Below are 72,089 nucleotides of genomic sequence, written 5' to 3'. Positions count from 1 at the left end.
TCTGGAGAATACGGCGGGTGGGGCAGGACTTCCCACTTTAACGTTTCCAAGTACGTTTTGACCTCTTATGCAACGTGGCGTCAAGCGTTGTCGTGCTGGAAAATCACTTTATCGTACATCTCGCTGTATTGCGGCCGTTTGTCATTTAATGCTCTGCTCAGACGCATTAATTGCGTTCGATAACGAGCATCTGTGATTGTTTCACTTGTTTTTAACACCTCATGATACACGCCGTATTGGTCCCAAATGCAGAGTATGGTCTTCGTGCCGTGAATATTCGGTTTGCCCGTCAACGTGTAAGCGTGGCTGGAATATCCCCATGATTTTTTGGGTTTAGGGTTGTCGTAACGAACCCATTTTTCGTCCCCGGTCACAATGCGATGCACAAATCCCTTCCGTTTTTCCCTTTGAAGCAACTATTCACAAACACACAAACGCCGTCCAACGTCTCTTGGTCTCAACTCACACAGGACCTAAGTTTCTTCTTTCTGAACATGCCCGTAGCCTTGAGATGTTTTGAAATGGTATTCATCGGCACAGAGCGTGCCCTCATTTGTACAGGACCTTTTCATTAGCTTGTAACAGGCATATGTTACGCACTGGAAATAACAACATTTAATCAGCTTAATAAATACACTGCTGTCCATTAAAATTGCTACACCAAGAAGAAACGCAGATAATGGACGGGTATTCATTGGACAAATATATTATACTAGAACTGACATGTGATTACATTTTCACGCAATTTGGGTGCTTAGATCCTGAGAGATCAGTCCCAGAACAACCACCTCTGGCCATAATAAAGCCTTGATACGCCTGGGCATTGAGTCAAACTGAGATTCGATGGCGTGTACAGGTACAGCTGCCCATGCGGCTTCAACACGATGCCACAGTTCATCAGGAGTAGTGACTGGCGTATTGTCACGAGCCAGTTGCTCGGCCACCATTGACCAGACATTTTCAATTGGTGAGAGATCTGGAGAATGTGCTGGCCAGGGCAGCAGTCGAGCATTTTCTGTATCCAGAAAGGCCCACACAGGACCTGCACCATGCAGTCGTGCATTATCCTGCTGAAATGTAGGGTTTCACAGGGATTGAATGTAGGGTAAAGCCACGGGTCGTAACACATCTGAAATGTAACGTTCACTGTTCAAAGTCCCGTATTGGGAACAAGAGGTGACCGAGACGTGAACCAATGGCACCCCATACCGTCACGCCGGGTGATACGCCAGTACGGCGATGACGAATCCATGTTTCCAATGTGCATTCACCGTGATGTCGCCAAACACGGATGGCACCATCATTATGCTGAAAACAGAACCTGGATTCATCCAAAAACATGACGTTTTGCCATTCGTGCACCCAGGTTCCTCGTTGAGTATACCATCGCAGGCGCTCCTGTCTATGATGCGGCGTAACCGCAGCCATGGTCTCCGAGCTGATAGTCCATGGTGCTGCAAACGTCGTCGAGCTGTTCGTGCTGATAGTTATTGTCTTGCAAACGTCCCCATCCGTTGATTTATGGATCGAGACGTGGCTGCACAATCCGTTACAGCCATGCAGATAAGATGCCTATCATCTCGACTGCTAGCGATACGAGGCTGTTGGGATCCAGCACTGCATTCTGTATTACCTTCCTCAACCCACCGATTCCATAATCTGCTAACAGTCATTGGATGTCGACCAACGCGAGCAGCAATGTCGCGATACGATAAACCGCAATCGCGATAGGCTACAATCAAACCTTTATCAAAGTCGAAAGCGTGATGGTACACATTTCTCCTCCTTACACGAGGCATCACAACAACGTATCACCAGGCAACGCCGGTCAACTGCTGTTTGTGTAATGGATATCGGTTGGAAACGTTACTCATGTCAGCACGTTAGGTGTCGCCACCGGTGCCAACCTTGTGTGAATGCTCTGAAAAGCTAATCATTTGCATATCACGGCAACCTCTTCCTGTCGGTTAAATATCGAGTCTGTAGCACGTCATCTTCGTGGTGTAGCCATTTTAATAGCCAGTAGTGTAATACGCAAGCACCCGGAACGAGATCAGTAGCGTCAGACCGCTACGAAAACACTTAGAGGATCACTAGTCTATTACTACAGTCCCTTGTAAGGATGCCTTTAATGTTTATTTTAAAATGACATTGATACATATCAGGACTGTCCACTATTAAAATCAGCACCTTGTCCCCGAACCACAAATAATGCTTGGTATTTTACAAGAGACAGACCTTGATAAACCGCGGAGAAAAGTTCCAAGACGCTTCTTCAGTTAACTCTCAGCAGAGTCACAGTACCATCACACCTCAATGAAAATTTGAGCACCATACGCGCTCACATCGCCACAAATGAGGTTATTACGCGTTCCGCCTTCTGGAATAACACTGTCTGAGAATGGCTCCAAGCATACCAATTATCTCGGCCATTTCTCTCGGCCCGACAGCCACGCCTTGCCAGCAAAGCTCCCCACTTACTTACTGGCGGTCCACAACCTCCTCACTCCAGGCGGACCACCTAGCCAGGGAGTCTCTGGAGCTTCGAAGACCAAAGAGAGGTCATTGCTCCTTAATACAACTGTCGGTAAGTGCCAATACGACACACAATGTACGGGTGTAGCGCAGCCTTCACTTAAGCAGTTATCTTGATTTTGAAAAGATCCACGTTTTCCAATAATAAAACCTCCTTTTGTACCTGAAGCTCAGGCATAAAAATTTTGTTGTGAACTTTGAAGAATTCAGAAAGACATACGACTCGATTTACAGTAAAACCCTGATCAGAACTCTAGAAGAACTTGCCGTAGACAAGAAGCGCAAAGCGATAATACAGCGAACACTAACTAACACAACCTCAAAAGTGAAATTTAGAGGATACAAACATCAGAAGATTTTGAAATAAAGATTGGAGTTAGGCAAGGAGATGGACTCTCACCTCTGCTCTTCAACTGTGCCTTAGAGACGGTGATTCGTGAGTGGCGCAAAGAACTGAAAAATCAAGGAATTAAAAATGGCATCAGGCTGGGTTACAAGAAACTAAATCTTGAAATCGACTGTTTTGCTTTTGCAGATGATGTTTCATTTTTTTCTGATTCGATGGAAACAGTTGAGAGACATATTAATGAGCTTAACTTGCAAGCACAGAACACTGGCCTCCAAATTTCACTTGAGAAAGCCGAGTTTATAACGAACATAAATTCACCACCAATGAAGCTTGTAGTTGGTCAAGGCAAAATTAAGCGAGTTGAAAAGTTTAAATATCTCGGAGAATGGATAACAGCCACCTTATCGGAGAAAGAAGGCTTCACATCACGCATGAACAAAATAGAAATTGCTTTCCATTAACCAAAAACATCCACAACAAAAGATCAGTACCGTTCACTGCAAAGTTTGGGCATTACTGCGATGTTATCCACCTGGAGGCCTTGTACGCTTCTGAATGCCTAGTAATGAACAAAAAAGGCCTAATCGAGAAAACTGGAGGCCGAGGAAAGGAAGATTTTGAGAAAGATCTTAGGTTCCATCAAAGAGAATGGGGAATATAGAAGATGTCATAATCATGAACAGTATTCCCATGTAAAGAAGATAACCGATACCATCCGGAAAAGAAAGATTATATTTTATGGACGAAGGACCCGAATGAGCCCTGGAAGACTCACCAATCGCACGGTCACCTACTTTCAGGAGAAGAAAACAAAATGGGCCTGGTTCACAGAGGTGGAGAAAGATCTTAAAGAAGTGGCGATCACCCATGATGACATCTTGGGGCGTGTCCCACTCAAAGAGAAAGTTATGACTTGGCAGGGTTTCGAAGAAATGCCAAAACTAACAGCAGTATTTGCTTGGACCCTGGAAAGGAAGGAGCAACACCGAGAACGAACGCTGGATCACTGGGCAAACATCAGAACACGTAAAGCAAGACAGTTGGAATATCGTGGTCCAAAGATGGCCTATACGAAATGAATGAATGAAATGCCTGGATAGTTTAATGAGGAATAGCAGTTCTTACAATCAAAGTTTGCTACGTACTACCATACAATTTTAATACTAAGATTTTGCTGTTCCGTTGCCATATTTAAAGATGAAACTCTTTCAGCCGAATTCGGTATTAGTGCAATGTTTTGGCATTATGACTGTCAAGAGGACCACAAACAAACACTTTTATAAAGGACAGCAGACGCTGATGTAGGTTCCGAAATTTATTTTCAAGTGAAAGATACCCCGCTAGGGCGACAGGCGATTATATTGTTTGCACTGCTACAGTCCATTGCAGTTACCATCTTAGAAGAAGGTAAAAGAACGTCGAATTTCAGGGAAGTCGCTCAGAACGAGTGTTTAAGGTATTCACAAAGGAGAATCGCATTTCCATTAAGCAGCTCTGAGACGTGACAGAGGGAACAGAAGTTTGTTTAGACTTGAGCCGCCAGCGCCAGTAAAGGTACATATCCCGCGGCAGAGGAGGAAACAAGTCTCCCTTTGGTGCCTCTGGACTCTGTGTTTACACAATGTTTCCACCAACAGAGCACGGACTACTTTTTGTTTGTGGAAGAATAATGAAACTTTTTGGTGAAACGTAAAGCAAATACATCGCATTTGCAAGAGGCGGAAGCCACGTACCTCCACAACGTGTAGGAAATATAATGAATATCGCTGAATGAGAATATAGAAGAACAATGGAGAAACACAGTGAAAATGCAGCGTTGACAAAAAGATGGAATGAGCAAGCTAGATTAACTTCCAGTAGACTAAAAAGTCGGAAATCTCATCTAGTTCTTTTCAGGCTTCGCTCGCGGTAGCAACGACACAAAGGGTGGGAGGCGGCATCGAGTAAAGCAAATTTCAACCGCCACACCTACAACATTTTTCTGTCAGCCTTTCGTAAGATTTCAAACTGTTCCGTTTAAAAGGTGAATGCAACACTTGCTCCTATCCGCTACAAAAGAAAAACTTGAGTAGATGAAATGTGAACTACAGTTAGGTGAAGAACGAAAGCTTCATTTACGGTAGTTTATTCGAAAAATGTGACGGCACGTGTAGGATCGTCTTAAGCGTATACAACAGCCAAATAATTTCTTGGCGTCGAAGAGTATATATTCTTACGATCGTCTATGGATTTTAACCTATTTCTGCTGGAAATAGTTTTCAATAATGAATTCAAAAGATTAGGTGCTTATATATTTATTGTCATCAAAGAAACACACTATGAATTTAAAAAACAGACAACTCCGAGTACGACTCGCTCTCTGAGGATTAGGTACACAATTAATTTTATACAGACAATTAAAATATTCTAGGGTGCCCGGTGCAAGTCTTCCGTTTGGTCGCCACTTCGGCAACTGCGGAAAGGAGATGGGGGACCAATAGTCTAACGTCGAATCCGAGTCACGTGACGTTTCTGGTGACTCATTACATCGTAGAGAACTGAACGATAGGTTAAAACGAAGACTGAAACATCCTTCATCCGCCCGACATTCAAACCCACAAACCCTCCGATTTCAAGCACTCGCATTGCTGTCAGGTCACCAGGATCAAGATGTAAGAAAATAGTTAATATACCAGGTCTGACGGCTGAATTTACGAGTATCAAAACATGTTATTTTGACTTCATTGACTTAGAAGGTTAAATTTTTTACACCGCCCAGTGATTGCAAGTCTTAGTATTTGACATAAATCTCAATATAATACACCTATCCGTTCCTGAGAAAAAGGAATGTAAACAGACGGACAAAGAGACAGGTGGACAACAACCAGAAAAAATTGTGATTTATAATTACAAATTAATAATTTTCGGAATTTTTCCTTTACTTTTACTGTTAAAGATTGCTTCTTGTAAAATGTTCTGATTCTACACTTACGAGTAGTGCCCCGGGGGTTTTCATGAGTGAGTTTGCTAGTATCAAAGTATGTAACTTTTGACTGAATTGACTTAGAAATTTAAATTTTAGTTCTGCCAAATGATCATAGACCCTAGTATGTTACATAATACCTCTACCCGTATTTGAGAACAAGTGATCTTCACAGTCGGGTAGACAGAGAGAACGGCAACAACATGGTCTTATAAGGGTTCAGTTTTCACTGAGTCAGAACTATAAAAATAATAATTTAAACAAAAGAGGGTTTAACATACTAATATATGTGACAATAGACAGAATATATATTTTGAGCGAAATGCATGACAGTAAATAAAATAATGTAGTGTATGTCATATTTATTATGTTTAGGCAACAGTACTCACATTCGGTGATAGGTACAATGCACCAAATGCACACAGACTCACACCTGCAGTGCATTCTCATCCGACTTCCTGTGCAGTTTTTTACTGTAAAAAGCGTTCTTTTCTTTTGTAGCACTATAGCTACCACACGATTTTTACCAAAGTATCCGGTGTCATGTAGCACTGTTTCTTGATATGAATTACCTGCATGGCGACCAGGACCTCTAGGGATTGTTGTATTGGAAATCAGGTAAATTTCACATTGTACTGCCTATACCGCAGATGTAATAGCTTTATTAATAACTTTCTTTGGTGGAGAAGCCATCCATTACGTACACTCATATACAACAGCCACGTAATACTTGGCCACCATCACTTATTTCCTCTAATACTTTATACGACACTATGTTTTCATCCATTCGGTAAATTCCCGACAACAACATATGGTGGGTGTGCTAGGATTCTTTTCTTCTATTATCTGTGGCATCAGGCCACAGAGCTGACTCGATTGGTACCATGGCTAGTGTTATACAGTTACTACAGAATTGTCTACCGATGTGGTAATGATGATTTCATTTTCCTTTCTGCTCCTATAATCGACATCTCTCTTACTCGTTTTGGGCATTGTCTTTGAGGGTATCAGTTGTCATTCATCAGACAGACCATTTTCACAATAAGTCCCAGTTGCTCCATAATCCTGTACCTTTACGTGAATAAACAATGTCTGTAATATAACAGTTTCTCAAAATAAAGCCTGTAGGGCACATTTCTTACTTTTTCAGAAACTTAATCGCTCGTTTGAACTAGAGATGCAGCACATTTTTCAAATATCTCTCGCACACTTTGTTCATTTGTGAATCAGTTACTCAGTGTATCTGAAAATCCGTTAGACATCCCACGTCTGTGATTAAGCACCGTGCTTTATTCGCAAATCTGGTGGGCGTAACTTTCAAGAATGGTTGCATCCGTACCTGCCAAAATACATCATCATCATTCTAATTTTGCGTGGAGGATTTAATCGTCCGATATTACCTACACCCAATTTATTAAGGTACTAACTACACCAGCGGTTTGTGTGGGTGATGGCAGCTAGACGCCTGGAGATACAGATCTGTGTTCGTGGGTTTTTGTACACAGAGTGTGGAAGTATAATGTAAAACGTCTGCTTAAACTCGTGTTTGATTCTCTGGTTTGTATCTGATAAATATGAATAAAACTAATGTGCGTAAAACTCGATGCAGGGAAACACAACTTTGTTAAAGTCGAATTTTGAACGAATGTATGTGAAGCACACGTTACACGATGCGAAAATCGTGCTAGCCAGTACATCAAACAATTTGCGTATTATGTTATGAAATATTGTAAATGGTGCTTAGGCTGAGCAGTATTTAAGTTGATGTATTTGTAAGTGAAGATATATTTTTGAGAATAACTATTTCAGGAAGCCAATGAGGAGTAGAAGGACATGTTATTTCAGTAGTGATAATGTATGAGAGTGTTTTTATGGATTATTATTTCATGTAGTCAATGAGAGATAAAGCAAGATTTTTCTCTCTGTAGTGATATTGTATGTGGTTCGATAATAACGTCACGGGTACACTGTGTAGCAGTGGAAACACGAACCAAAATACATTTAACATGAACATTTTCTTTCAGAACTGTGCTCTGTATGTATGTCTTTATAAGGCATTTACTCAACTGATAATAGACCTACTACGTCGTTGACACTTGATCTTTGAATTTTCAGGAACTTTCAGCTTGTCAACAAAAATATAATTAATGTGTCACTCTTTTGATCACCAGAAATGGCAATGGTTTTATGGCTGTTATGATACCAGTGAATTTAGCAAATGCTGAGGTGATGTTACACGTAAGAGTTTTGCTCCATTAGTATAAGATGTTGACTGATGCATAACTCATGTTAATAGTACACTAATAAGGTTTGCTATTCTAAGAGTGTGCATATTATAATTAGCTATTTTGGTTGTCACCATATATATTAGTGATGTTACTGTACATGAGATATGTGGTAGTTCGCATTCTGGCTAGCTACATAAATATATATGCAACTTAAGAAACTAGATCCCAGTCTTGTCATTTACATGAGGTCCTTTAAAAATGGAGAAATATATTCATGACTGCTATTTAATACCAGACTGATGATCAACTGTTTACTTGTTTAAGTAACTGGCTAAAATGACACTAGAACTTAAGTGATGAGCCTTACATGTTATGAGATAACTATAACTACTTTATGTAAATCAGATAAGGACTCTGAATAAAGGACATGTGCACGGAATTATATGTTTTTCTGGGAAATTCATTCTGGTATCTACTTCCCTTGTAAATTTGTTTCTTTTTTTCTGGACACACATGGAAGATGATCTTGGTTAACATTTAAACGCAAAAATCAGCGGACAGAGTATGCTGAATGACTTCATACAATTTACTGTGGCACTGAATTCAGCACCACAGCTTATGAAAGATGTACCAATGGAATATTGTTCATTATGGTATTTCTACAGCAATGTCTGTAGCTCTTCAAATTCTGGGTTTCAGAGGAGGTTGTGCAAGTCACTTATTCCTCCCTACGTCTAACTGGATAGGATCTTCCAATTCTGGATTGACAATGGAGATTGTGCAAAACATTTCAGCCTCCCTGAGGCTGCTTGGATAACAATTACTTCGAACCTCGTGGTTTGTCAGTGAAGAGACTGAAAATGAAGTACTGTGGACCCTCAGTCTGTACCAGGAATGTCCTCCTGCTACCATGCTGGTGCAACTGTGATAAGCGTGTGTGCAAGAAACAGCAATGCGTGTGACATTTTGCTGTGATAGATTTCTGCCACTGCATGACGTTGTCCTCACAGGTTGTCTCAGTAATACTGACCAGACAATTCTAAGCATTTTATGTATAATACTGTAAATGAGTGTATCTTTCTTGCTTTACTTGAACTGACTAGAATATTCACTTGTTTTCACAATATTTTCCTGAACATTTGAACCGATAATTATAACTGCTTTGCAAAGTTTTGTACAATTTTGCATGTAATGCGTGTATCTTTCTTACATTATTGGAATTCACAGGAATACATACTAGTCCTTATAGGTTTGTTTTAAACATTTGTACAGCTAATTGTAATAACTTTGTAATGCTTTGGACTGTGTTGTCAAATTGTATGTATTCACGTCACTGAACTACAGTACGTTTAAAATCAGTTCCGACTTTTGACGCTTGGGAGATGACGCCGTTGCCCAGTTAACACCAATGGCGAGCCGACTTTCCGTAGTACGCTACCAACAGTTTGCTTGGTAAAGCACCCTTGTTCCCACGCCGTGGATAAACAGTACCATGTGGTGTTGCGCTCCAGAGGCACCTAAGTTCATTAGCTCTCGTAGTAAAGTGATATATTCTGGCGTTGAAGTATTTTAGTCGTTAGGTATTGTGAAAGAATGTTTCGTGTTGGCACTGCATTAATAACAGTGCAGCACGTCTGACCACCAGATTCACAATAATAGTGTTCGTCCAAGAATAGGTAACCGGCTGTGAAGAGAATGTTCTGCTGCAAAATATTCCTCCGAATTCGACAAAGCAAAGGACAATGAGCAATACCACTCGATTGTGATGGCTAAAGCTCCAACAATGCATCAGAGGAAACCGGCTATTTTTCTCTGGGCACAAAGGAATGTTAAAGTTGAACCCAACTCGTGTAAGGTGAAGTTAATGGAACTTGTAGTACTGTGCAAGCCAAACACCCCACGCTATCAGGTCAATGAACAGGGTAACACTAAAGGGCTTAGTTTAATCAGGCTTCCTCCACATCATTCTAATTCAAATCCGATTGGGAACATATGGGCCTAGGTGAAAAGAAATGTGGCAAAAACAAGAAATTTACGCTCGTTGAGGTTGAAATGCTGACAAAAGAAGTCACGGCCAATGCTATATACATGACTGGTCTCAAGTTGTCAGCCATACCAAGAATGAGTTTCAGGATACATGGATTCATGATGGACTGCGTCGAGTTTTTAGTAATACGTCACTTCTCTTGTTGCTGTGTTAACAACTGCTTCTTTAGCCCTCACACAGCGGAGTTTAGAGATATACATCTCACTAACATTCTACTGCAGTTGAAATAGTGACAGAATCGTAAAACAGCGTATTATGAAACTAGCAACTGAGGGAGGGTAAGACATATCATCAGTTATGAGAAAGCTCATTGTAAGTATAAAAATAAATGTTTGGTTTCTTCATTTACATTATTGCAAAACCCACAGCAATTTTCGTTTCACTGGCTACTGATGGTCCTTGATGATTACATCATTGGTTGAATTCCGCGGTAGAGATGGAGGTCTAGCATATTAATCATATGGGAAAATATTCTGCTCTTTGTGTGCTATCATTTACCAGAATCCTGTTTCGATATCACAGACCGTTTATAATATACGAGAGATTTATGAATATTTCATTTTTGCTTTTTCACTGGCGCATGCGTTCGTGACGAAAACACATTCTATTTTCTGGACATTGCAGATAGATAGCGATATCCTTCGAGATTTAATGGACAATTCAATACGTTATCTAAATTTTATATGCAGCAACATATGACCTAACAAACACTAAACGGAAATTCGTAGCGATCCCTATTTTTTACTACAAACTTTCAGAATTTCTCGCAGTAGATTAGCTATACCGAAATATCGCAATAACTATCTACATCTACATCTACATCTACATCTACATCTATACTCCGCAAGCCGCCAGACGGTGTGTAACACGGAGTGAAATAAGTGTCAAGGAAAGTAAACGTAAACAGGAATTAGCGAAATAATAGGTAACTCATCATGAAGCTGACGAATGAAGATATAAGGCGTGTGAGACTCGGAGGTTACTGGCTTATAGTTTCTCTAAAATCGGTTGAGAAAGAGTGCAGATGGGCCAGCTTGTGCGGGTGACAGGTTACGCGCCGAACAAGTTACCGTTGCCTAGACACGCCGGCAACTACGGTTTCCTCCAATTGGTCCTCACTGAACTGTCAAAAGTCGCAACTAATTTTAAACGCACTATACATTACTGTTTTACCAAATCAAACATCTTGTTATGCTGTGTCTTATGTATCACGACAAAAAATTGAAGTGACTTATTACTGGAAGCTTTGTACACTTGTTTGTGTGTATGTACTACTATATACATTTCAAATTATTCACCATATTAGTATCACTTTGCACTTGTTCACTGATATTTTATATACGTACCCACACGCTTGGTGTCATACTTTTGTCATTGCTTCTTCTGGAGAATTTTTTGAGTGCATCCTGCTACTGATCAGAAGAAGCGACTCTGCAAAATCTTGTTTAGTAGGAGGGAGGCTTATGAAAGGGGGCTGTCTTATTTACCATTACGATTTTCGATAGGTTTTCACCACAAATATAAAGGAAGTTGGTAATTTCATAAATGTACTCAACGCCGTAGTACCGATATAATTATATTACTTGTAAGTCTGTTCCTGAGACAACAGCTCTTGCTCAGACAGGTTAGTTTTACTTTGTCAGAGTTGCATTCACTTGTGTGTTAGTCAGTCTTCTTGCTTGTGTAGTGGAGGCAGCATTATTTGAAAATGATTTTGTATTAATTGATTCTGAGAAAAAAATTTGTAGAACGAAGATGATATAAACGCAAGAATGCCAGAAGAGAAGTTTTCTAAGATAATCTAGTTTTTCATACATTCGTAATTATGTAGTTCCTTACTATAGAATATGGTTAAAGTTTACTTTAAGAAGTTTGATATTGGAGCACATGGACTTGTGCTATAATTGAAATAAGTGTCAAGGAAAGTAACTGTAAACAGGAAAATTATTGAGAAAGATATCTGCTAACTTGTCTAGTTGTGAGAACTTTATGAAATGGTGTATTGTTGTTAATCAAGCATAGTTATACTTGTAGTGTTTGTTCTCAATTATCAGTCATTGGGCTTAGATCCTCATTTTTCAGTCTTTACCCTTATCAGTGTGTTCGTAAATTCGCATTGAACCGCGCGAGTTGTACTGCTGAAGCGTTTTATGAAAACTGATATGATGCCGTCTTGCATTGCACATTGCAGAAAGTATGGCAATTGAAATCTGGTTTTAGATAATCAGATCTATACTCCTAATAGTAACGGGTTGCAGAACAGATGAGTGTTCTGTGGTACAGGTAGGCCATTAATTTAATTACCATTAAGATTCATGTCCATTGTGAGGCACAGTGATTGTCGCAATGCATTCGTGAAAATATCATATCATTCCAGAGGCTTAATACCAGTAGAAGATTTCAGTGAAATGCTATCTTGTGAATTTACAGGCCATATTATCATAAACTCAGATGCGGTATATTTTCTGTTCGTTTGTTGTGTAATTAAAATTACAGTTCTGGTAAAGTGATTGTTTGCAAGACTAAAGATGAAGATTAACATTATTCAGAGCCAACATTTTAATCGGAATCATTAGGTTTGCAGTCAGGTAGTGTATGCAAATTTCATTGAAAACGGATTACTTTCTCGCAGGCGAATAATTGGATAGACAGGCAAGCCTGGATTTCACATCGTGTAACGCGTGTTTCACATACTTTCGATCAAAATTTTAAGACCGTTCTGTTGTCCTACACCGGGATTTACGTATTTCGATGTCAAATGAAGTTTTATACGTGTGTATCAGACACCAGCGAGACAATTACGAAGACGGGTTTAAGTAGAAGTTCTTACATTCACTTCCACCTGTCGACCGTTTCTGCCAGGGATTGTAATTACATATTTGTTGGCTGTTTTTTGCAGTCAGATATTTTTTCCTGCAACAACAAATTAAAATTTCAGTAACAGACCGTGGCTAAGCAACTAATTTCAAGATTTGTGGCGCAACAATTGAAATGATTACACACTGTATCCCTTTACCAACAGAGTATGTTTGGGGTATTTATTAGCAGTGAACAATACAGACAAATTCTCTTGAGAAAAATCAAAACGTTTGTTTGAGCAGCATTAGAGTTTTGAGTATTTTCCTCAGTTTTGAATACCAAGATTTGTGACATGTATTTTACTGTGTATAGTGTTAGCGAGCTTCTTTCATTTTCTGCATTTGTGATGTCTATTAAGCTTAGAACAAGTGATCTTCTCTGTTGTTAAATATATAGTATATTGTTCCATAAAAACACGGGAGAACTGCCGGATATCAGTAACGTCCTGTCACAATATTGCAGCGCAGAGTCTTCTGGCCATCTTCTGGTGAGTACCACTGTAGTAGTACTGGGGGGTACGCGGTGATTTTATCAGCCGACCTCAGTCGCTACAACTGCAAAGTACCGACTTATTGGTCAGTCTTGATGTGGTTTAACTTTTCACAAAGGTGCCTTTTGTGGACTCACTACACCTCTTTGGCAATATGTTTGGTGCATTACAGCGTTGTTTGAGCACACCTTCTCCTCTACATATTTTATATTTAACAATGAATTTTACGAACAATCTGACGGTGTCGCCATGGGGAGTCCTTTGTCTCCCCTGGTGGCCAATCTTCTTATGGAAGATTATGAGGAGCGAGCACTCAACTCTGCCACATTTAAACCGACAGTATTTTGGCGATACGTTGACGACACTTTTATAGCGCGACCTCATGGTCTGGACCGTCTCCAAGAATTTTTACGTCACACGAACTCCATACATGAAAACATAGAGTTTACTATGGAGATAGAGCAAGACGGTTGTCTGCCATTTTTAGACGTCTTGGTGCGACGGAAGAGTAATAGCACACTTGCTCATTCGGTGTACAGAAGGCCCACTCATACAGACCTGTATCTACAAGCTACTAGCTACCACCGTCCAGCACAAACAATGGGCGTTCTCAAAACTTGATCCACCGTACCCATGCCATCTCCGACGCCGACAGTATTCAAGCGGAACTGGAACACCCGAAAAAGTATTTCTGAAGGGCGACTTTTCAAGTAGGCAAGTGAACAGAGTGATGCAGACCTACGAACGACGGAACAAGGAAGAGGAAGAGGCCTTCAGGTCGACTGCTTATCTAAGATTTATTGGGGATATTTCTTCACAGATAGCCAGAATATTGAGAAAGTATCAAGTGAGAGTTATCTTTCGCCCTCCTTGCAAAATTTCATCACTGGTGGGATCCGTTAAAGACGACCTGGGCCTGCGTAAACCAGGTGTTCACAAAATTCCGTGCAAATGTGGCAAATCACATATAGGGCAAACAACACGAACTGTGCAGGAACGCATTGTGGAACACCAGCGGCATACTCGCCTTCTCCAACCCACGAAGTCCGCAATCGCCGAACATTGTATTTCCATAGACCATTCCATGAATTACAACGACACAAAAATTTTGACCCATACATCAAACTTTTGGAGCTCGGATATCTATGAATCTGTGGAAATAAGATTGTCTGACAAGGAGACTCTCATCAATCGAGATAGCAGTTATCAGCTAAACTCTGCTTGGAATCCTGTTATACAGAAACTTCGTAGTCGACGTAGTTATTTGCATAAAGATGAAAATCGAACTGATTCGCCAAGCTTTCACCGTGGAGGGAGCGAGGCGCAGCCCTCGGAGTTTTTATGAACGTGCACGCCGAGCAGCGCATGCGCAATGTCACCTCAGTATGGCTTTTAATAGCAGAGCTCAGCGCGTACTCGGCAGTACTACTACTACAGTGATTCTCACCTGAAGATAGCCAGAAGACTGCGCCGAAATATCGTGGCAGGACGTTACTGATATCCGACAGTTCTCCCGTGTTTTTATGGAACAATCAGTACGCCGAGAAAGCTTTAAACATCACATATAGTATATTCCCTTTTAAAAGTATTCTTACTTACTGAATCTTGAAATGTTTTATGGATCAACAGACAGTGTTTTTTTGTGATGTATGCAACATTGTGTCCGCTACTGAAGAATAGGTATTTCATTCCTCAGTGATATTATCAGAATTTTGAACTTCCGTTTATCCAGTGTATTCTGTCAGTGATAATTTAAATACTTTTCTGCTTTCAATAGGATTTAACTTTTAGTAGTTATTTGTGTATTATTGATTTTCCGCGTGTGACAGTTTTTCCTTTTTGTTGGCTTTATTGCTATAATTGCATCAAAATGTCAAAGGCTGCCAGAACTAATACAAATGCTAGAGCAGCAGCTGATGTAACTTCTGGTAATCCTGTACACAGAGAAGGAACAATTGAACAGGGGTCTCTCACGATACTGATTAAATTGAAACAAATAGGACAATGTCTGACAGGATTGATGAGAGTACTTTTTAGGTATCAAACATGGAACAAGAAAATGAACAAGAAAAGTGCAACTGGGGATTCTGCTCTGGAAACACAGCTTGTAGAATATAGCTTCTCACAAGTCAATGTTCTGTAGATAAAGACTTATGTTTCGCATCTACTGCTGTTGACCAAGGTGAGCCAGTCTCTGACCCTCTCCTGCAGTAATGCTCAAGATGGGAACAATGGTTTTTTGCGAAGTATAAAGAACAGTTTAGAAATTTGAAGAGAGTGATAGACGACTTTTCCAGCAATCTAGAACAGATTAATACAAAATTCAGAGAGGAACTTTTGGCCAGTTTAAATGAGAAAACTGAACAGGATAACCAAGATGTATCTGAGGCGTTCAACCCTGTAATAAACAAGCCACAAAAAGTTCCTCCACCTATACCATAGAAATCATAGATTGTGAACCAATTAGCGGCGAACAAAATGAACAGTGTGAGACTATTTTTAATCAAAATGAAGAACAGATGGTAGGTGAAACCGATCGCAATCCTGTTAATATAGAGACTGTTGGGGACCAAGCACTAGATTTAAAACTAATCGGTGTTTCTGACTGGGTAACTAGTTACATGCCATGGTCATGATCCGATGATAGTGAATGTGAAGCATATGTACATACACAAGCAATACGGACCATATCTAATGATATGCTGCTGGATTTTAGTGACACTTTTTTAGGAAAAGCATTTTGTAATATGGATTCAGAGGAGTGACGGAGAAATTCTGACCAGTTTGATCATTTTAGGGATACCTTGCTGGAAGGGAAGATGGACGATCAGTACACCTTAATCGATACTATGATGTCAGTTTACGTTGTACAAGTGTCTTTATCACACGTATTCCGCTCAGGCAGTCCTATTTCGGTTATCAGTGAGGCAGCTTTCAGTAAATGTGAGAAATTAAATGTTTATCCAACATTTCCATTACAACGGACAAAAATTAAGGATAAGATTACTTCAAAACTTTAGAGATCAGAACCGAAGCACGTCTAGATTTCATTTGACAAGTTCGTCAGTTCTCTCCCAACCTCTTAATTGTGCCCCTTCTTACTACACAAATGGTACTAGGTGTTGATTTCTCAACTGAATACAAGGCTTCCTAAACTTTAATGATGCTAAGTCTAATGCCGAAGTCGGCGGCAAGTCAGTCTGCTTACAATTTGAGGATTGGATTTCAAAGGATGAAGAAGACATCAACTGCCTGAAATTTTTATCTTCGTTAGAACCACAACTTTGCACTGAATCTATCGGTCATAAATCAAACATTTCACAGGAGACATAACAGTTTTTTGATGTATCTGAAATTAGACTCGAGGAAGCAGAAAGTGTAGAGGATGCTTCTGAAGGGGATACACAAGAGCTATCCGATATTTTACAGTCACACTATGACAGCGTTGTTAATAAACTGGAACCACACTAAATTTTCTGCGTGAATTCAAAGTCTAGGAATTTATGAAGTTCTTTGTTTCACCTGATGCTACTCTATTGTTATACAGGCAAAGAGGAAACAATGAGATCCAGTGGAGGTAGAGGACTCATCTGTCTATGGTCGATACGTCAGCTGGCGATTGATGCCTCCTCGAATTGGGTGTTACTATTCCTCTTTATAATTCATGGTGCTCTCGAATTCTTCTAATGTTCTATTTCATTAATAGGTGTAAATGACTATCTCCTACTATCCCATTGTAAGTATAGTAAAGTAAAGTTTCTGACTGGTGATAAATGTCATTTGCTACTAACTTTTGGTAATTTGTGAATGGTGTTTCAGAAGACTACTGTATCGATGCCATCTTTGAAAACTAACAATCCTCAGATATTGACTAGTGGTAATACAGAGATATGAATTGTGAATTCCAGCAGAAAATGTATATTATGAGAAACTCTACAGTGTAAAGAATGATAAAGAAAGCGTAAAGTATAATATTTGTTAAAAGAAGCACTGACATTATGATGTAGCTAGTATTTGTGTGATGAAATAAGGAAACAGAAAAGTTAGTAAAAATCTTTCTCAATAATTTTTCTGTGTACAGTTACTTTCATTAACACTTATTTCAGTTATAATTAAGCCCAAGTGGTCCAATATCAGACTTCTTACAGTAAACTTTGACCATACACGATGTTATACCAATAAGGAACTGTATAATTACAAATATATAAAAAAGACTAGATTCCCTTAGAAAACTTTTGACATTCTTGCATTCATATCATTGTAGTTCCACAGTTATTTTCCTCAAAATAAATTTATACAAAATCCTTTTCAAATAACGCTTCGTTCACTATACGGCAGGCCAGCTTCCATCCTTCTCAAAACAGACTGTCTAACACACACTGAATGCTACTCTGCCAAAGTAAAACTAACCTCTCTGACGAAGATCTGTTGGTATCAGGTACACAGTTTCAAGGATTTGTTATATCGGCACTACAGAGGTTAGTACAGTGATAAAATTACCAACTTCCTTTATATTTGTGACCAAAATCTCTTAGAAATCGTAATGCCAAACCCAACAGTCCCTTTTCAAATGTCCAAATGGCTCTTCGTTCTTATGGCCAACACGTCTAGAAAATGTAATTTCGCATCTTTCTCAATCTGAATCGTAAACTTGAGGTTGAAGTGAAAAGGGATTGCTCCAGTTTTAGTGTGCCATGAGAACATACAACAAAGCTTTAGGTTTAGGTCCTCATTTTTCATTCTTTACCTCTTGATTGTGTTAGAATACTCGCGTTGCATATCGCGATTAGTGTGCTGCAGTAGCATTTCGTGAAAACTGGGGTGATATCGTCTCGCACTGCATATCGTAAATACGGCAAATTAAATGAGTGTAGACAGTCGTATCAGTATTCTTCATGGCGAAAGTTTGCAGAGCAGACAAGCGTTCCGTGTGCACAGGTAGACTAATAAATTTAATTATCATCAAACTTCATTTCCACTATAAGATACAGTGATTGTCGCCATGTATTTGTGAAAATATCATATCAGATAAAGCACTCAGTAAGGTGCTATTTTGTCAGTTTTCAAGCAGTTTTATCAGAAAGTCAGACGCGTTAAATTTTATATTCATTTGTTGTGTAATTAAAATAACAATTTTGGTGAAATAATTGTTTGCAAGATCAAAGATAAAGATTAACAATATTCACTGCGCACATTTAAATCAGAGTCCTTTGTTTTTCAGTCAATAGCAGTCATAAATATCATTGAAAACTGGTTGCTTTCTCGAAGGCGAATTGTTTGATGTACTAGTTAATGTGGATTTCGCGTCGTGTAGTGTGAACTTCAAATACCTCGTTCAAAATTTAGCACAGTTCTATGGCCCTGCACTGAGATTCACTATTTCGGTATCAAAATACGTTTTATACATCTGTCAGAGAGCAACCTGAGACAAACACATGTTTAAAAGTTTAACATTTAACTTTCCCCGAGTTTGAACCTAGCCATTGCTCGCCTGTTCTACCAGCGCGCCTGTCAAAGAGGATGGAGGAGCTGACAGAGGTTCAGGGCACTCTCTTGTGCTCGGGGAACTGCTCCAAGAATGTAGAAGAATCAGCAGCGAGCAACGGCACAAGGATGTAAAACGCAATGGAAACCACTGTAATGAAGACACACAGGATGCAGCAACAGGACATGTGGCCTGTAATTGAAAACGTATCTTGATGATCTCAACATTTTAAATATATTCCGGAATATTTCCCGGTTTTTATGTGCAGGAGATTGGCATCAACAGGAAGCTGACCGTGAGAAAAATTGGAATAACCAAGGATAGGATAATATTCAGCAAAATCGAGTGTGGCGAATAAAGTGAAAAGGAAAGAAGATAAGGATATCCGCCCAGACGATAAGAGGGTAATACCAACAGCACTAGGAAATTGTATCACGGGAATAAAGTTCGTCATTGATAGGAGGGTAGGAATCAGAGTGAGTTGCTGCGAACAGTTCTGTGATAGGATTTTTCTCATTAGAACTGACAATAAACTAACGTCGACAGTTCTAGTTACGGTATGCCTGCAATCAACCCAAGCAGAAGATTACAAGGTAGAGTAATTAAATGAAGATATAGAACAGGTAACACAGTATGTAAAGGATAATGAAAAGCTAATAATCTTCGGGGATTGGAAGTCGATTGTTTGGCAAGAATTAGATGACTGAGTTAAAAGAGACTATGGGCTAGGTAGTATGAATGAGAGAGGATATATTGTAACTGAATTTGGTAATAAATTTCTGTTAGTACTGTTCAAAAGTAATAAGAGGAAAAAATATACGTGGAAAACGCATAGATACAAGGGAAGATTCCAGATGGATGAAATCATATTCAGGCAGAGATTCCGAAATCAGATGGCTCGTAAGGCGTACCCAGGGGCGCATATAGACTCCGATCTCAGTTTACTAATGATGAAGAGTAGAGTAAATTTTATGAACATCACTCTGGAAATGTCATATTAAACTATTAAGAAACGAAGACACGCTTACGAAATTCCCTAAAGATCTGCACACTGCGACAATTAATACCACAGTGCTCAGTTCAGTTGAAGTGTTGAAATCTCCAGAAGGGCAATCACAGATGTTAGAAAGACGAACAAAGATATCAGGAAGGCAATGGTGAAGATTCCACGGGTATCAGAAATGTTCAACTGATTGGCGAAGGCGGGTGAGTTTTCGAGGAAGAACAAGAAAACGGCAATGTAAAACACTTGCTATGAAATAAGTAGATAAGGATGGGATTCCAAGCTGAAATGACTACAGAAAAAAGCGGAGAAATAGAAAAAGAAGTGGCTGATGAGAGAAATGAATCAGCGAATAGTAAAATCAAAACAACCTTCGGTAAAATTAAAAATATGGACTGCAACATTAAGAGTGCAATGGTAATTCCACTGTTGAACGCAGAACGGAGAACGGGTAGGTGCAAAGATTTCATTGAACGTCTCTATGACGAGGAGGAACTGTCTGATTGTATGGTCGATGAAGGTATTTCAGTCGAAATGGAAGAGATAGGAGATGCAGTGTCAGAGCCAGAATTTAAAAGGGCTTTTGAGGACTCGAGATTAAATAAAACAGAAGGGATAGAAAATATTCTGTCAAAATTTCTGAAATCATTGCAGGAAGTGGCAACCATAGTGCGAATCAAGTACTTGTATAGAGTCTGTGGGACTGACGACATACCATCAAACATTTGGAAAAACGTAATCTTCACAATTCTCAAGATCCCAAGAACAGGTAAGTAAAATAGCTATCGCAGAATCAGCTTAACAGCTCATGCACCCAACCTGTTAATAAAGTTACCCAAATAGGACGTAAATCCGGAGATGCTATGTACATGTGCACACAAACATGTGATTACTGTTACAGAGAAATTGAATTATTTTTTTCAGTAGAAATAGTTTCACAAATTCACAACCGGCCCTCCAATCAGTTCCGGATTTTGGCGATCTAACCGTCCAACTGGACCGAATTTGGCACAATATCGCTCAGAAGGACATCCAGCAATTCTATCAATCAAATCCAAACCAAATAACTGCTGGTATAAAGGCGAGAGGTAGGCCAACGCATTATTGTCCCTCTCAATTCGTGAATCTCTTTCTCTTCAATAAATCCTACAATATTCTCTGAAAGTGGAATCACTTGTTTATCCGTACATGTACATCACAGTTACTGATTTCTGTCCCATTCGGGTAATTCCTGTGTGGTACATTTTTTTAGTGTACTTTTATTGATCACTGAGGACATTATCCTGAAAAACATTAGACCAGTGTTTGCTTCATTTACAAATTAATCATTGCAGCGATTAGGAGAGGTGTGTTGTTAGGTTGGTTAGTACCTCCAAGAACATGTTGCAAGACGTAAGCCATAAATGCTTATTTTCCCCTTGGCATTTGGTCAGATGTTGAAGTACTACTGTTCACAAAATCTGCACTTTTACCTCTATCATCCTGTTTACAGAAGAATTGAAGTGTAAATTGAGGCTCTGTTAGATGACAATGAGTTAGGCTTAAGGAAAGGTAGAGGTACCAGAACAGAACAGAAGGAAGCCTGAAAAATATCAACACATGCTCATAGGATTTTTCGACCTGGAAAAGCCCTCCACAACGTAAAATTTTGCAAGATACTCGGAAGTCTGAGAAAAACTATAGAGAGAGATCTGTAATGCACAATACGTATAATAATCAAGAGTGAACCCTAAGAGTGGAAGTCTAAGAATGAAGTGCATAGATTAAAAGAGTGTAAAACAAGAATGTATTCTTTCACCCTTATTGTTCAATCTGTAATTCCAATTTATTTAATTGTATGGCTAGAGCCACCCGCTGGGCAGGCCGTTCGCCGGGTGCCGGTCTTTCAATGTGACGCCACTTCGGCGACCTGCAGTCTATGAGGATGATAGGATGATGATGAGGACAGCACAACACCCAGTCCCTGGGCGGAAAAAATTCCCCAACTTAGCCGGGAATCGATCCCGGGCTCAGAGGACCGTCAATCCGTCACGCTGACCATTCAGCTGAGGGGAGCGGACTATAATTCTAAGAAGCAACAGCGATAACTAAAGTAAAGTTCAGGAGTGTGATTAAAATTCATGGATATCATTGATGCGATTAGCTAATGTCATTGCTAACCTCAATGAAGGTGGAGGAGAATTACAGTATGTGTTGAATGTAATGCGCAGTCTAATGATTACTGTAAATGGATTGAGGGTTAACCGAAGAAAGACAAAAATGATAAGAAGCAGCGGAAATGAAGATAGTTAGAGAGTTAACATCAAAATTGTTGCTTATAAAGGAGGTAAGTAGTTGTGTTGCAGTGGAAAAAAAATAGCCACAAAGCAAGTATGAAGTAAAAAGCAGATTAGCACACGCAAACAGTTCACATCTGGCCAAAAGAAGAGTTCTAGTATGAGTATATGTCTTGATTTGAGGAAGAGGTTTCTGAGAATGTACGTTTGGAGCACTTGGTTCTATGGTAATAAATCATGGGCTCTAGGAAAACCGGAACGGAAAAGAGTCTATGCGTTTGAGGTGTGGCACTGCAGAGGACTCTTGAAAATTATGTGGATGATAAGGTACGGTATAAGAATATTCTCCTTAGAAGCAAGGAAGAAAAGAAAATACGGAGAACATAGAAAAAAGGATAGGAAGTGAAACACGTATGTAACGCAGCAGCGATGGCGAGGCATTGTAGCATCTGTGACCAGAGAGTTTGCGCTTGACCGCGCGAGTGTTGCGAGCGGTTCTCAGTCTGTCAGTAGTCGTTGCGAGTCGGTCAATCAGTCGTTGCGAGTCTGTAGCTCGGTTTAGTTGCGAGCAGTCTGTTAGTAGTAGTCGTGCAGTGCAGTACGCTAATAGTCGTCATGCAGAGCGGTCGGTCAGTAGTAGCAGCCCAGTGCGGTTGTGTGATGTAGGCGGTCGGCAACACTGGTCAAGATGGTGAATAAGGTATACTATTAATTAATATAATCATTAGATAATGTAAAAATTTATTTATTGTAATTATTCTCCAACAAGTCCCCCAATAATAATTTTTATTTCAAAAGCATTTTCTCAAAAATTTAATTTTTTATTGAACTAAAGATTTCGTTGCACTTCCCATTTCATTCCACTTCTTTTGAAGAAAAATTTCACTAAAATCACAAAAAAAGAGAATATTATTATTTGCAATGCAGTTCCTCCAAGCGGTGCGCAACAACAAGAGCAGAAATGTGACATCCATTTATTCTGAGGTAAGACTTTAATTCTGATTGTTTTACACAGGGCCAAAGACCGATATTTCGGTTTAATTGAATTTTCTTATCACTGAATGGACTTTAATTTTTTGGTGAAGAATTTATATTTGAGTCAGATTGCGAATTTCACATTTTTGTTGCCATTGTCAGTACATTTCATTGTGGGCAGGTTACGCTTAGAGCAGTGTCCATTAGCATTCATAATTAAATATTGTCGTGTTTCTTTCTTTCAAATTTTTGTGGGGAGGTTACACTCGGCTCCCATTTGTATTAAGTATTGTCTTGCTTTAATTCTTTTAAATTACGGTGGGGAGGTTACACTTGGCGACACCCAGTCCAGGATCGAATTTCGTTGAGAGTCTTTTGAACAACAGTCAGATATCTGCTCTTGTTTGCTTAGATATAATTAGGATTTGGCGCAACGCTTTTACTAATTTTGTGACTCTCTTTCCACAGATCAACGGCAATTCTTTGCTCTGTTGTAATTGTGTGTTGCTTTTGCATTTGTGATTATTTGTTTTGTGAAAAATTGTGACTATTGTAAAAATGCCGCGAAAGACTGTGAATAGTGTATCGCGAGGTATTTTGAATGAAATTACCGATTTAAACAGTGTGACCGATAGTAATTATGACACGCAGTGTGATGATGACAATCCTGCGTTCACTAACAATCAGTGCATTACAACCATTAATGATGACTTTTATCTTAATGATGAACAAACGAACTCAATTGTCTCTTCTGTTAATTTGACGACAAATGATGACGCGGGACGCTCCATTGTAATGAGCGTTACCCAGCTTAACACACCCGATTTGGAAAACTCAAGTAACGTACAGACAAATTTGTGTAATGAAAATGAACAGGGTACACAAAGTACGACGGATTTATTTAATTCCGAAATAGTGAATGAGAGTGTACATTTGACAGGGAAAGCTTTTTGTGAACCAAAGAATGACCGAATGGTCACACAAAACGTGACAATTGCATGTACTCCATCACAGAGTACTGTGAATGCAACAACTACTTTAAGTTTGGATCAATTTAGGGCAATAATGCTACAGTTTAAGAACGAACTTAGTGCAATTATCAAACAACAGAGTGAGAAAACAGACAACAATTTCAAACAACTTATAGAACAGTATAAACAACTTAATGCAAACCTTAATGAACAGAACAAACAAGCTAGCGAACAGATTACAGCTGTTACCATACAATGTCAGGACACTAAAGTACAATTACGTGTGGATACTAAGACTTGTGCTAATAACAGTAATGAAGAAGTTGGCACTGTTGCACAGGAATTAAGTAGCACACGTGTAGGCACAACAGAATCACATAAAGACGAGATTATTGCAGTCACCGAACAATGTTCAGCAAATGAAACACAGATACACGAAATTAATGCAATCACTGAACAATGCCATAAAAACGCAGTACAGATTCGCGACGAGATTAATTTAGAGTCAGTGGAAGTTTCACACACTCCGAATACGGAAGCTGACGAGAAATTTGCACGACAGATCAACCAAATTGACGAAAGTGTTACAGTAACAGAGTTGAAAACTATTCCAATCACCAATACGTCACAGAACCCGCCACTTTGCGAACATTTGTCTGACTCACGCAGCGTGTATAATGTGAGCAATTTACAGCAACTACGCGACTTAAAATCTGAAAAGCTATGCAACTTGAAATCCGAAATGACACAGACGAACAAATTCACACACAAACCTGAACGTGTTATCAAATTCAGTGACGAGAACGTTGATTATAAGGAATTTGCATTTGTGAGAAAATGTAAGGAATTTAATAATGGCAGAACACAGATACATGATTTGCATTGTATACGACAATTTATTTTTGTACTTTCACCGCTATTACCTGTAATGCAGAAGCTAGCTTTGAACCTGATGCGACAATTTGGTATTGCATTTTTATCAGCATTGCCTATAATGCAGAAATTAGAAGTAGCAAGAATTCAGCGATTTGCTTTTGGAATTTTACCGCTATTGCGTGCAACGCAAAAGCTAAAATTTAGTTGCAGTGCGTAATTGACCTCAGGGGATTCATTACGCTTTAATGAATATGTGCCGTAGCGAGCATAGGGCCCCGAGCTGTAGTAGTGCTGTTTCATCTTTAGTTTTCTGCACTGCTGCCTTTTCTTCTACTATCCTTTATATCTATCAAAATTGCTCTTTAACTATTGCTCTACCTAGTATTAAGAAACGAGTAATGAAAACCGGATATGACAAATATTTTACCGAATGTGACAATTTTCAGTAGGCACTCCCGTAATGACAACTACCGCCGTAATTTTTAATAACGGATAAAATCGTAATCATCAGTATGTGTAAAATTAACAGCAAACGCATTTTTTTTGGTAACAATAGACCCTTTTCACCACAACAGCATGAAAGTCAGCCGCTTAGCATACGTAACCAACAATGCAGTCTACAAGGTCAACCAAACTTTAATGTTTCGCCGCGTGCACGTATAGTCCCAGCTCCAACAAATAGTAACGCATGGCAGCAAAGAAATAACTACGTAGAGACAACACACTATTTCAACTCGCATCGCAATGCGCCGTATAGAAATTACTATCATGACAGACGTAAAAATGATGAGCACAATTTTCAGCGTACATTTAATAACAGTCGATCTTATGAGCAGCAACAACATCAGCAACAACAAATAATCATGATTGAAACAGACAATAGGTGTCATCGATAGCGTAACACGTCAGTAAGAAATAACAGAACAGTTCATATAGTGAATATGCCACAGCATCCTCCCGTAAAATAAATAACACGTACGATAGATTTTAACCAGATACAGTACAGATTGCATATTACAGTAACGCAAACATTACTTTTGACACGGAGAAATTTGTCCACGAGAATGTTATTTGAAACATGCTTTGTTGAATGCTCCACTTTTATCGCACCCAGACCTTACTAGAAATTTTTCCATTGCTACCGACAGTTCCAACACCGCTTTAGGCGTACATATTTTCCAGGAAATTGAAGAAGATGGTTCTACAGTAATTAAAAACATTGCATTTGCAAGTCGCATTTTGTCACCCGCTGAACGAAATTACTCCGTTACAGAACTGGAAACATTATGTGTTGTATGGGCTTTTACGAGATTTAGGCATTTTCTTTACGGCAGACATACCACAGTTTACACAGATCACAGAGCGATACAATTTTTACTTTCGGCCAAATTCACGCATGATAGATTAAGTAGATGGAAACTATATTTACAAGAATTTAATTTTACAATAGTTCACATTCCCGGTACGCAAAATGTTATAGCAGACGCACTATCGCGTTCTCTCGGCAACAATCAGCAAGACGTAGCAACCAACTTCTGCAAAACAAATTTCAGTGTCATGTACATTCAGCAAGTTGCATTTGAAAACTTTATTTCATCGTCATTACAGGACATAGCACGAGAACAGAATAAAGACAATGTGTGGAAAGAAATTAAACACCTTTGGCAAGATAGGAAAAATGTTACGATTAGAAACCACTACACCGTACGTAATGACATTCTGTTTCGCCGCTCTCATCCTGACAGCAACAATTGGTTATTATGCATACCTGACGAACTGGTTAACAAATTAATTTGGTACACTCATTTAAGTTACGCACATTACGGAGCAAGAAAATGTTTTCTTATACTGAGACAGAACTGTTATTTTACTAACATGGAGAAACGTATACGACGAGTTTTAGCGTCTTGTAAAATTTGCCAGAAAGCTAAATCAGACACCACTTCACATATTCCTCCTTTATATCCCATTATACCTGTTAAGTTAAGACACATGGCAGCAGTAGATATTTTTGGTCCGATTCCGAGAACTAACAGAGGTTTTTGCTACATCTTTGTCGCTGTTGAGCTCACTTCAAAATTTGTTACTTTCACTCCATTACGCAAAGCTACTGCTAAAACTGTTTCGAAAGCATTTGTAAAACATTTTCTATCTCATGTAGGGCATGTAATGAAAGTAATTTCTGACAATGGATCTCAATTTCGTAGTAGCGTATGGACACGCATGTTACGAGCCAGAAACATTTCTCCGATCTATATATCCAAGTACCACGCTTCTTCGAACCCCTGTGAAAGATTAATGAAAGAAATTGGTAAGCTGTGCCGAATATACTGCCACAAAAGACATATTGATTGGGATACATACATACTCTCATTCCAAGATGTAATTAATTCCATACCAAATGAATCCACTATGCTATCTCCGTCTGTTATACTGAAAAATGCTGAACCACCTAACAAAATTAAAGAATTAATAACATTTCCTACATCTCGTCGATTACGACACCACGAAACAATTGACATTGCGCTGAACAACATCAAACGTGCCGCAGAGCGCCGGAGAAGACAGCAAAAACAGGTTTGTACACGCCGTGACTTTCACGTTGGACAGAAGATACTAGTACGTACACACTATTTATCCAGTAAATTAAAAGGTAAGTGCAGTAAATTTGAACTTCTATACGCAGGTCCATATCGGATTCGCAGCATCCCTCACCCCAATGTTGTACACGTCGAAACTTTGAGAACCAGAAAATCGAAAGGCAATCACCATATCTCAAACATTAAACCGTTTATTGAATGAAGACACTTTATGAGTCAACACACTATGATGCCATTTACTAATGCAATTATATTCAACTGACTAATTACTGATGATTACCGTATTTTTTTCTTGGCAAGTGCCCGGCAAGGTAAGGTTAGCAGGTCGCTTTTCTTGTCGTTACACATCAGACCGTGCATATTTTTTCAGACACACTTACGTATTTTATGACTAATTATGCAATGTTAGCTAATGACATGTTAATTTCATTACGTTTTTTTTTCATTAAAGGCTTTAATTCTCTCCTCGATTAATTACACTATATACAAGCTGAACACAACGAACGTCACATTTTGTCTTTTTTATGTATGATTGTATTCCAGTTTTGTTTGTATGCACTGTGAAATAGTTAAATAGTTAAGGTATAACACACACCAGTTGACTTTGACATTTTTTTTGCCCTATGACATCTCAACATCGTGACTGTTTTACATTTTTGCTGCTGCATTGTGATATTCTCTGTACATTTTTAGCTCTGAACACTGTCGATGTCTTTGACATATTACGTTTTCTGTCATGTTATGCTGTATGGTTAATTATGTCACCATAAACCAGTCATTATTTAGTGGGTATAGGATTTAAATGCAAGAAATTAATCTTTGTTCATGAATTTCAGAAAGAAATGATGCGTGTAAGAGATAAATTCAACAGAAATGGGAATTTCACCTACGGAATAAACGAAAGAAGGTGCAATAACTTTATGAGGAAGAGTAAATGGATCAGGATTGGCAGGCATTAACAAGAATATACAATACTCATCACAGAATAGCAGTCTTAACTAATTTTTTCTTTCAGAATACAAGGTGATTGATGCAGGCTGTCAGAGAGAACTACACATCTTAGTTTTAGTGATGAAATATGCTAGAGATAAGGAATAGTTATGTAATGAGTAATGAAGTGATTTTTTGCAGATGATAATGAATACTGATGAATAATGATGAAGGATATGGTATTATGAATAATGAAGTTTTTCTTTACAGGTGATAATAATGAGGTTATGATGATACGGATAATGAAGTTTTCTTTACAGATGAGGATAAGGTTGAAGTTATGTATTTACGCTATGTAGTTATTTAAGTATTTGTTGCAGTTTGCTTTGACAGCAGGTGTTACATTGCATAGTAGGATGACAGAAAGTTTTGGAAAGGACAGCTATGGAACACAATTTATACACATTTCACTACCTGTTAATTCGAAGTTCACTACTTTTCAGCATAGTGTGCGTTTCTTCTTTCAGGTCAATAATCCATTTTGTATATTTTTTCAGGAGAAGCTTTTCATGATACTTGCTAAACCTGTTACTTATTATACCTGTTCTAGTACTTGCATTTTTTATTTTTTACCCATTTGTGTTTATCATTTATGAATGTGATCACATATACTGCCTTGTTGCATAACCTTGCTACAGCTGACTCATGACGAATGACGTTACCTATCCTCATTTGCAGCAATAGGTCAAAAGCAAATTGTGCTATGCCTCAGCAATTAATTATCGATCTCAACGCAATGCATTGCTAACAAAAAAAATGTATTACCAGTCCCAAATAGTGATACCAGTTTGAGAAAATTCTGAATAATACTGATTAGCTCTGAATAGTATGTCACTTGAGTAATGACTTCTTAATGAGACAAAAAAAAGTATATATTTAAAATAATGCTTTGTCACTAGTTAATAACTGCCACTGTTTATTGTAATGAGACTACTTATAATGCCTATGATTACTAATGCTATGACTAATTAACTCTTTGGAGCACGGTGGTATACATAGTATACCACCTTTTGAAAATTTTCTTGGCTCTTTGCACAGTGGTTTAACTGCACGACCACCACTCTAATATGCTCACCTAGTTCTCTACTTATCAGACAGATGGCACTCACTGCCTATAAGGAATCAGTTCCCGCCAAGAATTGCATAGATTACAACTGTGAAAGCTGCGTGCTGAGTTGTGCATGGTTTTTGCGTGTGAATAGTGGTTTATAACGAATTTCTTGTTGCGCCTGTGTTTTTTCCATATCTTGGACGTCACAGCTACGGTATGAACCCATGTATACATTCATATGCACAATCTTCCGTTATTTATATACAATTTATTTTGGTGGTATATTATTTGTACCACCGTGCATGTAGCAGTATTCTATTGCATTTCGTTTCCTAGTATAAAATTCGAAATCCTCCGCTACAAAGTTTAGTTTTTAATTGTGTTGTGACTTATTTTAGCTCTTTCTCCATTTTGTTTTGCTTACGTATTCTTTACTTGGATTCAGGCTGTTGTTTGAAAATGAAAATGTCAAGAAGAGGCTTACGAGATGAAGAAATCGAACGATTATTGTGTGAAATTCCATCAGACGAGGATTCCACTGTTGACACCACAGATGACGAATCTGATTATGAAGCAAGCATTGTTGCGGAGGCTATTGTGTCGTCTGAAGGCGAAGTTTCAGAGAGCGAGGAAGAAAGTGAGTCCACTCCGCCAAAACGCGCTGCTGACACAGCGCCAACTTGGGGACAACAATTCAATGCTACCTCAGGAATGCAGTTCGACAGTGAATCAGGACCAAGTGCTTTTATTAGGGACATTGATGATCCAGAACCTATCGATATATTCGAAAAAATATTTCCAAAAGAGCTAGTTCAGCTAATCGTTTTCCAAACAAATTTATATGCGACGCAATCTGGCAAGTCTTTCACTCCAACAACTGACAATGAAATACGAACTTTCCTGGGAATCAACATTTTGATGGGTATAAAGCGTATGCCAGCATACAGAGACTACTGGTCTAGTGCCCCAGAACTTCATGATCGTTATATTGCATCTCTGATGGCAGTAAATCGGTTTGGATGGTTACTGAGGAACATTCATCTGAATGATAACACATTGCATCCAGAAAAAGGACACCCAGGTTATGACAAACTGTACAAGCTGCGACCAGTGATCAAGATACTATCTGAATCTTTTTCCAAGTGTTACCAACCCAGCAAACACCTAGCAATTGATGAGTCAATGATCAAATTCAAAGGCCGCAACAGTATGAAACAATACATGAGAGATAAACCCATAAAGCGTGGTTACAAAGTGTGGATGCTGTGTGACAAGACCTCTTACAACTTGAAATTTGATATTTACACCGGAAAAGTAGGTGACACAGTGCAAACAGGCCTTGGGGAGCATGTAGTGCTGAGTTTGTCCTCTGAACTCGTAAATAAAGGCCATTATCTTTATTTCGACAACTATTTCAATAGCTATAACTTGTTGGCTGGTTTACAGCAGAGAAACATATATGCCTGTGGGACAGTTCAACCAACAAGGAAACATTTACCCAAATTAAAAACAGACAAAGAATTAAGCAGAGGTGAATTTGACTGGAGGGTCAGCAACTGTGGCATCCTCTACTTGAAGTGGAAAGATAAGAGAGCTGTTCATCTCCTTTCAAATTTTCACAGTCCTGAAGTTACTACAGTGACTCGCCGTGAAAGAGATGGTTCACGCATAGAGCTACCTTGTCCTCAAGCAGTGATGGATTACAATGCACACATGAACAATGTCGACAAGTTCGACCAACTGAAAAAATCATATGAAATAAGCCGGAGAAGTAAAAAGTGGTGGCACCGAATATTCTTTCACCTGCTTGATGTCAGTATCGTCAACAGCTATATAATTTGGAAGGAACTAGGCGATAGAGAAAAAATGACTGCCAAAGTCTTCAGGATGAGTATCCTGCAAAGCTTAGTAACCCAGAAAACACCATTGAGGCCATCTAGACTTCATGAGAGTCAAGTCCACGTAAAGAAAAACAAGCCATATGTTTCCTCACGCCAGCGTCTCGACAATTCATCCCACCAGCCAGAGCGTACTACCGCCAGACGTTGTGCGAAATGCAGTACAAAAAAGAAGCAAGTGCGCACTTTCTGGATGTGCGCTGAATGCAAAGTGCCTTTGTGCCTTAGCAAAACAAAAAGGTGCTTTCAAGATTTTCACAAAAAGGAATAAGAAACATATTTTATTTGTAAGGTTTGTAATTTGATTTTGTATTGTAAATGACCAATTGCCAGAAATAAAATTATTTTACATTAATTATACTAATTATTACTGCTTAGAGTAGAATTTAAAGGTGAGTTACAAGCACAAACCAAGATATCTCAAAAACTTTAGGTACGGCCCTAAGTGGCATGGTGGTATATTATATATACCACCATCTAAAACCAAAATCAATACAATAAAAAATTTTAATTCATGTTTTCCTTTATTAGCAACCCCACCAGACATAGAAAATGCATGTTTTATTAAAAAATTAATTAAACATAAAATCTGTGCATCAAAGAGTTAACTGATTTTAATAATGACTTTGTAATGATCTGAATACTACTGAAGGAGAAACACTGTTTATTGTAATGAGACTACTTATAATGCCTGTGATTATTAATGCTATGACTGTAATTAACTGATTTTTAATAATGACTTCGTAATAATCTGAATAATACTGAATGATGATTCTATTCAATACTTGCTGGCCACTGAGTGCCAATAATTAATGTCACTTGAAGAATTGTTATTAATTATGCCATTAATTAGCCCTTTTTTTCCATGTTGAGTTTTCATGTTTTGGTTAATGGCCAATGAGTGCCAATAATTTGTATCACTCAATGTATTATGTTAATGCTAGGCCAATAATTGACTCTCCTTTTCAACTAAGACTTATGATGAACATTATTCTGTCATACTAAATATACTTTGTAACTGGCCAAGGACCGCCACTGTTTATTGTAATACGATTACCCATGATGCCAGCTGGTGATTCTTAATAGATTGGAATGACACATAATTAATTAACTATGGTACTGTTTAATAATGCTTTGTAATTAGGAGAAGACTAATGATTATTATTGGAATGACAAATGATTAATTAACGACAAATGATTAATTAACTGTAATTAGACAAATGATTAATTAACGACAAATGATTAATTAACTGTAATTAGGAAAAGGCTAATGATTATTATTGGAATGACAAAATGATTAATTAACTGTAATTAGGAGAAGGTTAATGATTCTTAATTATACTCTGTAACTGAAAAGAATGCGATTATTTCATAATGCTTTGTAACCAGGAAAAGAAGGCTACTGATTCCATGTAAAACAATTAATGAACATTTTTGTGTAATACTACATACTTGGTACAGAAATGTTCAATAACTGGGCTATGAATGCCACAAACTAATTAAGTCTCTAATTGTCAATATTATGTGACTTGATGTCCTTCACCTCATAAGCTGACTACCCTGAATTATTGCAATGTCCATTTGTCCTGTTTATCCTAGTGATCATGGAGCACTATCTTTGGTTTTGCACTAATTCTACGTTGGTGCGCCTTGTAAGAGCGTAGTGTTGACACGACATGCTGTCCACCACCATGAGCGATGAAGACATTATTATGGTCCCACTGTTTGGTGTACCTAATGTACTGCCAAAATGAAAATATGGAACATTACTACGACAATTCAGTGTCTTGGCTACACTGATAAATTCTGATGGGAAAAGACCTTCAAGTTGTGTCACTTGGTGTTGTACTTCTGTGGAAAGATATGGACTTTCAGAGCAGCTGTGTGCAATCTAAAGTGCTACAACCATGATGCAATCCTTCCCTTTCCTATCCTAATTCTTGTCACATAATGAAAATCATTTTTTGGTAACATCATTTCTGTTCGTAGGTTATACATTTTTTTTCGATTCGCTGAACTCCAGTGCGAGTACAATTATGTCACTGGTGGACATGATGTTTGCCATTATGTTTATTTGTTGTGAAAATGCTAAAGACATTTTTCAGTGCGTGTGCACTTTGGACATGATTTTTTTTGCCATTATGTTTATTTATTGCGAAAATACTAAAGACATTTTTTTTTATTTGTTCTGAAGTACAGTATATGTACACTCTTGTCTTTTATATTGTATATACATTTTATTTTAATGATATGTTCTGAACTACAGTGCATGTGCACTTATGTTAGGCGTTAATATGTTTTCTATTGAACTTCAGTGCCTGTGCACTTTTCTCATTTTTCAATATGATTTGTACTATTCTGTATATTCAATACTTTAATGCGAATGCACTTATGCCATTTGTTACTAATTGTACATACATTTCATCAATTACTGATATGTTCTCAACTGCAGTGCATGTGCACTCATGTCACTTGTCAACATAATATTTTTTCCCAGTCTGTTTATTTGTTCTGAATATGCTAAAGAATTTTTTCAGTGCCTGTGCACTTTGTTATCTGTCAAATAATTTGTATATACATTTTTCTGATTTGTTACTATGTTTTGTACTCACATTTTGTCTTTGTCTGATATATCTTGTACTTAGTGCGTGTGCACAACATTTACTTTATGTACTACATCTAAATATTCTGTAAATTGTAGAAGTTTATTAATTAATTAAAAAATTTTGCCGCGATTGGCAAGTCCAAATGACTCACCATCGCTGCCAAATTTTTGCCCCCCCCAGTGGAGGGTTATGAAACACGTATGTAACGCAGCAGCGATGGCGAGGCATTGTAGTATCTGTGACCAGAGAGTTTGCGCTTGACCGCGCGAGTGTTGCGAGCGGTTCTCAGTCTGTCAGTAGTCGTTGCGAGTCGGTCAATCAGTCGTTGCGAGTCTGTAGCTCGGTTTAGTTGCGAGCAGTCTGTTAGTAGTAGTCGTGCAGTGCAGTACGCTAATAGTCGTCATGCAGAGCGGTCGGTCAGTAGTAGCAGCCCAGTGCGGTTGTGTGATGTAGGCGGTCGGCAACACTGGTCAAGATGGTGAATAAGGTATACTATTAATTAATATAATCATTAGATAATGTAAAAATTTATTTATTGTAATTATTCTCCAACAAGTCCCCCAATAATAATTTTTATTTCAAAAGCATTTTCTCAAAAATTTAATTTTTTATTGAACTAAAGATTTCGTTGCACTTCCCATTTCATTCCACTTCTTTTGAAGAAAAATTTCACTAAAATCACAAAAAAAGAGAATATTATTATTTGCAATGCAGTTCCTCCAAGCGGTGCGCAACAACAAGAGCAGAAATGTGACATCCATTTATTCTGAGGTAAGACTTTAATTCTGATTGTTTTACACAGGGCCAAAGACCGATATTTCGGTTTAATTGAATTTTCTTATCACTGAATGGACTTTAATTTTTTGGTGAAGAATTTATATTTGAGTCAGATTGCGAATTTCACATTTTTGTTGCCATTGTCAGTACATTTCATTGTGGGCAGGTTACGCTTAGAGCAGTGTCCATTAGCATTCATAATTAAATATTGTCGTGTTTCTTTCTTTCAAATTTTTGTGGGGAGGTTACACTCGGCTCCCGTTTCTATTAAGTATTGTCATGTTTATTTCCCTTTAAAATTACGGTGGGGAGGTTACAGAAGATATGAGAAATGTTATCAAGGAACTAGAAGGGGTTACAGACGGTAAAACCGTGTTGAGGAAGAAAGAAATTCAATTACACCCTATATACGAATATAATTGATGTCGAGCAGAATTGCTACGCTGAGATGAAGAGGTTAGCATTGAAAATGAATTTGGAAATTTGTGATATGGACTGTGCGGCCAAACAGCTGAGGTCATCGGTCCCTAGGGTTACTCACTATTAATCTGATTTAGACTAACTTACGCTAAAGATAACACATACGCCCATGTTCGAGGAAGGACTCGAATCTCCGACGGGGGGAACCGTGTGAACCGTGGAAAGACGCCCTAGGTCGCATGGATATTCCGCACAACAAAAGCAATTGCGAGCAAAGCAGTCAGAAGACTTAAAAAAAAGAAAGTGTACCGAAACGAAACTTTATCATATTGTGTTACGGTTAGGTGGCACAGACATATCCAGTAAGGTCAATGGTAAAAGGAGCCTGAACGATGGAGAACGAAGTAGCCGATCGTCTATCTGTGATGAAATTTGAATCACCTGAAAGGAGGAAATTTGTTGTTCGCAGACCAGAGTATTACAATTAGCGTCTTTGACTAGAAAGCAAAATAATCTCGGTCCTGGATTCAAACGGCATCACTGCTTAAAGTTTGAATAAAGTTATCAGGAGAGGCTGTCGGAAACTTGCGGTATAAAAAGTCACTCTTATTCTGCCAACAACATTGTCAAAGAGGGTGGAGGAGAGGACAGAGGTTCAGGACACTTTCTTGCCAATGGGGATGGATACTGCCCCTAAAAGGCGAAAGATTCAGTAATAATTAATGGAATGGGGACGCTGAAGTCAGTGTAATCACTGTATTAACTCTTTGGCTGCTGCAGTTGCGCGTCTGGCTGTCCGTGTCTAGCGCGCCCTTGAGGTCGCCCAATCCATTTACCTGCGATAGCCTTCTCAGCGGACTGCTGTATTGTGTCTGAGCTCTTCGCTCGGTCGATGTCGCCCTGTGTTGAGTATTTCTGGAGCCAGGACAGTCGGGACTGGGTGGCAGTTTGAATGTGATCACCAACGTTACAAATAAACACTGTGTATCTGGATACCTATTTCGTAGCTTTGAATCTGTAGGAGAATTTTCCACACACATAATGTACACTGTGGCTGCTGATCCTGCTAACATGTAACTCCTCATCAAAGGCAGTCTTTCATTTGCAGGTGGTTCTTAATCTTCTTAACGTTTCTGTATACATCTGAGTTTTATTTGACTTGTTGACATTTAATTATCTGTTTTTTGAATGTAACTTACGATGTAAACGCTGCAGAATCCGTAACAATCAAACGTTGACCCCCTCCCCCAAGGAAATTTCAAACCAAAAAGTCAACATTTCTGGTTTCCTTTTTAAGCAACGTGGTTGTTATTACACAGTAGAAGTAAACGATGACGTACAACTTTTGTTTAAGAATACTAAAGTTTCTACACTGTCTAATAAATGTCATCTTTAATTTCTAATGACTTTTGTGTCTCAGAAACGGGCGACAGTGTGCGTCTGGTGAAGTTAACGTTCATGATCCCTATATATAAAAATGCACGGTGTTGCATTAGTCTCACTTTATCTCCATAAAAAGCTCAACCGATTTGGATGGTCCTTTGTTGCGTTCATAATTGTTAAACCATGACCTGTATAAAAGAAAAGTTGGGAAAATTTATCTAGACAATTAGAAAATTCTGGAAATATTGAAAAGGCTTTTTATATACGATTTTCACGATTTTCGTTATTCACAATTGAAACGATCATATGAATAATTGTTTCCTTTTTTTGTTCATTATTCTCCTGGACTAGAAGTATCCAGTCTGCGTTTGTCAGCGCACTGAGCCTACACTTGCATTCTAGTGGAAAAAACATTGCGGCTTCATTACTTTCTCGCCAGTCTTCCTGTTTATCTTTCACGTGTCACGCATTTCAGTAGTGTTACAGATAGTCAACATCAAATTTCGCAACACTTGATGGCAAGCATTGTGTCAGTTGACGTAAATTGAGCTCCTCGTTGTTTTAGTTTCCTCTGTAGCTTCGCCAAATTGTGCCCGTTGCTACGTACAGTTTCGCATACTGCTGGCCTATGGTTGTGAAGCCAGAGGAACACGTCTGGACTACTATACCAACTGTGGACATACAATGTATGTCCACATCCACAGTATGGCTTCATTAGTGTTGCTACTATACCGCCGGATTTCCCCAAATTATGGACTTCAATTTCTGTTGTGTTTCCGTATACAATGAAATCCAAGACGTATCCAGTTTTATCGTCCCACAACACGAATGTCTTGATTCCCAATCTACTTCGTTTCGAAGGACTGAATTGTTTATAATTAAACGACCTTTGACAGTAATAGGTTTTCATCGACACAGATTTTTGAACGGATTAAACGCACTGCAGAATGCCATACCGAATCTATCAATTCTTTTCTTAATTTTAAACAAACTGTCATGTCCACGACTGGCAGAGTTCTCACTAAAATGCAGCATTCTCAAAAGTAACATATAACGGTTTCGGGACATAACTTCGCCGGAAGTTGAAGTGCTCAGAAATACATAACTAGACCAGTAGTTCCTTATTCTCAACTTTTTAACCACGGGCCAAGAGAAGCTAAATACCAATGAAGACATACAGTGTCTCAAAACCAGTGTCGTCCCAGGTCAACAGTCGAGAATAGACTGATTCCGACCTGTTTTCCACGCTGCAAGTGTAAAATCAATGCTATAAATTTCATCAGATTTTCTGGTTGAAATAGCATAAAAGAGGACAGAATGCTTGTATCTACTTCTACATCTACCTCCACCTCCGCAAGCCACCTGATAGTGTGTGGCGGAGTGTACCTTGAGTACCTCTATCGGTTCTCCCTTCTATTCCACTCTCTTATTGTTCGTGCAAAGAAAGATTGTCGGTATGCTTCTGTGTGGGCTCTAACCTCTCTGATCTGATCCTCATGGTCTCTTTGCGAGATATATGTAGCAGAGAGCCATATACTGCTTGACTCCTTGGATCCGTAAGCAGTTTCTGAGTAGTTTATTCTGCTCAAGATATTTGAGAGACTTATCTTAATTCAGCGACTTCACAGCTGCAGTCGTCGCCCCGGCAGTATCGAGGGAGCCAGCACGCTGGTAGACGGTATTGTAAAACTTGCAGCAGCGGCAGTAAAGTTCAGAAATAGTTAGTTGTAGGATCGTGTTCTTGCCATCCACTGAGCATCCGTGTAGTTTTGCTTACGATTCGTTATTGGTTATTTGTCTATTTTCATGTTGTTTGGTTTGTTTCTTGGTGGTATTATTTCAGACACAAAAGAGATTATAGGAACGCAATCAGATCGCACTTACCATTTGCTTATCCAGGGGCATAATTAAATCCAACTGCGCATCAACTTAACATTCAGAGCTGAGAGCCAAATTTACCAGTGTAGTATATCTAAGAACAGTTTACCATTTGTTTAGTTTGCTTTCATTCATGATTTGTTCAATGTGATCTAATTTCTATCGTGAGATAATTTACAATAAATACAAGTTATTTACTATATCGCTTTTGATTCAGTAGTAGGCGGTAGTTAGCCGTCACTGTCACATCAGTAATATTTTATTCATGTTTAATATCGGGCTCCCCCAATAGGAACCCTTACAGCTCTTATTGCCTACTCCCAGGTAATTTATGGAATTAACTGCTTCCAGTTGCTGACCTGCTGTATTGCTGCTAAATGATAAAGGATCTTTCTTTCTATGTATTCGCAGCACATTACACTTGTCTATATCGAGATACAATTGTCATTCCGTGCACCATACGCCAATTCGTTGCAGATCGTCCTGCATTTCAGTACAATTTTCCACTGTTGCAACCTCTCGATATACCACAGCATCATCCGCAAAAAGCCTCAGTGAACTTCCGATGTTATCCAGGTCATTTATATGTACTGTGAATAGCAACGGTCCTACGACACTCCCCTGCGGCGCACCTGAAATCACTCTTACTTCGGAAGACTTCTCTCCATTGAGAATGACATGCTCCGTTCTGTTAACTAGGAACTATTCAATCCAATCACACAATTAGTCTGATAGTCCATATGCTCTTACTTTGTTCGTTAAAGACAGTGGGGAACTGTATCAAATGCCTTGCGGAAGTAAGGTGCTAGTTGGCGATTTTGCTCTGAAGATCAGTCACCAAATGGATGCAGTGCTGGACTGAAATCACGCTTTTGCCTATCAAATTTGTCAGTAAGCTGTGGCGATTCACGGAGCGATTCGTCTTCACTTACTGTTATGTGAAGTACGTGGAAAAGTATCACTGCGAGATTCTTCTGAAGAATCATCATCATTACGACTACAGTCATTGTAGACGCCACGTTCACTTTCACTCCTTGTGCGTATCTCCAGTCTCTTAGTCAGTGCAACTACGCCGACGTTCCATTTGTTTGTGAAACTCAAAAGTGACAGCACTCTAAAAATCCTGATGAATAAGCAGAAAGCTAAACGACATCACAGAAACAGAATGCAGACGATCACATAAAACAGCTAGCTTTAATGTCGAACAGCAACTGTGAAATCAGGCGGAAATACCGCAGAGCGGCTACACACGGCCGCAAGAACACAGTAGAGGAACCGGCTGACGCTAAATGCCGTCATTAGGACTCAGGTTCCGGCCAGGCCGCGACGGTGAATTCCATCTGCAGCGCCAATGGGAAATACCTCTGCAGCGGCTAACGACGTCCGCAGCCCCTGCGGAAAGGTGGAGCACTGCGGGATTTCACGTCTGCAGCGCTCAAAGGGCTACAGGAACATATGACTATCCGTAGGACATGTGACCTGAAATTGAAAAAGGGTCATGATGATCGCTTCATTGCCAAAAATAACGGATTCGGGTATTCGGGAGGATACTGTCAAAGGGGAGCTGACAATGAGAAGAAGATCGAATAGCGAATGAAAGGATAATGTTTTACGAGTTGGGGTGTGGAATCTCAGAAGTTTGAACGTGCTACGGTAGTTAGGAAACCGGAAAATGAAATACCAGGGCTCAGTCTAGATACGGAGGGGAGGATTTCTGCCCAGATAGTGTAAGGTAATACCACAAGTATCAAGAAATGTTATAACGGCAGAAGGCTTATTTATGAATAGGATAATAGGGTAGAGAATGAGCTACTGTGAACAGTTCAGTGACAGGGTTGTTCTCGACAAAATCGACAGAAAACCAACACCGACAACGATAGTTCCGGTGAAGAGATGAATAAAGTTGTGAGAATATTGAACGGATAATTTTGTACCTAAAACGAGATGAATGTGGTGGGGGACTGGGATGCGGTTTTACGGGAAGGAGTAAAGTACGACTACGTGGGAATGCGGGTTTGGAAATACGAATGAGAGGGAGAAAGACAGATCCGCAATAAATTTCAGTTAGTAATAGTGAATACTCTGTTCAAGTATCACAAGAAAAGGAGTTAGACTTAGAAAAGTCAGGGAGTTACGGGAAGATTTCAGTTATATTACATAATGGTGAGGCATAGATTATAAATTCATATTCTAAACTTTAATGCGTACCCAGGAGCAAATATAGACTCAGATCACAATGAAGTAATAATGTTAATTGGGCTGAAATTTGAGAGCCTAGTCAGAAAGAAACAACGCACAAAGATGTGAGAAATGGAAATAACAACGGATGAAGAGATACGCTTGAAGTTCTCTGTGGATACAGATAACGTAATAATTAGTTGTTCAGTAGGCAGTTCACTTGAAGGATCATGTATATCGTAGCCGCACGGCGAGGACACTGTAACGGAATTCCTGAACCATCTAAAAAGCATACACGAGAACATCAAGTTCATAGTGGAATTGGAAGAAAATGGGTGTCTACCCCTCTTCGATATCCTAATAAAGAAGAAAACGGACGGCACGCTGGGGACACTCGGTCTACCAAAAGAAAACACACACACCCCTGTACCTCAACGCCAACCACTGCCATCACCCAACACAAAGAAAATCCATGCTCACTGCAATTGTGCGCACGGGTAATAACATATGCGACATGGACAGTTTATCTATTGAGATTCAGCACCTGAAGAAAATCTTCCAGAAGATTGGCTACATCGAAACTCAGATTAGCCGCGCTCTCAAGATGAAGAAGAAGGACCTCCAGGAAGAAGAGAGCAACAAAGGTCTGGCACTCCTCCTGTACGCAGGGCCACCCACGGCCAAGATTGCCAAGATACTGGAGAAGAACAAGATAAAAACCATGCTGGGCTCAATGAAGGACAACTCAGGCCTAAGAACACCGGGTGTGTACAGCATTTCCTGTGAATGTGGAAAACAATATATTGGACGGACGCAGCGTTGCGTCGCACAACGCATCTGTGAACATGTAAGAAGCATTCGCCTCGGACAAAAAGAAAAATCCGCGGTACCGGAGCACAGCCTCAGTGAAGAACACACGTTTCAATTTGAAGAAACCAAGAGACTGTGTAGAGCGAAAGGTTTCTGGAATTCTGTTATTAAAGAGGCAGTGGAGATGCGGGCCAGTGATAACCTGGTCAACCGGGATAGTGGCTCCCAACTCAGCACCGCATGGGACACAACATTATCAAGAATAAGACGAGAGCGCGCAAATGGAGGCAGGTCGGTGGCGGCTAATGCAATAAACAGGCTGCACCGAGACGAGACCCCAGGACACGGTTCCTGCGGCTACCCCCCCCCCCCCCTCCACCCACGCACCACCAAGCCGATTCCGCTCACGCCTGACAGACCCGAACGGAGCCGAGGATGCAGAGAAGCCCGTGGTCCAGCGGTTATAAGGATCCGGACGAAACGTCATCCCGAAACTTCGCCTGAAGATGACAAGGAAGAAACTTGCTGAAACGTTGCCGGCTGTCAACCCGAGAAGATTTTATCATCTAGATTCGCCGAGAAAGCTTGCATCTCGTATAACAGTAATGAAATACTGAAAACGGTCTTCAATTCAAAATGAAAATGGGAATTTGATCTTGGGTCTGAAGTATTTCTTTTAATACACTCCTGGAAATTGAAATAAGAACACCGTGAATTCATTGTCCCAGGAGGGGGAAACTTTATTGACACATTCCTGGGGTCAGATACATCACATGATCACACTGACAGAACCACAGGCACATAGACACAGGCAACAAAGCATGCACAATGTCGGCACTAGTACAGTGTATATCCACCTTTCGCAGCAATGCAGGCTGCTATTCTCCCATGGAGACGATCGTAGAGATGCTGGATGTAGTCCTGTGGAACGGCTTGCCATGCCATTTCCACCTGGCGCCTCAGTTGGACCAGCGTTTGTGCTGGACGTGCAGACCGCGTGAGACGACGCTTCATCCAGTCCCAAACATGCTCAATGGGGGACAGATCCGGAGATCTTGCTGGCCAGGGTAGTTGACTTACACCTTCTAGAGCACGTTGGGTGGCACGGGATACATGCGGACGTGCATTGTCCTGTTGGAACAGCAAGTTCCCTTGCCGGTCTAGGAATGGTAGAACGATGGGTTCGATGACGGTTTGGATGTACCGTGCACTATTCAGTGTCCCCTCGACGATCACCAGTGGTGTACGGCCAGTGTAGGAGATCGCTCCCCACACCATGATGCCGGGTGTTGGCCCTGTGTGCCTCGGTCGTATGCAGTCCTGATTGTGGCGCTCACCTGCACGGCGCCAAACACGCATACGACCATCATTGGCACCAAGGCAGAAGCGACTCTCATCGCTGAAGACGACACGTCTCCATTCGTCCCTCCATTCACGCCTGTCGCGACACCACTGGAGGCGGGCTGCACGATGTTGGGGCGTGAGCGGAAGACGGCCTAACGGTGTGCGGGACCGTAGCCCAGCTTCATGGAGACGGTTGCGAATGGTCCTCGCCGATACCCCAGGAGCAACAGTGTCCCTAATTTGCTGGGAAGTGGCGGTCGGTCCCCTACGGCACTGCGTAGGATCCTACGGTCTTGGCGTGCATCCGTGCGTCGCTGCGGTCCGGTCCCAGGTCGGCGGGCACGTGCACCTTCCGCCGACCACTGGCGACAACATCGATGTACTGTGGAGACCTCATGCCCCACGTGTTGAGCAATTCGGCGGTACGTCCACCCGGCCTCCCGCATGCCCACTATACGCCCTCGCTCAAAGTCCGTCAACTGCACATACGGTTCACGTCCACGCTGTCGCGGCATGCTACCAGTGTTAAAGACTACGATGGAGCTCCGTATGCCACGGCAAACTGGCTGACACTGACGGCGGCGGTGCACAAATGCTGCGCAGCTAGCGCCATTCGACGGCCAACACCGCGGTTCCTGGTGTGTCCGCTGTGCCGTGCGTGTGATCATTGCTTGTACAGCCCTCTCGCAGTGTCCGGAGCAAGTATGGTGGGTCTGACACACCGGTGTCAATGTGTTCTTTTTTCCATTTCCAGGAGTGTATTTCCATCTGCAGATCGTACCCTTATCATAATATCTGTAGTATATACCGTCAACATTATCAGGAGATAAGTGCCTTAGCTGTTGCTGGAAGAGGCTGACAGTTCTTTGGCATGTCGCCCCCCTCAAGCATTGGTGTGACAGCTTTGTTTGTCTGTCCACTGGCTGGCCTTGGATATGAAGTCAGCAGTACGGAGCAGACACTACAAAAAGAAATTGAGGCACTGTCGGAGGCTAAGGCTTCCAGTGATTGAGATGTCGTGTGGTGGTGGTGTGCTGTGTTGTGGCACTGGCCAACCATGTTTTGGATTCAGTGTTGTTGGGCCATGTAGTGGTATTGGGTCGCATTTGTGTGGGGAGCACTTGGTCGGTTGGTAGCAAGCGAGAAGGAAATAGAAGTAACTTGGAACGTGAAATGCCATGAGGCCGGATAGCACGTGGAGAGTCACGTCGGTCAATATGGGCGTGGCCAAGTTGCACATGGACATCGCCTTCATGGAAAGTAGATGGAGCCATTTTCCAGTGTCCACAAGAAGGCGACAGCCATATGCAGAGACGGTAAAAACTGGAGATTACTGTTTCTCTCTTGTACAGAAAACTGTCTTTTGCTTTTGTGACTTGCATCTATTGATGGGAAAGCTGACAGGTTTTGTCAATGTTAAGTTAAACTGCAGCGCATACTGAGAGCAATGGAAGGAGAGAGTGGCCGTTATTGTGTTTGTAAACCTGATGTAACTGTTATAAGTTGTGAAATCTATACAGCATGACATGTCGTTGAGGGCATAAGGCAGTGCCGGCCGGAGTGGCCGTGCGGTTCTAGGCGCTACAGTCTGGAACCGAGCGACCGCTACGGTCGCAGGTTCGAATCCTGCCTCAGACATGGATGTATTATTGTCCTTAGGTTAGTTAGGTTTAATTAGTTCTAAGTTCTAGGCGACTGATGACCTCAGAAGTTAAGTCGCATAATGCTCAGAGCCATTTGAACCATTTTGAGCATAAGGCAGTGCTCTGTTGTGAGTATAATAGTTAGCTCCGTGCAGTCTTGCTGTCCATATGTTGATGGAGTACCTGACGGAGGTTCTTGGTAGTGCAGTGTAACTCTTGTTGTGCCATTTGCCCATGTAGTGTACTGTGTTATTATAGCTGCCAACTTATAAAGTAATGTGACATCACATGCCTTCTGTATCTCGCTGGACCCAAACAAGTTAAATGTTTGAAAATGTTTTTTTCTTTACTATTGTCCTATGCCCTTTGTTAAGTGAGAATTATTGTTTGGCAGAATGCTGTGTTAGTAGGCTGTTTAGGTTTTTATGTCTATGTAAGTGGGCTGTTCAGGTTTTTATGTTATAATACCACGTAGAGCAGTGTACGAAAATCGCTGACTGCGCTGTGTACAGTCTGTGACTGGTAGGACACATTGTTGCATTATTCGCTCGTGTAGTGTTGGGCAGTTAGATGTGAACAGCGCGTAGCGTTGGGCCGTTGGAGGTGAGCCGCCAACAGTGGTGGATGTGGGGAGAGAGATGCCATTGTTTCGAACTTACGATCTGGACATGTGTCCGTCAGAAAAAAAGGAAATTTGTTTAATTGGAGGTCACAAAATTATATATATATAAATTTTATAACTTTTGAACGCTATTAAGGTAAATACATTGTTTATTCTGTATCAAAATCTGTCATTTACTAACGATGCCTATCAGTAGTTAGTGCCATTAGTAGCTAGAATCTCTTATTTAGCTGGCAGTATAGGCGCTCGCTGTATTGCAGTAGTTTGAGTAACGAAGATTTTTGTGTTGTGATTCATGAAAGGTGTAGGCTATTGTAAGTCAGGGCCATTCTTTTGCAGCGGTTATTGAAAGTCAGATTGCGTTGCGCTGAAAAAAATATTGTGTCTCAGTTTAGTGATGATGAGAATAAGTAAAGAGAGAAATGTCTGAGTACGTTCAGTTTTGCTCAGCTGTTTGAAAATCAAAAACGTAGAAGTTTACCAGCACAGTCATTCTTAATTTTTTAAACTGGACGTTTCAGCTGTATATTTTGATATGAATTGACAAGTATATCTGTTGATGTCATTTGAGTTTTACATGAGAGCTTAAGTGTGACGTGGACACGGAACCGTTTCGAGGCTGCTAGCTGCACAAAGACGGATTTCTCGGCGGTCGCACCAAGTGTCACCGCGGCTCAGAGCGCACGCGAAGATAACACACTGTGAAGCAGTGAGGGTCTCGGAGACAACGTTTCTTGCCTTAGTGTGAGATGGTGAACACTGTGTAGGAGGACCACCGTCACCGCTCCTGACAGACGTTAATGGCTTCGCCTCTGCCTACACCTGGAAGTCATAATTGGTGTGCAGCCGGTCAACAGGGCTCCTGTGGCAATTTAAGTTCAGCCTGTAAAAATTCAGGTTATCGGAGCTAAAAGTTGTCTGTTTTCTCTTTTGGTGGATGGCGTGCCTGCTTAGTAAGTTCAAATATTAAAATGTTGTTTTGAGTAAGGTTGCCATGCGACTTAGCACTGAGTTCAAATCTCTATTCTTGTTGCCATGACTGTTGTGCCTCAATCAAATTTAAATTTTAGAATATTTTGTAAGGTGTCTTCTGTGGCTAGCCATTAAATACGAATTTTAAGATTTTTTGCTAAGGTCGCGGCTGGACTTAGCTTTTGCATTCAGATTGTTTCTTGTTAAATTTAGTTCATCCCAATCTGCCATTGAACTTTATTTCATATGTCTGAACTGAGATATACAGGGAGTGTAACATTATTGAGAACACTCCATTTTCAGTATTTAATGTAAATTTACTCTGTATGATACATCGTTCCAACAATGTTGAAAAACTCTTTTTTGGAAACATAGAATTACGCTCCCTAGAGAGTGAAGCAATGTTATTAGTTTGGAGTGAAAATGTGCTAATGAATGACATTATCTGGGGAACTTAATTTTGACCTTCAGCATGCACGAGACATACTCTACTAGAAAACCAAGCGAGTTTGCGCAGTGTTTAGCACATTGGACTCACATTTGCTAAGACGACGGTTCAAACCTCCTTCTGGTCATTTTGATTTAAGTTTTCCATGATTTCCCTAAATCACTTCCGGCAAATACCGGGATAGCTCCTTTGAAAGGTCGCATTGCTTCCCTACCTTTCCATAATCCGATTGGATCAATGACCTCACTGTTTGGTCCCCCCTAACAAATCAACAAACCAACCAACCAGCCAGTTATACTAGACATTACAACTGGTACACATACCGAAACGCGGGTTTTGGGAAATGTTAGAGCGGCGAGAGGCAAGTAGTTTTTTGTTTGGTTAATGTTTTTAGCACTAGTATCAAAGGAAATATTGAAGCAAGTAGGTTTCTTTAAATGGAATGGTAACTTTTTATAACTGCATTATTACAGTTGAAAGTTTCCTTAACATGTTATTTTAGTTTCATTTGGAATTCGTAGCCTCAGATTTCTAACTACAATTGCTAACAGCTTTGTGTAATGCTGCAGACAACAAGTAAACTGTTGAAACACATATCGTTGAGTGAGACACTCCTTTAAATAAAAATGACTTGGATCGAAGATGTGGACAATGCCCCTAGGTGATATATTTCTTTAACAAAATGCTTTCAAACTATTTGGTTTATTATTAATCGTATGAAATTCGTGTTACAACACTCATTAACACTGACGAAGGGCAACATTGATAACAAAGTCTTACTCACACAAATCTTAGACAAATAATTAATAAACATGAAAAATACCTTACAGTGAAAATTACTCAATACTCAACGAAAAGTCTAAGGTCCCATGATATGGATGTCTCGTTCAATAATGATTCTAACTACTCCTGACAACAGCGCCAATAAAAAAGTATTAATTCATTCCTCTTCATATTCTTTTTATTCTAAACCACTAATGAAATACTGCTCACCTGTTTCACAACATTCAAATACAAATTATTTCACTTAAACACAGATTCACTTAGTTTAACGTCTACATTGCCTCGAGACATCGGCTCGACGTCTTTCTCACTACTACACTAACGACAGAACTCCCTTGCTCTTCGCTGCCAAGCAGCGATGAGGAAACAAACACATCTTCCAGCGACAGAGCTACTCTGACCAAAGACTGTGCGCGGATAATAAGGGAATCAAAATTGTCGCTTAGCGTCTGAGATACACAAAGGTTGTATAAATAATAGAAATGCATGTAATAAACTCCCAACAGTCCTGTTTCACTATTCCCATGGCCTCTCTGGCCAGAATTCTGCAGGATTATTTTTGCATATGGCAAAAAGCGTACAATATTACACAAAAGTAGTAGTAAGCTAGGATCTAATAAAATATATCATAGAGATACATAAAAAAGGTTACAGAATATACGCTATATACCACATGAGTAAAGAAGTCATGAAAGACTTTGTTTTGCGAGTAGTGATGTTCAGTCGCACATAAATTAATTTGCAAGAAGCTCAGGTACACTCATAATACATTACATTTCGTTTGCTAGAAGTGTGCACAAGTTAAACAAAATTTTCCGTTACATTAGCATGCATTAGTTATGAAGTCATTACCTGTTGGAAGAATGACGGCCATAGCATTATTATTTTTGTAGTTATTCTACTCAAAAACGCGTGATACTGACTGTGATTAAATCTCTTTTAGTCGTAGCCAATATGTATCGAAGGAATATTTTTTCGTGGTTCTTGTTCACGAAGCTCTTCACGTGAGTGTACACTGTACACTACGTAGCACATGTTTAAGTGTCATTTAGCACTTATAACGTTGTAATAACTCATCAAGTGAAAGCGTTGTATCGTGATTGCTTGTGATGTGGCTAAGAGCAGACTCAGTGAATGCAGTACTTGCCCGTATTAAATACAGTGACAACTCAGGGCAAACCGGCCACAAAAGGTACCGCCATGTCTGCGAAATCGTCTAAAACCACGATAATCGATGTGACATGTCGTGGCAAAGAAAACGTTCATAATACCTCGAACTTACAGTGCAGAGAGTAAGTAAGTAAGTCCATGAATGTCCTGATTTACATCTACATCTGCATCTACATCTACATAATTACTCTGCTATTCACAATAAATTGCCTGGCAGAGGGTTCAATGAACCACCTTCAGCTAGCCGTCTCTCTACCGTTCCACTCTCGAACGGTGCGCGGGAAAAACGAGCGCCTTAATTTCTCTGTGCGAGCCAGGTTTCTCTAATTTTATCGTGATGATCATTTCTCGCTATGTAGGTGGGTGCCAACAGAATGTTTTCGCAATCGGGAGAGAAAACTGGTGATTGAAATTTCATGAGAAGATCCCGTCGCAACGAAAAATGCCTTTGTTTTAATGATTGCCACTCCAATTCACGTATTATGTCTGTGGCACTATCTTCCCTATTTCGCGATAGTACCAAACAAGCCGCCCTTCTTTCAACGTTTTCGATGTCATCCGTTAGTCCCACCTGTTGTGGATCCCACACCGCACAGCAATACTCCAGAATAGGGTTGACAAGCGTGGTGTAAGCAGTCTCTTTAGTAGACCTGTTGCACCTTCTAAGTGTTTTGCCAATGAATCGCAGAATTTGGTTTGCTCTGCCCACAACATTATCTATGTGATTGTTTAAATTTACATCAGTTGTAATTTTAATCCCTAAGTATTTAGCTGAATCTGCAGCCTTAGATTTGCTTGAATGATCGTTTGATCGAAATTGAGCGGATTGCTTTTAGTACTCATGTGAATAACTTCCGACTTTTCTTTATTCAGGGTCAATTGCTACGTTTCACATCATAGAGATATCTTATCTATGTCATTTTGCAATTCGTTTTGGACATCTGATGACTTCACAATACGGTAAATGACAGCATCATCTGCAAACAATCTAATGGGGCTACTCGGATTGTCTCCTATGTCCTTAATATAGATCAGGAACAATAAAGGGCCTGTAACACTTCCTTTGGGAACGCTGGATATTACTTCGATTTTACTCGATGACTTTCCGTCTGTTACTACGAACTGTTTCCTTTCTGAAGAAAATAACGAATCCAGACGCACAACTGAGGCGATATTCCATAGCCACTCACTTTGTTTAGATAACGCTTGTGAGGAACGGTGTCGAAAGACTTCTGGAAATCTAAAAATATGGAATCAATTTGACATCCCCTGTCGTTAGCCCTCATTACTTCATGAGTATGAAGAGCTAGTTATGTTTCACAGGAACGATGATTTCTGAATCCGTGCTATGTGTCAATAAATCGTTTTCTTCGAGGTAACTCATAATGTTCGAAAACAGTACATGTTCCAAAAATCCTACTGCTAATCAACGTTAGTGATATGGGTCTCTAATTCAGCAGATTACTTCTATTTCCCTTTTTGGGTATTGGTGTGACTTGAACAATTTTCCAGTCTTTAGGTACGGATTTTTCCATGAGCGAGCGGTTATATATAATTGCTACATATGGAGCTGTTGTTTGAGCATACACTGAAATGAACCTCACTGATATACAAACTGGACCGAAGGCCTTGCCTTTATTCAGTGATTTAAGCTGTTTTGCTACACCGAGGATGTCTGCTTCTATGTTTCTCATCTTGGCAGCTGTTCTTGATTCGAATTCAGGAATATTTACTTCGTCTTCTTTGGTGAAGGCGTTTCGGAAAATCATGTTTAATAACCGCGTCTGTCGCACAGTGAAAGTATTGATTCCGTCTTGCCATTGGTGTGCTTGATGTGTGACCAGAATCTCTTTGGGTTTTCTGCGAGTTTGCGAGACAAGTATTCTGTTACAACCCAGTGAACAAAAATAAAGCCAAGACATATATTTAAAACTACGTGTGGTACCTTCTCAGATTGCACGAGGAAGAATAACAGACATTTCTTACGAACATTGAAATTTCTCTTTATACAGATGTGTCAGTAGTGATATCTCAAACCGAATATTCATAATCTAAATCTGTTTAATACTGTGAGAGGATAGGAACGTTTAAATATAGTACTCATTGCGTGGGAAGTCGATTGTGAAAATATCAATAGGCAAACATTGTTATCAGTCTTCTTCCTTGTTACAGGTGTATGACTGGACCACTCGTGTTGTTATGCAAGAGTACAACAGTATTTCTGCAGACAGTATTTTTTTTGTATACTCAAATAAATGCGCATAAGACACATGGTAAAGGGAAGGAAAAGAAAGGAATGTGCGCAATATTTTTCTGCTATAAAAAAAAGAAATTATGACATTTGTCTATCGTCTGTCAGTCAAAAAATAAATAAATAAATAAATCAAATGAAAATGTGATCACAAAACCTTAATCTATGCACGTACCAGTTACTTAAAATTACCCCAATCACAAAATTTAGGTGGTATCAAGAAGGGTACTTAGTATCTACGAACAAGCAAACATACAGAACGAAAATAATTAAGAAATTATGTCTTTCCGATGAAGTCGGTTTACGATAACTGAAAAATAATGGGAAATGGTATTTTCCTGTAAATGAGAAAAAATCCATTAGCGCAAGCTAAATTACAAATTCAGCTAAGTTGGTACTTGGCGACAAGCGTCTTCAGTCCTTCATGTTGCTGTTCATAAAGAGAAAAATATGCATATTGTTGAAACAAAGTGTTAATCTTCCTGTAAATTCATGGACCGGTATTATCGTTCTGCAACACTTTATCGCAAACCATTAGAAATACTACTAATGAGAGGAACAGACCGAAACACAATTTACAAAGCATACACCAAGGGTAAAATGATCACGTAATCCCTAACAATCTCAAACATCAGTATTTTACACTTCATATGATAAAGAGTTGCATAATAATCAAAAGAAATTCGGTATCCTCACTTCTTATCATCTCGTATCCTTTTAATAAACATTCAAAATCGTCGCTTCATCGCTTCACATACTTAATCTGTAATAAATGCGTAAGTCTTCAGTTCACATACGACATCTAGAGTAAAATTCTTACTACCAATGAAGAAAACCCTAGCTACAGCGGGCATATCTCATGGCAAGGCTCAAATTAAACAAACATCTCCTCCCATTACTGACGGAACATGTTACACGTGTGCATATATATATGCGCTACCTGGTTTATCATTCCTACCTGGAATCCATTGTTGCATACTTCTATACGTTAGCCTGTATGCATTATGTTTCTCATGTTGCTTTTGTTTTCTGTGATGCCCTTGTGTTTGATGAAAACAATATTGCTGTCTTCTTTTACATAACCTTTGCTTGTGAAATGGTGGATTATACGGATCTGAGTCATTACCTTAGAACATGATGTTGTATATGATCTGTAACAAATATTGTATCTACACTCCTGGAAACTGAAATAAGAACACCGTGAATTCATTGTCCCAGGAAGGGGAAACTTTATTGACACATTCCTGGGGTCAGATACATCACATGATCACACTGACAGAACCACAGGCACATAGACACAGGCAACAGAGCATGCACAATGTCGGCACTAGTACAGTGTATATCCACCTTTCGCAGCAATGCAGGCTGCTATTCTCCCATGGAGACGATCGTAGAGATGCTGGATGTAGTCCTGTGGAACGGCTTGCCATGCCATTTCCACCTGGCGCCTCAGTTGGACCAGCGTTCGTGCTGGACGTGCAGACCGCGTGAGACGACGCTTCATCCAGTCCCAAACATGCTCAATGGGGGACAGATCCGGAGATCTTGCTGGCCAGGGTAGTTGACTTACACCTTCTAGAGCACGTTGGGTGGCACGGGATACATGCGGACGTGCATTGTCCTGTTGGAACAGCAAGTTCCCTTGCCGGTCTAGGAATGGTAGAACGATGGGTTCGATGACGGTTTGGATGTACCGTGCGCTATTCAGTGTCCCCTCGACGATCACCAGTGGTGTACGGCCAGTGTAGGAGATCGCTCCCCACACCATGATGCCGGGTGTTGGCCCTGTGTGCCTCGGTCGTATGCAGTCCTGATTGTGGCGCTCACCTGCACGGCGCCAAAGACGCATACGACCATCATTGGCACCAAGGCAGAAGCGACTCTCATCACTGAAGACGACACGTCTCCATTCGTCCCTCCATTCACGCCTGTCGCGACACCACTGGAGGCGGGCTGCACGATGTTGGGGCGTGAGCGGAAGACGGCCTAACGGTGTGCGGGACCGTAGCCCAGCTTCATGGAGACGGTTGCGAATGGTCCTCGCCGATATACCAGGAGCAACAGTGTCCCTAATTTGCTGGGAAGTGGCGGTGCGGTCCCCTACGGCACTGCGTAGGATCCTACGGTCTTGGCGTGCATCCGTGCGTCGCTGCGGTCCGGTCCCAGGTCGACGGGCACGTGCACCTTCCGCCGACCACTGGCGACAACATCGATGTACTGTGGAGACCTCACGCCCCACGTGTTGAGCAATTCGGCGGTACGTCCACCCGGCCTCCCGTATGCCCACTATACGCCCTCGCTCAAAGTCCGTCAACTGCACATACGGTTCACGTCCACGCTGTCGCGGCATGCTACCGGTGTTAAAGACTGCGATGGAGCTCCGTATGCCACGGCAAACTGGCTGACACTGACGGCGACGGTGCACAAATGCTGCGCAGCTAGCGCCATTCGTCGGCTAACACCACGGTTCCTGGTGTGTCCGCTGTGCCGTGCGTGTGATCATTGCTTGTACAGCCCTCTCGCAGTGTCCGGAGCAAGTATGGTGGGTCAGACACACCGGTGTCAATGTGTTCCTTTTTCCATTTCCAGGAGTGTATTACTTATAAGTCATGACACAGCGAAAATAATCATACGAAATGACTTATAGTACAGTATGAGGCAAAAATATTGATATTGATATGTACACAAGCATGTGAATGAAAGAAAACTAACTGTATACAAACTGTTCATGTCAAAAGAAAATGAAATACCTGTTGCCACAACGTGACCGTAATATATCGGTACATTGTTTTCATTAGGGAAAAGAAAGTCAAATAATTATTCAATGAACGGTTTTAAATTGGTGTGATGAAGACCTCTCGAAGCTTTAGTTCTCAGTGTTTAAAGATGTACCACTTTGGAATGTGGAATTCGCAGAATCCGAAACGGTCCGCTACAAAGTAATGCAAATTTCTAACTCTTATCCTTTGCTGTACTCGAACTAAAACTTTTTATCCAACTTCGAATTTTCTAGTGTGACTTTTCTTGATTTGTAGCGTTTTCATCTACCTTTTTTATATTAGTAATTGCAATGTAAATCAGATTATGATGACGTAAACACTGTGAAATGGGATAAGGAACAGATTCTTTTTTTTTTTTGGCGGACTTTTATTCTTCAAAACTAAATGTCATTAATGCGTCGCGAATCTAATACAAATCTCAAAGATACGTCTTTGTATGGGACGACGTGTAAGGAGCTGATATACGGACTTGCTGCCGGTTCAATAATGTCTTTTGAGAGTGTGAGTTATAATTCTTGTTTCCCTTTGTCTCTGTAAATAAAAGGTACCGAGTAATGCTTTGAAACAGAAGTCTTATGAGGTTTTACTTGGAATTCATACACAGTACCGAGTACATTGTCAAAAACATACGAATGCAACTGAAAAACATCTTGTAACTGTTGTCTGTCTTCGTCTGTTACTGCTTCATAACTGTCTATCTTGGCTTTGATTGTCTGCGAAAGTCGAAATTAGATTCTTCACCTGCATTGTTAATAGCAAAAGACGTGTCAGTGAAAAGTGATGTATACCACCGTGTATTCTTTGTGTATAAAAAAAGTTCTAATCTTTTAATATCCTGTTCATCCACTGAAGTGCTCTGCTGAAACTTAAGAGCAGCTTCCGCGTTATTGTTGCGTAGTACAATATAATAGTCTTTAAAGTCCAAAATCGCTTTATGTTCTGTCAAGTAATCCAGATATAGCATAACTTCAGTTGTTAAAGGTGGAACGATCCAAATATTTGCATAAAACGTGTAGCCATATAAAGTTACTTTTAAGGGTGTCTGTAGTTTTACATCTACTCCTTCTCCGGAAACTGCTCCTCTTACTTTAGGCTTTTGTAGTGGGAATGTAGGGAAAAAATCACTTTGAATTTATTAAATGGTGCATCACTAATCACTCTAACCGGAGACCCAGAGTCAATTACTTCGTTGAAATTATGTGAATCAATTTGAATGTTTCTAATCGGATGATACACATTCGTTAGTGACTGTACTTTTTCCTGCGATAAAGTGTCTCTTATGTCTTCCAGCGTGATAATATGCCCTGTTACTGCGTTCATATTGTCTGTAGATGCTGAGCTCCTATATGGTCCATTTAATACGTAATGTTGTTGCTGTTGGTAACGTTTATTTTTGCCTGTTGTCATTGCGGTTACTGTGTCTGTAGTTACGATAGTGGTTCTGTTATCTGTTGTCGTGCCTTCTGTTATGTGGCACGTGATGACTGGAATGAAACTTTATTTCGCTGACATAATTGTTTCTCTAACTATCATTATTGTAATTCTGCTGTGATCCGTAAGTTTACTGGGACGATTTATGATTGCTGTTATCTTGCAGCTGAAACTGTTGGTTGTTGCCAGCAAACGTTTGGTTTTGTTGCTGAATGGACGGAGGCAATCCGTTAAAACTGTTTAAAATTGTTTCGCCTGTTGTAGTTATTCTGATCCCTCTGACTACTGCCGTATCACCTGATGTGTATGTCATTAAATGATCTCTTATAACCTTGATTCCTATTGCCATTGTAACCTCTGTTGTTTTGAGGGAAATTTATGCTAACGAAACGATAGTCAGGCTGCTGAATTTCAAGTAATTGAAGTAAGTTCGGAATGCATTAATACCTTTTTGTTTATTTGTGAGTAAAGGAACACGTCATGAACGAGGAAATTGAGATATAAAGCAGATTGAGAGCTGACTGTATGGTTGTGCTATATGTTGGTTCTGTTGCACCATGTAGTAAAAAATTTCGTAATTGCCGCAAACTGCAAATTGTCAAAATTATCTAATCTTTGATGCCTCACCATGTCGTTTCCGACCAATACGCCGCTAAAAATGGATCCTGGAATCCAACAGAATGGCATTGTCTGGCTACTGGGCATGGCGGGTTCGCCTTCTAAAAAACTACAAATGAAGTCTAGTTTGTGAGTCACTGCCCAATCTAGAGGTAAGGAAAAAGAGAACTGCTCTATCCAATCTAACGGATGCAAGTCCGTTTCACTATTTTTAAAAACTTAGAATCTTCTTACAGAAAGAAAGTGTCTATAGTCGAATCAGTCGTGACTTGGAGCATTTTGTAGATAACTGGTAATGTAAAATGTATGCGGTTGTCGCTATTATGTTTCAAAGTCCCTGATTCTTCTCATTCTGCCTATCTTTTGTTCAAATGTAAATCCATCTGACTGTTCGCGAAAAGTATTTGGAGAATCACAAGCGTTATGTTCATATGACACAGGTTTCACAACGTTGGTAAGATTAAAAAGTAATCTGTCAATCTCCTGTGCTTTGATGTTGTTCACTATATGCTGGTCGCGTTGAAAACACTGTAATGAGGGAAATTCTTGTGTAAAAGGTTTGGGAAGTGTGTCTGCGGAATTTGAGTTTGTATTGACCTCTAATTGTTCGACACTCTGAGAAATGTCTTCTATCTGTGCTTTTAGAGATCAAAATTGTGTCGCAGTGTCATCGTCGACTTTATTAATTTCCGGTTCCCACAGACTGATCTGTTCCGACTGCATGAGTGCTTTGCGTTGTAGCCTTGTGGCTACTGCGCTGGAAACTATTTTCTTAGGAAGCAAATCTTTCTCTTTGAGCATTGTTTCTTTAACATTTTTCACAGATTATCTATTTCAACAACTCGTTGTGAAAGTAAAGTTTGTAACTGGGTGTGATGCTCTGCAAGCGCTTCTAAATGGTCTGAAATTTTATTTAATTTCGTGTCAACGTGGTTTGTTAGGCTCAAGTGTTTTACTGTGCTTTCGTAACTTTTGGTCAATATGACTTGAAAGTTGAGAAGCTAGAGCTTTGTTACTTTCTTTCTGTTTTGCGTCAAAATGTGTGGCTAACATTTTACTACTTTCTTGTTGTTTAGTCGCGAGAATTTCGTTGGTTTCTGCGAGTAAAATCTGGGACATAGTTCCAAGATTTGGATTTTGAAAAATTGCCGCTAATCATTTTGTGATGAGCGCACTGTTCATTAGTATTCTCATTGCATACGGCTATTGTGGCCTGACTTCTCAAAGTCTCAGTTGTGGTGGATTCCGCCTATCTGGAATCTAAAATTTGTAAAGCTGAAGTAGGTGATTCATTGACGAAATAAATATTTAGACTTGCAAACGCATTACATTGCGAATACGGTAACGTTTCTATATTAGTTGGAACGCGACTGTCTGTGACGGAAGAGTCTGCATCTTGCATTGTCAAGTTATATTTTTTGAAATAGCATGCAGTAATTCGTCAGAAATCGCAGCATTATGTACGAGAACTTCGGTTTGCCACATTACGCGGCATCGCAATGAAGAATGATATTAATAAGAAAATAAATTGTCAAATATAAGTATTTAGGCCTGCACGGGAAAGAAAACACAAATAATTAATTTATAATCGCAGCGCAAAATCTAACTACGAACAGAATGTGACGAAGAACAGTGGAGATAGCTGACTACAAATTTAACAAAACGTTCCCCGACGTCCGGATGAAGCAGAACTCTCGCCAAGTGAAAGTTTCCTTACAAAAATTATTTTTGTTTCATTTGGAACTCGTACTGGCTTGATGGAATGTAACTTTTCTGTTGTTCAGCTTTGGACGACTTTTCGCATTTCCAACTGCGAGAGCAACCGATTATATCTGCCTGCGAGACTACAACATGAAATTGGCCCTGTTTTATAATCTTTCTAAAAGTGTGCAAACTGATTAAATCCTGAACATTAGTATTAATTTCCCTAATTAAACAAAGTGGTCCCTGTGCGTTAATGATCTGCCTAATAACACTGCTGATGAAATGGTCCCTGTACGTTGATAATTTTTGTGGCAAACTGACCCTGATATGAAAATACCTCGCCTCTTACTGTAATTGCTTGGGAACGCGATGCTTGCTGATCTCTGTCCACCAGCTACAAATGTCTAGCTGCAGCTGTTGAGAGCTTAGTGCAGTGCTCCAGACAAGTAAACTATAGTTTATTCATCATTGAGTGAGATAGGCCTACTCCTTTAAATAAAAATGTCTTGGTTCGAGGATGTGGACGATGCTCTTAGGTGAAACATTCCTTTAACACAATCTTTTTAAACTATTTCATATTTTATTGGATGTATGACATTCATGTTACAACCGTCACTACCATTGACAAAGGGCACCATTGATGCTAAACTCTTATGCTCACAAATGGTAGAAAAATAAGTAATAAACATGAAAAAAACCTTACAGTGAAAATTACTCAATCTTTAATGACAAATCTAAGGTTCCGTGATATGGATGTCTCTTTCAGCAATGATTCTAACTACTCGCGACTGCAGTGCCAATAAGAAAAATATTATCTTTATTCCTCTTCATAATCTTTTCATACTAAATCACTAATTAAATCCTTCTCATCCGCTTCACAGTATTCAGATACAAATCATTTTACTTGAACACGTCTACATTGCCATTAGTATTCTACTTGGCATATTTGTCACTACTACACTAAAGATAGAAGTCCCGCATTCCTCTCTGTAAAGCAGCGATGACGAACCAAACACATCTTGCAGCGACAGAGCTACTCTGACCGAAGGTTGCGAACGAATATTAAGCGATTCAAAATTGTCACTTAGCGTTTGAGGCATATGAAGTATGTACAAAAGCAAATAACAAACTCCCAATAGACTTGTTTCACAGTGATAAAGCCTTGGTTAATGCTAGCGTTGAAAGCTGTCACAAAAAAAAAAAATCCGGAATGTGAGAGCACGGTGGCCGGAAACGGCATTAGCGGTGCAAACACCACCAAAGCAGAGCTCTCGGCCTACGCTGTGTCAGGATGTCAACACATTTGCCTGTTTACTCATGAGCACGGCAGGCCGCTCATTTCTGATTCAACATTCGTTGCGTAGAGGCATGTACACCAATCACAAGTTGGATATATTACTTTTATATGGTGAATGTGGAAGAAATACCGTAATATCGGTATACGGCTATCTATCAGTATCGCCAACGTCCGATGCGCCAGCCAACAGCTCGAATTATTGAGACGCTAGTGCGAACAGGCTGCTTGAACGTTGTGACATTATGTGATTGCCTTATCATTTTAAATCATTCACTAATCGAGCAGTCGCTCGGCAACAGCTACAGTTAGCAAATAATGTTGCGAGAATGTAAAAGGTGAACGACCTGTGACGTAACTTGTTTATTGTCGAAGCGCCGTCAGAGATGCAGTGAGTTATTGACTTTGAAAACCGCGGCGCGAAAAACGGGCAGAAGAAGAACACTTTTACACATTTTTTTTTAATGTACGAGATATTCTCGATGAACAGTTACTCATTCTTCTCTTGTCTCTTGTAACTTTTGTCGGACGCGCATGTCTTGCCGCCGTATTATTATCGTTAAAAATAATATTGTTTTAGTGTAAAGTAAATGTGTAATACTAAAAGTGCCTAGCAGTACATTTATTGTGCGACGTGTATGTGAAAACGTCAAAGGAATTGTTTTCATTACGAGAAGTGCCAGACAAAACGGCATCCATGTTAAATCCTTCATTGCAGTGTAAGTTCGTCTATTAATTGCCATAAATTCAGAGTTAAATGGAACTGGTGTATGGACTATTTATTTAATATAGAATCTATGTCTCACTCCTTCATGAAATTATTTAATTTTCTTTATGTTTCTGCCAAATAGAGAGTTCACAGTCACGAATTCTTTCGTCGAGTTCGGACGGAAGTTGCACGCTGCGAAATATTTTCTCCGCGCCATATTCTACTGGTAAATGCATGGTAAACTACGGTCCCTTAGGAAATTCATGTTGAGCTATCCAAAAATAATTATATTTTGAATAGGCATTTACTCTCCTCTGCAATGCAACTTCCGACTGATCAGACGATCGAACAAGAAACAGCCGCACACGGTCGGCGTTCGCAAATATGTTTCCACCGCTGATTATAGCTATATGTTACAGCACAAAAGTAAACATATTGTTATAATTAGCGACTACGAACGGGGACGTTTATAACTGTATGTTTATGTATACACATTATGTAAACATATCGTTATAACGTTAAAAAGAGGACAAGAAAGAAGACTGCAACTGACAGAGAACACGAAGAGGCTGTTGTGGCCACGACGCTAACGAATAATCACAGTGGGACGAGACCTATTGCCAAGAAATGTGGGATCAGCCAGGCTAGTATCATTCGCATCATGCATCGACAGAATTTCCATCCCTATCACCTGTCGCAACATCAGGCACTCGACGATAGTGATTTCGAACGTCTTACAGCATTTTATCGGTTTGCTCTTTAGTAACAGAGACGACCCTACGTTTTTCTGACCTGTGCTCTGTACCTATGAAACAAGGTTTACTAACCACGCTAATGTGTAGTTGCATAACGTGCACTATTGGGCAGTCGAAAATCAACACCGGCTTCGTGAGTTGTAACATCAACGACCGTGGAGCGTAAACATATTGTGCAGCATCACAGAAAATTACAATTTGGGACCGTACTTCATCTCACAAGGGGACCCTCCATACTGTAACTCACGGATTTTGATGCGCTTCAAATATATTTCAGAGGCACTTACCCTAAGTACCTGGCTATCCGGTTTTTTAGCGACGGGCCTTGGTTGTTTAGAAAATCGTTTTTGAAGTTCATTGCGCGCTGTGTATACCCGTAACATTACATGTATTCCCGGAAAGTTACCGTGGCGCAGCGGTAAAGCTTCACGGCTACCGCGCTGGAGGTACCGTGTTCGAATCTTACTTCTAAAAGGTTTTTTCATGTATGCAAGAACCGTCCTGACATTCAAGTAGACGAATTGACTGCGAATTGGTCCTGACATTCGAATAGACGAATTGACTGCGAAATTCAGAAATTTAGTCGTGTACTGCACGAAATCTGGAAAATTCACGAAACGGGTGTACGAATAATTTTTGCGTTCTGTAATTCTTCCGTACGTGGGACAGATTTATTTATTTATTTATTTATTTATTTATTTTTACGTTACCCGTTCGTGGGGACTGCAAACCGATTCAACTTTAGTCGACCATCTATTCACTGATGAAACGAAAGCGAACATCTGCACCCTACAAGTGGTCCAACCAAAATGCTCTCCTTATTGCCAGCCCTGTGATCTTATTTTTACCGACAGGTGAAAATGACGAAAATTATTTAGAATGCTCCCGGCTTGATGAAAGACATTAGAGAGGTCACTTCTAGCGAGGATTCGATAAAATTACATTCGCAAAACCTACATATATTCAGTTCACCGAATTTTGAAAGCATGATTAGATACGCATGTTTCGCATCGAAATTAGCGGATGAAAGAGAAATCCTTTTGAATGCAAAAGAATTGTGTTTCCCGGTATCGCTCATGGTTGGTTGTTTTGGGGAAGGAGACCAGACGGCGTGGTCATCGGTCTCATCGGATTAGGGAAGGATGGGGAAGGAAGTCGGCCGTGCCCTTTCAGAAGAACCATCCCGGCATTTGCCTGGAGTGATTTAGGGAAATCACGGAAAACCTAAATCAGGATGGCCGGACGCGGGATTGAACCGTCGTCCTTCCGAATGCGAGTCCAGTGTCTAACCACTGCACCACCTCGCTCGGTGGTATCGCTTATGAAGAAACCGTGCGCCTGCAAGACGGTTGCTTTAATAAAATTCGCGTGGTTCTGCCAAAATTTGTGCTTTGATTGTTTCTATGGTAAGTATCACCCACAATATTGTTCTGGCGCATCAAGCAATGTGGACGATGAAAAATAAAATTTTCTAACATTGTATGACAGAAAAAATTAGTAAATGAACATAACTTTATAATTTCGCACACCTTACACTGTTTGTTGATACTCTTGGAAATAAAATTAAAAAATTCGGTCGACTTTGATAAAAAAAAGTACACGCGCAGCATTCGAACATGGTATCTCCAGGACGAAAGACGTTAACCTTCGCCGCTACGCTACGCTGACTTGCTCGGAATAGACGCCATGTTACGGATATACACAGCACGCAATCAACTTCCAAATCAATTTTCTCAAAAACCAAGGCCCGTCTCTAAAAAAAAAAAAAACGGATATCCAGGTACTCAGGGTTAAGTGCCTCTATAACATATTGAAGCGCATCAAAATCCGTGATTTACAGTATGGAGGGTCCCCTTGTCACACGTACTAAATGGACATTCGTACGCACGTTTTATGGTGAACATTCTGCCGGTTCTTCTAGAAGAGCTGGCACCGAGTATTCGACAGTGTATGTGGCTGAAACACGACGGTTGTCCAGCTCCCTCGCCCCGTGTTGCAATGCAAATACTGAATAAGGACTTTCTTGGCCTTGCGTACGTCGAAATTCCGTTGTCAAATAGCCTGCGAGGTCCCACGAATTGACTACTCTTGATTTCTTTCTTTTAGGAGCACTCGAAGATGCAGTCTTTGATGAAGCCCCACCTACACCACACGAAATGTGTCGTTGAATCGCCAGGGCATGCTCTACCACATCATCCACTTTTATTACATTTGTTCATTGTTCTTCCGAACGGCGATTGCGAATATGCTTTTGAGTCCACGGTCAACAGTTTCAACACATGCTTAAATAAAGGATAAAGTTATTTGTTTGGAAGACAAAATTTAGATTAATCTGATTTGTATGGTTACCAAATAATTGTCAATTGTTTCTTTGATTTATGTGTGTACCAAATTGCATTGAAATGTCAAATAATTCGACACCGTCTATTATACGTAGCTGGTAACACTCCCATTACGCGCTTACGCTCAGCGTGAAACGATGTTTCGTTAGGAAGAATACTTATTTCGCGGTAACAGGCGGTCACCAAAGGATTTTTAATAACATCTTTACGGAAACCACTGTATGTCGTATGATTTAACTTGAAGCAGTGTAGGTAGAGATAGTTGTCCGATAACATGTATTTTCCCTCTAAGAAGCACACAACCACATACCGGAAAAGATAGGTCAAATCTTCATTCTAATATTTAAATATTTAACACAATAGTTGATTTTTGCAGCGTATAAGGACTCTTCATTTTTCTCTGTTTCAGCACATGTAAATTTGGGAGTGATAAAAAAATTGAAAATTTGTGGTAGGATCTTATGGGACAAATCTGCTTAGGTCAATGGTCGCTAGGCTTACACACTACTTAATATAGCCTAAACTAACTTACACTAAGAACGACACGCGCATCCATGCCCGAGGGAGTACTCGAACCTCCGACGGGGGTAGCCGCCCGGACCGTGAGAAGACACCTCAAACCTCGCGGATTGAGGAGGATACACACATTTCAAATAGTTTTCCTAAACCCTTTCAGATGCGTTAGATTCAAGCCTATGTCGTATTTCTATATACAACATTGGTAGGTGAACTTGAATCAAGGTCGTGAGTTGGTTCAAGGGGAAAATTTTTTTCTTGTAGTGGTGGCCTACCTTACGGTTTACAGATATGCGGTCTGGTCCGAGACGTCGGTTTGGCAGCGTTTGCATCGCAAATAACGTTCCCGGTCACCGTGCTGTCACGTTCTAGGACACTTGTCGAATTTTTTTACGACAAGTATCAACGTCAACAAGAACAAACTATGTCACTGTAACTGTCTTCTCAAGAGCTATCGAATACAGTTTCAAAAAGTATACGGTTCCATTTTGTAAAACGTTCTTGCTTCCATGTGTCCGTTGATACCAGCATTACGAACATATGCGTCAAGAATTTTTCAACGTATATTACTGGAATGCGACGGGGACGACGGGTTAGAAGGAATTCCGCTGGACGATCCTCGCAATTTTGCGTGGTTTTCTAACTAACGTAAGTGCATATTGTAGTACAACATGAGTAAAAGCCATTCACCCTCCAGCAGTACCCTGTACTGGCACAGATGTGTGGACTCCCTGTTCCTTTATCAAGATGCTGCAATTAAAGCCAATGATAAGGGCTCCGCTAACAAACAGTCTTAGAGGAATTTCATCCATTGCTCTGTGGCAGAACGGCGCACTGCTGAAGGGTGAATGCCTTTTAATCATGTTGTACCATACTATGCACTTCCGTTAATTAGAAAACCACGTAAAATTGCAAGGATAGTATAGTAGAATTCGACTAACTCGTCATCCTCCACGCATCCCTGTAATATACGTTGAAAAATTCCCAATGTAACGGAATTCAATTAAATCTAGAATTGGCGTAAAGGAGTTCTGTGAGCTTTCCCGATATAGATGGCATACAATTTTTTGTCGTTTATTTAAGGAAATGGAGAATTTTCTGTCAACGAAGTGATTAAAAGAATTGCTAAGAAAACCTTACTTCTTTGATTTCAACATTACATTGGAAAGAGAATAACATTACTTATCAATTTATTCAGAAACAGTTAAATTATTTTGTGAGATCGAAGCATTTTGGAAACAAAATTTTGGTTACATCTAAGGTTAGTAAAGGTGCTTTGATGATATCAGATTATTCAGACTTGTGATACTGTCTTGTACTTACGATATTGTAATTATTGCGTAATATGTACTTATAGAATAAATTCAATTTTAAAATGGTACATTTGGTAAAGTGGCCGCTGTACCAAGTTGTTTGAGATTTGTTTCTTTAAATTGTGTCCAGTGAGGGTGATTAAGTTGTGTTCTAGTTTTTTTTAATAAAGATTGTAAAGAGTAATCCACTTAATGAACCAATCTTCCACTCTACTGTTACTCGGGTGCACTACGGTAGAAGAGTGCGTTTAATTTGATTACGTGGGCTATTGTTAATTAGTAGATTATTCTCTGTTGATAATATTGGATCATATATAACTTACGGATGGAGATTATTTTATTCCAGGATGGATGACAGAGAGGTGCCTGGAGTTGGGGAATGGAGGAAAGAGGAATTACGATATGAGCTTAGAATTATGGGCTTAGAGCCTCCTGGGAGCGTAGCCATCCATGTTGGCGTGCCGAAGGAAATACTGCATGGACTTGTTGTCAGAAAACATCGACACATCCGAGTGAGGTGAGTGAGTGCCTCTATCGACTCTGCTCAGTCCACAGTAGCTGAAACAGTATCGGTCATGTTATTTGAAGCGGGTGAATCCCCTCAAGCGCAAGTAAGGTGTTCTAAGGCCCAATTAACGTGTTATTTTAATAGGTAGCGTGATTTGCATTAAGGGGAGCGAACAACTGAGTAAACAGATAAGCCAGTTACAGCAACAAGCTTCCGCCGTCTCGGAACATTTTGAGGAAATGTCTGCTGCCAATCTAGGGGAACACTGGAAGTGAGGCGCGTGGAAGCTACTGCAGAGGATACGGAAAACGTTGGCCACAATGATAGGAGAGTTGTTGACGGAGAGCAGGAGGGCGCACCAAAACGAGAGTCCACTAATCTGTTCGCTAAGTTACCTCATCCTTCACTTGTGTGGTTACAAGAGTACAAAAGCTTGTCGATCGACACTTCAGTCCATGTTCAGTATGTATTGCGGTCCCCAGCTGAATAGAAGAAACAAGGTGAAATTTGTGGATCTTAAAACCTGCTATATCTCAAGTGTACAGGGCTGTTGAGGGGTTATTCTAACACCGGCAAAGAGGTGCGCTATAGTCTTAATAATTTTTTGTAGTACCTGTGTAAGCAAGAGACATCCCGCAGGCACTGGAGGAAGTAATAAAAAGACACTACTAGCGGTTATCAGACGGATGCCATATTCCTTGACTTCCGGAAAGCGTTTGACTCGGTGCCCCACTGCAGACTCCCAACTAAGGTACGAGCATATGGGATTGGTTCCCAAATATGTGAGTGGCTCGAAGACTTATTAAGTAATAGAACCCAGTACTTTGTCCTCGATGGTGAGTGTTCATCGGAGGTGAGGGTATAATCTGGAGTGCCCCAGGGAAGTGTGGTAGATCCGCTGTTGTTTTCTATCTACATAAATGATCTTTTGGATAGGGTGGATAGCATTGTGGGACTGTTTGCTGATGATGCTGTGGTGTACGGGAAGGTGTCGTCGTTGAGTGACTGTAGGACGATACAAGATGACTTGGACAGGATTTGTGATTGGTGCAAAAAATGGCAACTAACTCTAAATATAGATAAATGTAAATTAATGCAGATGAATAGGGAAAAGGATCCCGTAATGTCTGAATACTCCATTAGTAGTGTAGCGCTTGACACAGTCACGTCGATTAAATATTTGGGCGTAACGTTGCAGAGCGATGTGAAGTGGGACAAGCATGTAATGGCAGTTGTGGGGAAGGCGGATAGTCGTCTTCGGTTCATTGGTAGAATTTTGGGAAGGTGTGGTTCATCTGTAAAGGAGATCGCTTATAGAACACTAATAAGACCTATTATTGACTACTGCTCTAGCGTTTGGGATCCCTATCAGGTCGGATTGAGGGAGGACATACAAGCAATTCAGATGCTTCAGGAACTCGGGTGGGAGTCTCTGGAGGAAAGGAGGCGTTCTTTTCGTGAATCGCTACTGAGGAAATTTAGAGAACCAGCATTTGAGGCTGACTGCAGTACAATTTTACTGCCGCCAACTTATATTTCGCGGAAAGACCACAAAGATAAGAGAGATTAGGGCTCTTACAGAGGCATATAGGTAGACATTTTTCCCTCGTTCTGTTTGGGAGTGGAACAAGGAGAGAAGATGCTAGTTGTGGTACGAGGTACCCTCCACCACGCACCGTATGGTGGATTGCAGAGTATGTGTGTAGATGTAGATGTAGGTTACAACAAAACGGGCTGCTGTTAGCACGGCGTGTGTGGGACATCTAGTGCCCTGTAAAGGCGTGTTGTTTACGATAGAGGGAAGCACAAGTTATTAGCAATATTCTTGAAGTGATAAGTCCGGGGGATAAATCTAAGTTGCTGTTTGTGGCATCTGTTGTTGCTGTTTGCTGGATTTTAAGATATATTACTGAAGGCGGACGCTCTGCTTAATGTGAACATGAAGCATAAGGTAGCCAACGAATTATAGGATTCGAAAGTGCCTAAGGGAGATGAAGGGGCACCCTTACAGATAATTGGACAAGTTTACGTGTTTTGTATGTTGGAATAATAAACCATTTTAAAAGAGACTGTCCAGGCAACCAGCCTAAGAATAGGACGTATTATGACTATTGGCCAGGAGTAGGGGGAAGGTTAGGGCGGGTAGACGCCAAGTGTGTAATAGGATGGCTCCCCATGTTGCCCGTGTTCCGTTTATTGGTGTTAGAATGGAAGAAGAAACATTTTGTGCTGTACTTCACTTTAAAAACGCGTAAATCACCAATTAGCGAAGAGTAGTATCACAAGTGCCAATCAGCACGATGATGCCCTCCGTTGAGCTCGGAACCTGATAGTTTCATAGTGACAAACTCTCTTGTGTTTCATGTGTTACGAGTAATCCACCATTAAGCTGAAGATTCAGTGTTTCACTTGGAAGATAAGGATAAGGTAGCGCGTGAATTGTTCATGCCTCTGGCTCTTGGTTCTGAATTTATCCAACCCATTGGTCTGATTATTAATTGAAGAGAACACCAATTATCATCCCGTTTGGCCAGAGTATGAACTCAAAAGTTATGTAACCATCTTCGTGAAGTATCGGTGCAGCTTGACACGGCCGAAGAAACACAGGTATAAGAGGACAATAATTTCAGTTACCTGCATTCAGAGCAGGCCGCGCAGCTGTGGTGCACATGTCAGATATACATGGATGTTCTTACTATTGTTTTGAGATGTGCAAAATGATCGAACGTACATCCTATCAGATGTGCACCTTACAGGTTTGCCGGCCGGAGTAGCCGTGCGGTTCTAGGCGCTACAGTCTGGAACCGGGCGACCGCTCTGGTCGCACGTTCGGATCCTGCCTCGGGCATGGATGTGTGTGATGTCCTTAGGTTAGTTAGGTTTAATTAGTTCTAAGTTATAGGCGACCTCAGAAGTTAAGTCGCATAGTGCTCAGAGCTATTTGAACCATTTTGAACCTTACAGGCTTCCTCCTCCAAGGATGAAACGGCTCACGTTAGTTATTGAGGAAATACTTTAGGAAGTAATCATTAGACCCTACTCTCCCCCCATAGATTTCGTTCCAAAAGGAGACGTGAGATTTCGGTCTGTCATAGATTATCATGCTGTGAATAAGGAGATAGTGTTGCAGTTCAGTCTGGTGCCTGAACTGCGTTCCTATTTTCCCTGGTTTTGTAAGACTAAATTCTTCACTACCTTGGATCCCAACCAGGCCTGCTGCAAGATTCCACTCTCTGAAGACTCTAAACCTACCACAGCCACTGCAGCCAACTAGAACCTGAGTGAATTTAACCGTGTTGCATTTGAACTTTCAACTGGAGCGGCGGTATTGTCCCACCTCCTGCATTGTTTTTTTATGCCTTCGTTATTTGTAATAAACACTTATCTGAACATGTTAGACACATTGAGGAAGTCTTGTGCCTGTTATGGAAGGGGGGAGGGGCGGAGCTTTCAGTTTGGAACTTGTAGTTTCTCCCCAGGGTATTACTTTTGATTAGAGTTTCACATGTGCAATCAAATATTGTCCGCCACTTGACAGTCCAAAGGCGGTGGAAAGATTGATTGGAACGATGTTTTTTTTTTTTCAAAGTACATTCCTAATTGGGCCCAAATGGCAGCTCCACTGAATGAATTAGGAAAGGCAGGAAAGAAATTTGAATGGCGTCCTTCCCACCAAGACGCCTTTTGGGATCTTAAGACGGCGCTAGCAACAGTACCCTTGCTGGAGATCCCTAACTTTGCTAAAGAATCTGTGGTACAAATTGGATGATCTTCGTTTACAAGTAAATCCATCAAGGAGAAGACCGACAGGATATGCCTCTCGCAGTGTGTCAGGACTATGGACTACACTACTGGCCGTTAAAATTGCTACACGACGAGGATGACGTGCTACAGACGCGAAATGTAACCGACAGGAAGAAAGAAATGCTGTGATATGTAAATGATTAGCATTTCAGAGCATTCACACAAGGTTCGCGCTGGTGGCGACACCTACAAGGATTTGACATGAGGAAAGTTTCCAATCAATTTCCCATACACAAACAGCAGTTGACCGACATTTCCTGGTGACACGCTGTTGTGATGCCTCGTCTAAGGGGGAGAAATGCGTACCATCACGTTTCCGACTTTGATAAAGGTCGGTTTGTAGCATATCGCTATTGCGGTTTATCGTATAACGACATTGCTGCTCGCGTTGGTCGAAATCCAATGACTTTTAGCAGAATATGAAATCGATGGGTTCAGGAGGGTAATACGGAACGCCGTGCTGGATCCCAACAGCCTCGTATCACTAGTAGTCGAGATGACAGGCATCTTATCCGCATGGCTGTAACGGATCGTGCAGCCACGTCTCGATCCGTGCGTCAGCAGATGGGGACGTTTGCAAGACAACAACCATCCGCACGAACAGTTCGGCGACGTTTGCTGCAGCATGGACTATCAGCTCGGAGACCATGGCTGCGGTTACCCTTCACGCTGCATCACCGACAGGAGCACCTGCGATGGTGTACTCAACGACGAACCTGGGTGCACGAATGGCAAAATGTTATTTTTTCGGATGAATCCAGGTTCTGTTTACAGCATCATGATGCTCTCATCCGTGTTTGGCGACATCGCCCGGCGTGATGGTATGGGGTGCCATTGGTTACACGTCTCGCTCACCTCTTGTTCGCATTGACGGCACTTTGAACAGTGGTCGTTACATTTCACATGTGTTACGACCCGTGGCTCTACCCTTCATTCGATCCATGCGAAACCCTACATTTGAGCAGGATAATGCACGAACGCATGTTGCAGGTCCTGTACGGGCCTTTCTGGATACAGAAAATGTTCGGTTGCTGCCCTGGCCTGCTCATTCTCCAGATCTCTGACCAATTGAAAACGTCTGGTCAATGTTGGCCGAGTAATTGGCTCGTCACAATACGCCAGTGACTACTCTTGATGAACTATGGTATCGTGTTGAAGCAGCATGGGCAGCTGTATCTGTGCACGCTATCCAAGCTGTGTTTGACTCAATGCCCATGCGTATCAAGGCCGTTATTACGACCAGAGGTGGTTGTTCTGGATACTTATTCGTCAGGATCTATGCACCCAAATTGCGTAAAATGTAATCACATGTCAGTTCTAGTATAACACAGGGTGATTCAACAAGAATACCACAACTTTAAAAATGTGTATTTAATGAAAGAAACATAATATAACCTTCTGTTATACATCATTACAAAGAATATTTAAAAAGGTTTTTTTTTCACTGAAAAACAAGTTCAGAGATGAGCAATATCAACCCGATACTCCAACTCGTTCCACATTCTCTGTAGCATATCAGGCGTAACAGTTTGGATAGCTGCTGTTATTTCTCGTTTCAAATCATCAATGGTGGCTGGGAGAGGTGGCCGAAACACCATATCCTTAACATACCCCCATAAGAAAAAATCGCAGGGGGTAAGATCAGGGCTTCTTGGAGGCCAGTGATGAAGTGCTCTGTCACGGGCTGCCTGGCGGCCGATCCATCGCCTCGGGTAGTTGACGTTCAGGTAGTTACGGACAGATAAGTGCCAATGTGGTGGCGATCCATCCTGCTGAAATATGAGAATTGTTGTGCTTCTTGTTCGAGCTAGCTCTGCGAGTCGATTTTCCTGGGCTGCGAACAAATGCTTGCTGGATGCGTGCTACATTTTCATCACTCGTTCTCAGCCGTCCAGAACTTTTCCCTTTGCACAGACACCCATTCTCTGTAAACTGTTTATACCAACGTTTAATACACCACCTATCAGGTGGTTTAACACCATACTTCGTTCGAAATGCACGCTGAACAACTGTCGTCGATTCACTTCTGCCGTACTCAATAACACAAAAAGCTTTCTGTTGAGCGGTCGCCATCTTAGCATCAACTGACGCTGACGCCTAGTCAACAGCGCCTCAAGCGAACAAATGTACAACTAAATGAAACTTTATAGCTCCCTTAATTCGCCGACAGATAGTGCTTAGCTCTGCCTTTTGTCGTTGCAGAGTTTTAAATTCCTAAAGTTGTGGTATTCTTTTTGAATCACCCTGTATATTTGTCCAATAAATATCCGTTCATCATCAGCATTTCTTCTTGGTGTAGCATATTTATTGGCCATTAGTGTAATTATTCGGTTTACGAACTGAAAGCGTTTGCTGTACGAACTGAAAGCGTTTGCTGTACTGAGAAGTTTCATATATGCTCGAATCTGGACCACTGCACATTTTTCCCAGTATCTGATACCAGATCATTCGTTTGGTGCTGGGAAGATTAAGGCGGACATGGCGTACGGCCGCGTGGGCATCTCGATCTCAGCCTTCCAGTTTAGAGTGCGTCATATAAACGGAGGAGATAGTGTTGTTGCTGTCAGCCTGAATCGTATCTTTGTGGAAGAGGATAGGGAACCATCTGGTGAGCAGATGCTTCAAGGATGCTGTGAGCACAATGCATATTTCATTGGTGCTGTACTAACTCATCTACCAGAGTTGTTTAAAGACACTGCGGAAGATCGAGATTGTTACGATACATTAAAAGATATTAAGGAAAAATCAAATAAGGAGAAATGGTGAAGCCCTACCGTTTAAAAGGTAGTGTTTTGTACAGTCCAGTTAAGTGAAAAGTAGTTTTACCCCTGAATTACTGCTTGTAACATGTAAATGTTACCACAAGTCGCTGGTCGTCGGCCATTGAGGAATATTTAAAACTCAAACGATGCTTAACGAAAATTTTTTTCTGACAAGGTTTGGACAAGGGAATTAAGGAATGAGCATAACCTTCCAAGGCCGGCGCCATGAGCAAGCCAATGACGAGTATATGCATCTTAACAGGTGTCCTATCAGCCCATCTCTTCTTCTTATCAGTGTTTTTAATTTATTCCGTTCCTCGCCGATTCTGCGAAGAACTCCCTCATTGCTTACTTTATCAGTGAACCTAATTTTTTTCTTCCGTAGCATCACATCCCAAATGCTTCGCTTCTTTTCATTTCCGGTTTACCCTCATTCCATGTTTCACTGCCATACAATGTTGTGCTGCAAATGTACTTTCTCAGAAATTTCTTCTTCAGATTATGGCCTACGTTTGATACCAGCAGACTTACCTTGGCCAGGAATACCGTCTTCGCCAGTGCTAGTCACCTTTTTTGTCATCTTTGCTCTGTCCGTCATGGGTTATTTTTCTGCCGAGGTAAGAGAATTTCTTAACTTCGTCTACCTCGTGTTCACCTGTTGTCATACAAAGTT

General features: G+C 40.5%; 1 protein-coding gene across 1 annotated transcript; it reads left to right on the top strand.

The window, feature by feature from the left end:
• Positions 1-30,162: 30,162 nt before the first annotated feature.
• Positions 30,163-71,420, top strand: LOC124803319 (piggyBac transposable element-derived protein 4-like). Its single transcript, XM_047264503.1, has 2 exons — positions 30,163-31,011; positions 71,085-71,420. Exons 1-2 carry the CDS (start codon positions 30,163-30,165, stop codon positions 71,418-71,420), a joined length of 1,185 nt encoding a protein of 394 aa, XP_047120459.1.
• The last annotated feature ends 669 nt before the right edge of the window (positions 71,421-72,089 follow it).

Source organism: Schistocerca piceifrons, chromosome 6 (genome assembly GCF_021461385.2).
Source record: "Schistocerca piceifrons isolate TAMUIC-IGC-003096 chromosome 6, iqSchPice1.1, whole genome shotgun sequence".
Taxonomy (NCBI): domain Eukaryota; kingdom Metazoa; phylum Arthropoda; class Insecta; order Orthoptera; family Acrididae; genus Schistocerca; species Schistocerca piceifrons.
Note: the sequence above shows the minus strand (reverse complement) of the source record. Positions and strands in the feature narration are given on the sequence as shown.

Coding starts and splice junctions, on each gene's coding strand:
- LOC124803319 (XM_047264503.1), top strand. CDS start 30,163: ATGTCAAGAAGAGGCTTACGAGATGAAGAAATCGAACGATTATTGTGT. Junction 31,012..71,084: donor TTGATATTTACACCGGAAAA/GTAGGTGACACA, acceptor CATTTTTCCCAG/TATCTGATACCAGATCATTC.